The following is a 61236-nucleotide window of genomic DNA, read 5'->3' as shown; positions in this document are numbered from 1 at the left end:
GACCCCTCCTGGTTGCAGGAGCACCAACCACAGGGCAGGACGGAGGCCAGAGGGGTCTCAGGCTACCTAGAGCAAGGCTGGAGAGCTGGCTGGATCCAGCAGTGCCTTCCCAGTGGCTGTGGGTCCAGGGAGGAGGACAGGGGCCTCCATGGGAGTTGGAAGGGCCTCACTCTCCAGCAGCATCCAGCCCCTGATACTTGCCCACCAGCCTCTCCTAGTCTCCAGCAAGTATCACAGCCCTCACTGGATGGTGGCCTCTGCTGGCCAGCAGCCCGAGGGCCCTGTGCTGTGCCTGCCTCCCCCAGAGCACCTCTGCTTCCAGAAGCTGAACCCAGAGGGGCCCTGGCACCCTCGGAGCACTTGGGAGAAGGGGCTGGTCCAGGTTGGGGTCGGGCGGTTCTGGGGGGTGTGTCCTGGGGTCCAGCAGGGGAGTGCTTGGGGCCTAGACTGGGTACTTTTCCCCGCCCCCACCACAAGCCTTGGTTGGGTCAGGCTCTGAGGCTGTTGGGTGGGCTGAGAGGGCTCTGGAGGGGCTATGCTTGGCTGGCCCTCACAGACTGCGGAGGGTTGTGGAGAAGGGGTAGGTGCAGAGGAGGCTGGGCAGGGCAGAGCGGGGGTGCCCTGGGCGCTGGAGAGTCCCACAAATGGCTCGGGTTTGGGGTCACAGGTCCTGGGAGGCGATGCTGGACGAGAGAGGAGGCTGTGGCTGCTGGTGTGACACTGGCGTCCAGTTGCTGCTCCAGGCTGCCACTCACCGAGGCTGCCAGAAACCCCCTGCCCATTACTCATAGCTTGGCCCCTTGGGGTGACACATGGTGACCTTGGTCCCTGAGGGGCCTCCCCATGGGTTTCTCTGGGACAGGCCCTGTGAAGTGAGGGGTATAGGTGTTTGTCCCTTGGTGCTTTGGGCCCCGCCCTGCAGGGTGATGGGTCCTTCATGCTGTGGCCTGTGTTCCCCAGCTCTTGGGAGAGACATTCTGGGCAGCAGATGGAAGAGCTGGTGGGGGGTGGGGGAAGGGGCGGAGGCTCCGGGTGGGTGGGGCTAGGCCAGAGCAGTGACAAAGGGGCCTCATAAGTCACGGCCTTCCTGTGACTGCAGTGGGACGGGAGCACACGGGACCAGGGGACGCTGCCCGGGGACAGGAGCAGGTTGGTGACTCGTCTGGAGGCTGGGTGGGCAGGGGCTGCTCGCATTAGGGGCTGCTCCAGGTGTGTGATTTGAAGATGAGCTTGACCTTCTAGAGAGGTTTCAGGGTCGGGGGAGCTGAGTTCCTGGGGGTGCAGCAGGACGGGATGCATGGGGTCTGGTGGGGGTGGGGCCTGGACCCCTAGTGTCACAGGTGGAGGAGGGCAGACACTGTCGAGGGATCCCAATCACAGCCTTGACCTCTGTGCCCCTGGAAGGGTCCCACGGAGGTTCCAGGGAGGGCAGCCTGGTTTCAGAGTGTGGAGGAGGGTCAGAAAGTGAGGTCACCAGGTAAACTGCCTCGTCCTCCAGCCCCTCCACAGCCCAAGGACATTGTGAGCCCCACCGCCAGGGGTGTGGCTGGGCTGGGGGTCCCAGGAGCCTGAGATCCTGCCCTGCGTTCCTCTCTTTTCTGTTAGCAGAGGCCTGGAGGGAGCCCCCCAGGACCCAATCCCCTTCAGGGCTTCCCCCTGACTCACTGAGAAGCCGGCTCTGGGGTCGAGAGGCTGGTGTCCTGGGGGGCGGATTCTCAGCCAGGACACCTCTTCCTGGGCTGGCAAGTGAGCAGCACACCTAGGGTCCTGCTTCAACTGGGGTCCCACCTTGACTTACTCAGGGCTGCAGGCAGGACCGCCCACCTGCCCCCACTTCCTCCCTGGTCTAATGACAAGTGGGCAGAGCAGCAACCAGGCCCCATGTGGGGCTGTCGAGAATGTCACAAGGATGGGATGCAGAAGCTGGTGGTGGGCAGGTGAAGGGCAGCTGACCTGTGGACCCAGGAAGCCCCCCAGGCCTGTTGGACACCAGCTCCTGTAGACAGGAGGGTGGGCGTCCGGAGGTGTCTGGGTGGGGCTCAGTCCCAGGCCCACAAGGGCAAAGATGAACAAACTCTGGCTTAGAGATCAGGAAGGGATGGACTGATGAACGGACAGTCAGACAGGTGGCTGAGTGGCCTCTTCTCCTCCTATAGGCTGCGCACCATGAGTGTCCGCGTGCGCCCTCACCTCGGAGTCGGCCTCTGTCTGTATCTGAGTGTCACCCTGGGGCTCAGCCAGGGACAAGGTGAGGACACGGGTGAGGGTTCCTGGAACTGTGGCTCCCGCCTGGCCCCCCCAGGCCATACCTGCCCAGGGCACAGGCCCCCCTGCGGGACCAATCTCCCTCTGGCCCTGAGCAGCTGCTGCTTCCAGGGGCTCGGGTGCTCAGGGGACAGAGACGGGAAGACAGGACAGCTCTGCCCCCAGCATCACCCTCAACTGTGTGGCTTGACCTTTGGTACTGCGGTTTTTCCTTTTAGTTGGGCTTTTTTTGTCTTATCCATTTGTTAACACAAATGTGCATTAATGCACTGTGCATTTGATTCACTCTTGCATTAGTGATTTTTTTTCATCATTCTCTGGACACGTTTTTAATTGTGAAATTTTCAAACAACAGAATCTAGAGTGAAAAGTGACCCCCCCGCAACACCCCCGAGGAGAGCCCAAGACGCCGCCTCCAGCAGGTCCCTGATCCTTTCAGCTCATTTATGGCCACGGGCAGCACCTTGGTCAGCTGTCCCCCGTCCAATGAGGGGATGCTCAGCTCCCTATGGGGCGTGTCCCTTTCAGGGTGATGCTCAAACCCGTCAGGGAAGGCTGGGGAGACCAACCTTGGGAGGTGGTGTTTGAGTCACGTAGCGAGCCTCCTCCACACTGCCCCCCAGCCACATCCCTGGCATTTGTCCAGCTCCCACGGGTGCCGAGAGGGTAGGAGACCTCTGAGCTAGTCCTCACGGGGGCGCGGCAGGGACCTGTCACACAGCCACCCAGCCTGGAGTCCTGGCTTCTCTAACTACCTTCTTACTAGCGGCACATCCTCCTGGCTATGATTTTGCTCACAGATGATTGGGGCCTCCATCCCTGGGGCTCTGACAAGATCCCCCAAGGGGACCAAGTCAGTAAGAAACCCCAGACACTCAAGGTAGACAGCACAAGGCACCTGCAGACTCTGGGTGGACTGCGTCGGGGGGTGGTTGGAAGATGGGGGTGGGACCCATAAGTCCAGGCTGCCCTTCTCCGAGAATGGCCCTGTGTGGGGGTGCCCCTGGTTGGGTGCTGTCTCCCCAGTGCCTGCCAAGGCTCTGACCTGCAGACCCAGAAGGCAGCTTGGGATGCCCCCCCAACAACATGTCAGGGGTGCCGGGAGACAGAGGCTCTTCATGAGCTGGGCCCCCCACTCACAAGCGCCTTTTCAAGGCCCCCACTGCTGAGACATTCCTGCCTTTCAGCTCACGCTCCAGGGAGCAGGGGGCCCATCCGGAGGCCCAGCTCAGCTGCTACCCGCTCTGAAGCGGCCATTGTGTCTGCCACGGGCTCCCCCCAGGCCTGCCCTTCCCCTGTGCCCCTGCTCTGAGGGGGGCAGCCAGAAGAAGTCCATCTCTGTCCCCACTTTCCAAAAATAGTCACCCACACCAAGGAGCTGCCGGAAGCTTGGAAGTCAGGCTGTGCTGGAGGGCTCAGGCCTCCATGGCCCCTTCCTCCTCCCAGGACGGCCAGGGCACCCGCCCCAGGGAGCCCCCGCCCCCAGGCACCCCCACCTCCTGGGATGTGTGACCATGGCAGCAGGGAGTCTGCAGCTGTGTCTCCACTGCACTTCGGGGACTCAGGCGGGGAATCGGGAGGGGTGGCCGGCTGCAGCTGGCTCAGAGCCTGTCTCCACTGGGTGGGTGGGCAGTTAGGGCCACTCTGGGATGCTGGCCTGAGCCTAAATCCACAGTGCGGGGCACCCCTTATAGAGCCAGGAGGGCCTCTCTGGACAGAAGTCTCCCCCACCCAGATCTGCCCGGCAGCCTTGGACTGCAAGGGGGACCAGTCCTCTTCCAACCCTGGCTCGGGGGAGGTGGGCTCCTCTTCTCAAAGTTCCCCCCAGTGGCACTGGAGTCCCCTCTGAACCTCGGAGGGGCTGAGCCCCAGAAGGGCCACAGCCTCCTCGGAACCTCAGGATGGGGTCCCACAGCTGGTTGGGGAGGTCACCAAGGAGGATCAGTCCTGACCGCCTGTCCTGCTTCCTCAGTGAGTGGCCGCCTGAGGCTGGCGGTGCTGCCTGAGGACCGGCTGCAGATGAAGTGGAGAGAGTCAGAAGGGAGCAGCCTCGGCTACCTGGTGCAGGTGAAGCCCAGGGCAGGTAGGGGCCTGCGCCTTGCCTCTGTGCAGACCGACGGTGAACACGCTCAGCACGGCGGTCGCAGTGCTGGTTCCCCTGGGCTCTGCCCTACCTCCTCGCTGTCTCCCCACTAGCACAGGGAGGTTGTGGCGGGAGAACAGGGCCCTTAATGTCCCCGCCGTGTGTCCCCACACCTGGCACGTGCAGAAGGCAGTCAACGACTTTGCAAAAAAAGGGCCCTCCCCCAGCTTAGAGTTCTCAGGGCCCTGACAGTGCCAAGCCCGAGTGGCAGACTCGCTCCATTTTAGGAGTTAAGGTTGTTTGACGTTGGGCTTCAGCTGTTTCAAGAGCTGACCTGTCCTCAGAAACCCTTACACCTGGGTGGAGCTCTTCAGGGTCTCAACCCCAAAGAATTAGGAGGGGGGATGTGCCAAGGATGCACTCTTCAGAGGACCTGCCTGTCCATCCCTCCCTGGAAGGCAGCAGGAACCCAACAGACCTGGGCTTAAATCCTGATTCCGAGCAACTGCGTGACTCGATTTCCCATCTACAAAACGGGTGGGGGCTTGTGAAAATTATGCAGCTTGAGTCACGTGAAGCACCTGGGACCTCACCCTCCTGGCCTGTGCCACCTCCCCATGCAGGGCTGGGCCCAGGCTGGGGGCTGTCCACCTTGCAGGATGTTGGACAGTGGGCAGGCTTGTGAGTCCTTCCTCTCTGAGTCCCCTTTCTAGCACCTGAGGTCCAAGAATTGCCAGGTATTCCTGACCTCTGATCAGTCGCTCCTATCGCCTCCGTGGCCGCCTCCCCTGAGAGCATGGCAGCATGCCCTTGGAATTGTTTCTTTGTTTTTAGCATAGACTCACAGTCACACTGGGACGTGCTTACAGGTTCACTGCCATGTGCTATCCAGCCCCTGTGCACAGGTGGCAGGCCCCTCCCCACGTGCAGCCCTGTCTGCACAGACACCTCCATGGTGTCCCCAGCGCTGCTCTGATGGCACCTGGAGAACTTACAGATCCCCCGGTGGACCCTGAGATGAGTCCCTCTGGGGAGGAGCACAGGCCACTCCCATCAGGTCCTAGAGAGAGACACACAGACCTCTCCCCCTACTCCCTCCCCTGGCCCAAAGGGAGGAACTAGGGGAGGGGAAAAAGGGGTGCCAGGCAGATTTCACCACTCCTAACACACATGCACACATATGCACACCTCAGGCATAAGTGCACACACGCATGCAGATACCACCCACCTCAGCTGCCTTGATCCCTCTCCCCAACCCCACCCTAGGGGACCCAGAGCAGGAGGTGATGCTGACCACCAAGACCCCCAAGGCCACTGTGGGGGGCCTGAGCCCCTCCAAGGGGTACACCTTGCAGATCTTCGAGCTCACTGGCTCAGGGAACATCCTGCTGGCTCGCAGGGAGTTTGTGAGTAAGTGCCCTGGGCGTGCATGTGTGCAGAAGAGGCTGGGAGCCCATGGAGCCTGGATGGGCCTTTGTGGGAAGGGTTGCGTGGGCAGCCCCCAGGCCTCTATCCCCCCTGCCGGGCGGTGGGGTCCTGATATCCCATCACATCTCTCTGCAGTCGAGGATCTGAAGAGTAACTCCGTGAGCAGGAGCAGCCAGAGGCCACTGGGGGCAACCCTGGAGCCCACCCCTTCCCTTGTGGGGAGCCCAGACCTTGAGCCCCCAGGGGCCCTGGCCCCAAGCCAAGATCCACCCACACTTGGTGGAGCCAAGTCGGGGGACGGTATGTGCCTGGGAACAGGGGGCAGTCTTCAGTGCCTCACAGTTTCCACGTGGCCAGGAAGTCCTCCTTCTGTCTGCCCTCACACTCCTGCACTTAAGCTTGGCTGCCCGCTCCTGACTTTACTAACCCTCTGGGACAGGTCATCTGCTGGGAATGTCCTTGGGCCCCAGTGCCTGGTCACACTACCTCGACTTCCCTCAGGTACCCCCCAGCCTGAGTGTGGCTGGTGAGGGGTAACACAGCTGTGATCCCCCCAGGAGTACCTGGTGAGGAGCAGCACCCACCCAGGGGCCCCACAGGGGAGGGCCCTGCTCAGCCCACCCCAGACCTGGAGGGGCCGAACCACGCCAGGACCTCAGCTGGAGGGAGAGGGAAGCCAGGTGAGATGGCTGGGGTGCCAGCATCTGCGGGCTTGAGGGCGGGACCACAGCACAGCATTGCCCATGAGGCCCTGCAGGGGCCTCCCCCTGCAGGAGATGTGCCTCCCCCACCAGACCTGGGATGTTTCTGATTTTGTCTCCCCCATCAGACTTGGAATGGAAAAAGACACCTCCTTCCTTAGACCTCACGTGGGGTCCTGGGGTCCAGGCCCTCTACAGTCTCCCAGTGGACTTGGGGTCTTACAGGGTGGTCTCCCCCACAGTGCAGGGCCTTGAGGCCAGAGGGTGCCTCCCGCATTCGGTGAGGGTCTCACCACACCTACCTAGCCAGGAGCCTCCAAGAGGGGGTCTGGCCCTGGCTCTGGGTCTTGGCCTGAAGACACTGTGCAAAGCTCTGGGAGCCCCAGGTCAAGGGGCATGGCTTTGTCTCCAAAGAGCTCCTGGTCCTTAGGACAACCCTCTTCACACACGGTGAGGACTCAGCCTAGAGCTGGTGGAATGAGGGGCCACCTGGCGCTGTCCATGGTGCTGACTCACCCCAGTCGATCCTCTTTGGACAGCCTCTGCCAGCTGTGCCTGGGAGCTGGTGGGTAAGGAAGGTGCAATCTCCCCTTGGACAATTGCGCAGTGACCAGCACTGGCCAGGCCAATAGAGGGTGGAGGTTCCAGAGCAACTAGATGTCCTATGAACCCCCTTTTGGGGGACTCAGGGAGGCTGGGACAGTGGGCTGAGCTTCAAGTGCAGTTTTCTAAGTCTGGTGAGACCCTGGTACCTGTCCCTCAACACTTTGCTGCCCATCTCATTTGAAGCCAGAGTCCTGCAGCCCCTTCCCCTCTACCAACCTCAGGGAAGGAGATCTTGGGGGCTGGAGCCCAGCCACAGGCAGTTCAGGGTCCTGTAGCAGTGATGACATTGCCCAACACCTCACCTCCCTCCCCTCCCACCCCAGGCAGACCCCAGTTCCGCTGCACACCCCCCATGCCTGTGGACATGATCTTCCTGGTGGATGGGTCCTGGAGTATAGGCCACAGTCACTTCCAGCAGGTCAAAGACTTCCTGGCCAGTGTCATCGAGCCCTTTGAAATTGGGCCGGGCAAAGTCCAAGTAGGTGGGTCCCAGCCCTGCCCTGTGCCCCGCTGGGGTGGTCCTCACAATTCCACTCCATACCCCCAGCTTTGAGAAGGGAGTGCAAAGTGAGGGAGGAACCAAGGCTAAGTTCTCACCCGACCAGGCAAAACTGAGGTCCCCACCTGCACTGGGGAGACAGCTAGCTCCCAGGGGGACCTTGTGTGGAAAGTGGAGCTTTGCAAACATGCCTTCCTGGTGACCTGGGCAAGGCTGTGTGTGTTCTGCCCACCTGCTGTGTGCCCACTCCCCCCACCCCCTGCCAGCCTGATTCAATATAGAGGAGACCCCTCCCCTCCCAGTCTGACTCGGTAGAGTGGGGACTTCTCCCCTTCCAGGTCTGACTCAGTACAGTGGAGCCCCCCAGACCGAGTGGGACCTGAATGCCTTTGGCACCAAGGAGGAGGTGTTGAATGCTGTGCACAACCTCCACTACAGAGGAGGAAACACATTCACAGGTCTGCCCGGCCCCAGCCCCAGCCCCAGCCTTGGCCCCACCCTCGAGGTCCATTCAGGTCTTGTCCCGTGATTAGTCTCCCTTGCACCCACAGATAAGGAGAGGCATGCATGAACCACGCCCGAGTCCTGTGTTTTCATGCCTTTGCAGAGGGCCAGTCTGCCTCGTTCATCCATGGTGAATGTGGCAAGTCGGGCAGTACTGCTGATAACAAGTTGCTCCTCTGGTCAGTAGAGGCTCCTGGGAAGGCCCACCAACAGCTTGGGGGAGCCCTGTTTTCAGCAGTCCTCCTCAGGGGAGAGGACTGCTGACCCAGGCAGACCACACACCCATGGCACAATTCCCTCCCTGATCCCCATTCACCCTGTGCACCCTGCAGCAGCAAGGTGTGGGGTGCTGGCCCCTGGGTCTTGGGTGCCTGTGAGGGAAGGAAGGGTGAATCCTTGCCCTCCAGGCACCCACAGTCTGAAGGGGCCAGGACTGCCCTGGTGGGCAGAGCAGATGGCCAGTGGCTGGTGGAGCCATCGCAGGTGGGCAGGAGAGTGTGTGGGGGCATGAGCACTCTTGCTCTCACTGTGCCCAAGGCCTGGCCCTGACCCACGTGCTGGAGCAGAACCTGAAGCCCAGAGCAGGTCTCCGTCCAGAGGCGGCCAAGCTGGTGATTCTGGTGACAGATGGCAAGTCCCAGGATGATGCCCACGCTGCTGGCCACGTGCTCAAGGATCTGGGTGTCGACATCTTTGCTGTGGGTGAGCAGCTCCCCACCCGGGCTCTCAGTGGGCATTCTCACAGAACACAGCAGGGTGGCTCCCGGCTCCCCAAGCTGCAGGTCTTGTGGCCTCTGAGCCTCAGCACCTGCTCCCGCCCCCCAACCCCATCTATGAATGGGAGGAAGAGTCCCTGCTCTGAAGACCTGAGTTCCCACCTGGACAATTGGAGGTAGCCACACAAGTTGGCGTGGGCAGCCTGGCCACTCCCTGGTGAAGTGGCCAGTTGGCAGAGTCATCTGTGGACATGTTTGTGGCCCCTCCCTGTTCCCCACACCATATGCCCTGGGGACCTCTCTCTGCTACCATAGCCAGCCAGTCACTAACTCCATCCCTTGGGAGGGAACTCCAGACCTGGGGGCAGGGTTTCTGAAAGCAGAGACCCTGCTCTGTGCCTGACCCCAGCCCCTGGGTGAACAGGACCCCAAGGAAAGCACACTGACCTCTCTCCTGGCTGCAAGCTCCACAGAGACCTGGGCAGGCATGCCACAGGCACCTTCACACCAACCTGTCTCTCATGGGCACCTGGCCAGGTGACCCCATTCCGGGGCCTGTGGGGTCTGGGGTCCTTGGGAAGGGCTCTCTGCCGACTGGATGACCAGGAGGGGCCCAGTGGTCCTGACTGCACAACAAACATGGGTGCTGAGTGGGCTAACCCTTCTCTCAACACTGCGGCAGGCGTGAAGAATGCCGACGAAACCGAGTTGAGGCTCCTGGCATCCCAGCCGCTGGACATCACCGTCCACAATGTGCAGGACTTCCCCCAGCTCGGCACACTCTCCGGCCTACTCAGCCGGCTCATCTGCCAGAAGGTCCAGGGCAGGAGCCCGCGTGGGAGCCCAGGTGAGCGACGCGGCTGGGGCAGGGGCAGGGTTGCCACACCAGGTGCAGCCCCACCAGGTCCCCTACCACTGGGCTCTCAGGACTCCCAGGACAACTGGGGAGCCCCTGTCCTTCCTGGAAGTGGCCGCCAGGGGGCGCAGGCAGAGCCACTGACACCAGCCTCCCCCTGGGCCTGGGCTCCTCTCCCTCCCACAGCTACACCGGCCCTGGATCCCCCTCCCGCTCCCACAAGGCTGGTCCTGACCCAAGTGACCTCCTCCAGCGTCCTCTTGTCCTGGAGCCCGGCCCCACAGCCGCCCCTCAAGTACCTGATTGTGTGGAGGCCTTCCAAGGGCGGCACCCCCAGGGAGGTGAGCACCGGCCCCCCAGCCCCGCCACCGCAGGCAGGGCTGGAGTAATGCCCACAGGTGATAAAATCAAGGTGAATGAGGAGCAGGTGCGGGAGGTTTATGCAACCACGGCCCCACGCACCCGTGGATGGCAGGGTTGTGCTCACGCCTGTGTGACAGGCTGATGGCCCAGACCTGCTCTGGGGACACAGCTGTGCAGGGAGTGAAGGCTGACCCAGCACCCCTTCCTGTTCCCCTGCACCCCACCGACCTGCTCCTCGCGGCTCCTATTCCAGGTGGTGGTGGAAGGGCCCACCTCGTCAGCACAGCTGCACAACCTGACCTCCAGCACCGAGTACCTGGTCTCTGTGTTCCCCCTCTACAAGGCTGGCGTCGGCGAGGGCCTGCAGGGCCTGGCGACCACAGGTGTGTGCGTGAGCTGAGGGTTGTAGGGGCTCCCCCCACCTGCAGCCTCCCCTTGGAGCCCGGCACCCTCAAGGCGGTCTGAACCCAGGCAGGGTACCACACCCAACAAAGGCCGAGTCACTGGGCCGCTCTGACCCTCAGTGTCCTCTTCTGAGCACAAGTGACATCCTTTGTATCACAACCCTAACACACAGGGACCCATCACTGTTGCTGCCACACTGTGGAGCTCCCACCCTGCCTGGCCTGCAGTTCCCTCAGGACTGCGTGAGACCCGCCACCTGGCGGCTTTATTGAGATACACCCCACAGTCACCTGTTCACAGCGGGTGATACTGTTGTTTTCCATATAGTCCCATCATTGTGCACCCGTCACCCTGAAGGGGGCCCCACACCTTAGTGGTCACCCCAATCCTCCCCTCCCCCACAGTCCCTGCCGACCCCTGATCTGCTCTCTGTCTCTGGGGTTTGCGGATCCTGGACCCTCCATCTAAATGGGACCACACAGGCTGTGGCCTCTTAACCCCAGGCCACGGCCCTCTCACCCTCAGGGCAGGTGGCCTTAACAGAAACCTGCGGGGCGGTCCAGAGTGAAATAAGTTCCAGGACTTACAGTCAGTTGTCTGTCCTCCCCTACCCCTGCTGGTCTTCCCCTCTCTGTGTCTCCATCTGGACACACCTAGCCCGCGCCTACCAAGGGACTGACAGGTGTCTGTCCTCCCCCAACTCCCGCTGATTGATAGGTCTGATTTCTGCCTGCTGCTGCATTTTTAAACTTTCTGCTCCCGTCTCCCCCAGCACCCCTGCCCCCACCCCAGGCGCTGACCCTGGCTGCAGTGACACCCAAAACTGTCCGCCTCACCTGGCAGCCCTCGGCAGAGGCCACCCAGTACCTGGTGCGGTGGTCACCTGCCTCCCCCAAGGGCGAGGAGGAGAGGAGAGAGGTGCGGGGCACAGATGAGAGGGGGGACGGGCACGGGGGGAGGAGCATAGGGAAGGGAGGCTGGGGGAAGGGGGCAGGTAGGGTGGGGCCAGCATGAGTGTCCCTGCAGGTGCGGGTGGGGCGGCCGGAGGTGCTGCTGGATGGCCTGGCCCCGGGCAGGGACTATGACGTGTGGGTGCAGAGCCTTCGAGGGGCAGAGATCAGTGAGGCCCAGGGCATCCGTGCCAGGACCCGTGAGTGGATCCCGCAGGTTGCTGCCTACTCTGGTTCCCCCCAACTTTCCACGGTGGGGGACCCCAACCCTATCCAATAGTCCCCCAACCCCGGCTGTCGCCTGCCCTCCCCTGGTACCCATGAGGCAGTCCTAAGGCCTCGGTGTGCCCTGCAGCCGCCCTGACCACCCCCAGACACCTGAGCTTCTCAGACGTGAGTCATGATTCAGCCCGCGTGTCCTGGGAGGGCACCGCAAGACCTGTGCGCCTGTTCAGGGTCAGCTACATCTCGGGCAAGGGAGGCCACTCGGGACAGGTGAGAGCAGGCCTGCATGTCCGGGGAGGGGGGCGATTTGTTCACGGGGACCAGCGCTTTCAGCCTCCCCGACCAGGCCCCTGAATTCAGGGTCAGTGGATGTGACCGTGTCTCCCGAGGCTCAGCCTCAGCAGTGCAGGGGGAGTGGAAGGCAGCTGACCCCACCCCGGCCCTTGTGGGCCCCAGTCCTAGTCAGGGGGGATGAGGCAGAAGTGAAGCAAAGAATTGTAAGAATCCTTACATGTGACAGGCTGGACGGGGTGTGCTGGGGGAGCAGGCCCTGAGAGGTGAAAACACCAGTGTGTTGGGGGAATGGGCAAGACCCCACCCAGGGGCACAGATTCCGCTCCCGGTCCCCTCTCTCCAGTCTGGGAGTGGTTGTGGGGGAGGCCTGGGTCTCCTTCTGGCAGGAGCTGCCCTCCTCAAGCTGCCTGTGTTCCCCCCCACCGCAGACGGAGGTTCCTGGGAACGCCACCTCAGCCATCCTGGGGCCCCTCTCCTCCTCTACCACCTACATGGTCCGCGTCACCTGTCTCTACCCTGGGGGCAGCTCCTCTACCCTGACCGGCCGCCTGACCACACGTGAGTGGCAGTCGGGATGGGGTCCCCAGGCCACCTCCCTCTGCTTCCCTCAGTGATTCAGACCAACACGAGTCAGGTGAGGGCGAGTACCTGGACAGGTGTGGTGGTGGGACCCGGGACCAGTGCCCAGCCCGCAGCCTGCCCTGGGAAAGGGGACCGCAGGCACCGTGAGTGGGGACTGGGGCCCCTCTGCCACCCCAGCCTCAGTCTCCCTCTTCCAGGGAAAGTCCCCAGCCCGAGCCAGCTGTCGGTGACAGAACTGCCTGGGGACGAAGTCCGGCTCGAGTGGGCGGCCGCGGCGGTGTCCGGCGTGCTTGTCTACCAGATCACGTGGACGCCCCTGGGAGAGGGGAAGGCCCGTGAGGTATGGGGGGAGTGGACCCTCCCCACCCCAGCTTCTCCCATGAGCCTGGCCCCCAGGGAAGGACACCTCCCCCAGGTGGACACCAGTCCCTCTTCTCCACAGATTTCTGTCCCGGGGAACCTGGGCACGGCCATCCTGCCTGGCCTGGGGAGGCACTCAGAGTATGAGATCACCATCCTGGCCTACTACCGGGACGGGGCCCGCAGTGACCCTGTGTCCCTCCGTTACACCCCCGGTAGGTGGCCCTGCTCTGCCCCAGAACCCCCGACTCCGTGGGCCTGACAGGCAGCCCCTCCAGTCCTGACCCTGCGAGTGGGCCACTGGGTCCACAGAGCCTCCCTGAGCCCTCCAGGCAGGCTTCCCTGGGGTGGCCACGGGTCCAGGTCACTTGGTGTGACACCGCACCCGAGGTGGTTCCACAGCTGGCCTGGTGGCCCTGTCTGGGCCATGGCCACTGGGCTGCGTGGTGGGCATGGTGGGGGCCGTGGAGTGGGAGGGTGGCGGGCATGGTGCAGAGTGGAGGGGAAGCGCTGCCATCTGAGATACCCCACGCCTCATGCTCCCCCGCAGTCAGCCGGAGCCCACCCTCCAACCTGGCCTTGGCCTCAGAGTCGCCTGACAGCCTGCGGGTCAGCTGGACGCCCCCGAGCAGTCACGTGCTCCACTACCGGCTCTCCTACGCGCTGGCCTCAGGCTCTGGACCCGAGAAGTCGGTGGGTCTCCCTGGAGCCGGGGAGGCCATCGCCCCTCACGGGCCACCGCATCCTGGGCTTGGGGAGACATGTCCCATCCTGCCTGTCGAGGGGGCCACTCTTCTGCGATGTGACCCACAGACAGGGAACCAAGATGCCCAAACTAGCGGAGATGCTCAAGTGACCATCTTCACCCCACCCCCGCCCAGATCTCCATTCCAGGACCCGGGAGCCACGTGACAATCCCTGACCTGCTGGCGGCTACCAAGTACCGGGTCCTGGTCTCAGCCATCTATGGAGCAGGGGAGAGCGTGGCGGTGTCTGCCACAGGCCGGACGGGTGAATGGGCGCCAAGATCCCAGATCCCAGCAGACCCTGGCCAGGCCCAGGACCCTGGCAGCCTGGACGTGTGGGCCCTGTGACTCCCAGATGTACCCCGCATTGCAGAGCTTAGCGAGAGACCCTCTGGTGCAGGATTAAGGCCACTGCAGTCCAGCTGAGCATGTGCAGGCTGGCATAGAGGGAATCGTGGCTGTGGCTGGCCTGCAGAGGCCCGGGGCGGGGGACGGGCGGTGTTCTTCTGGGTCTGTGTCCAGGAGGTTCAGGGCAGATGTGCAGCTTGTAGGAGTGGGAAGCCGGACACATGCCACAGACGGGCTGGCTGCAGCGTAGCCCAGGGCCCACTCTGGGCTGGCCCCGCCCCTGGGGTCTCAGTGGTCCTTGAGGTCCCACCACCCCCAGGCCAGGACCCAGCTGAGAGGAGCCTCAGTATCTGTTTGCTGTTCCTGCTGCTCCTTTCGAAAATCAGACAATCAGACAATCAGAACAGAAGGCCCTTTAGTCAACCACCCCAGCTTCCCCCCGTGTCCCCTCCATGGTGTTGCCCAGTTTTGACTTGAATACCTCCGGGGACAGGGGCCTCACTACCCAGGGCTCAGCACCTTTCGTCTTTTGGGTGGCAGGGAGCCACTTCCTGCCCTGAGAGTCTCAGTTCCCGTCCACACTCATACGTGAACACTCAGAGTGTCCACACAGTGCCTGGAAGTGGAGCAGGCTGGCTCAGCCTGGCCCCAGGACAGTGTGGACCCGGGCACATCCACATACCCAGGTCTCTCCCGGCCTGCACCTAGGGCATCTCACCTCTCGACGCAGACCCTGTGGGAGCACCCGGCCAGGTGCTGTCTTCCTGGGGGTTGGACACTGTCCCTGTCCTATCCCTGAAGTGTGGGGACCACAGGGCAGGGCATCCAGCCACAAAGGGCCCCTCCCCGCTGACCCTTACCCCTGTCCCCTCTCAGCAGCCTGCCCGGCCCTCCACCTGGATGGCTCCCTCCCAGGTAGGTCCCACTCTGGCGTGGCAGCTGCTCCCCAGCAGCCCCCACCCACTCTTCCTCCTCTGGGTCCTTGTTGGGGGAGGGCGGCCTGGGTTTGGAGTCAGGCAGTCCTGGGGCCCGTGGGTCCTGCGTGGCCTTTGTGAGCCTGTGCTGACCGGGAGGTGGGCGGGCGAGGGGCTGAGCCTGGGTCCACAGCATCACATATTTACTGCTTGGGTCTGAGACCCTCCCCGGAGAGAAGGCTGACACGTGGGCCCCGCGTGGTCAGGGAGATCTGCCAGGTGGGGGCAGCTAGTAGTGAGGGCGGGGGAGCTATCTTGGTAGCTGGGTCTCCTGAAGGATGTCCAGAGCTGCTCAGACCAAGCTGCAGGGCCGGCCGAGTTGGGGTGGGAGTGGGATGGGCGAGGGTCTGGGCACTGAGACTTGTGGGGAGGTGATGGCTGTGGGCATGGTAGGGCCAGGTTGGTGCTCCCTGCATGTCCTTCCTGAGTCCAGGATAGAGGGAAGGGGGGACCAGACCCCTGAGGCCTGACGTCCCTGCACTGTCTCTGTGGCTCCCACACTCCCCTCTCACCAGAAACCTGGTTTTCTACTCTGCCTCCTACTCACCCCCACCTCCCCTCCTGTCTGATGGCGCCCCCCTCCCAAGGCTTTGACCTGATGGCGGCCTTCGGGCTGGTGGAGAAGGAATATGCCTCCATCCGCGGCGTGGCCATGGAGCCCTCGGCCTTTGGCCCCACCAGGACGTTCACACTCTTCAAGGACTCTCAGCTGACCCGGCGGGCCAGGTGGGAGCTGGGGCGGGCCAGAGAGCAGGAGGACACCCTGGGGGAGTCAATTGGGCAGACTCCTGGGGGCATACGGACTCCGGGAATCCGAGTTCCACAAATTAATAAATCTCCTGGAGGTGGGGTGGGAGGGCTTTCCCCAGGTGGCACTTCTGGGCAGGGGCCACCACCTTTGTCTCCCTGAGAACTCCAGCTTCCTGTGTGCTCTAATTTGATCCTGCAAATCTGCACATATCCGGGGTTTGTGAGAAGCCACTGCTTTGTGACTCACCATGACCATGGCTCGGATGGCCCCCGATGTCTGATAATCACCCCACTTCATACACAGAGGTGTCTTTAACCACACGTTGGAACTTCCACATGCACAGCATAATATTTCTTAAGTTAAAATGTTTTAAATTGCAAAGGCAAATCACGTGCTTTATAATATTGATAGGAATTTGAAAAATACAAATTGCAACTCTGGGGTTGCAAAGAGTGGAGGGCTCCCAGGAGCTGGCAGAGAGTAGGAGCTATGAGGAGAGAATGTGGGGGAAGGGCACTGGAGAAGAACCAGCATGTGCCAAGGGGATGGCCTCCTGTCCCTGTGGGGCCGTCCTGGGGGTCCCAGGCTGCTCCTGTTGAGACCCAATAGGCCAGGAGGAGAGGGGAGTTCCACTGCTGACACTCCCCAGCCTGGCCTCGAGGACCCCACTCTCGGTCCCCAGGGTCCGACCTCCTCTCGGGCCTGCGGTGCCCCTCCTGTTCCCTACAGCGACATCCACCTGGCCACCTTGCCCCCGGAGCACACAGTCGTCTTCCTCCTGCGCCTGCTCCCTGAGACGCCCCGAGAGGCCTTTGCATTGTGGCAGGTGGCAAGCGAGGACTTCCAGCCCATCCTCGGGGTTCTGCTGGACGGTCAGTTGGAGGGGCAGCAGTGGGCCAGGTGATGCTCTGGGGGGTCCTCTCCCGCCTTCCGCGCAGGGGTCTCATGTGATTCTTGTCGCATCCCCCAGCCGGCAGGAAGTCGCTGACCTACTTCAACCGTGACCCCAGGGCCACCTTGCAGGAGGTCACCTTTGACCTGCCTGAAGTGAGGAGGATATTCTTTGGGAGTTTCCACAAGGTACTGGCAAGTCCTGGAAGGACCACCGCTCGTGCCTTCCTGCCTGATACCCTCGGTGCTCCCAGGTTCTGGGACAGACCCCCCACTGGGCTCTGCAGGACACAGGCTGCCCTGTCACCATGGCACCCCCCAGAATGCAGGAACTTTGCTCTGCCCTGGATGCCCCACCCCTAATCTGGGTCAAAGAGCATCCAGCCCTTGCTCCTGGTCCCGCAGCCCCTGGGAGGGGCCGTGGGGGTGTCATTGTACAGAACAAAACTGAGGCCCTGTGAGGGGTTTCAGGAGATGTGGGGTGGTCAGGACCCAGACACAGCCCCGGGAATGGTCCCTGCCCCTCCCTGCTCCGGGCCTGGCCCTTGGACATGGAGGGAGCCCATCCTGGCTGGGGCCCCGGGGAACCTCCTGCTGTCTCCCAGGTGCATGTGGCCGTGGGCCGCGCCAGGGTCAGGCTCTACGTGGACTGCCGGAAGGTGGCCGAGAGGCCCATCGGGGAGGCCGGCGGCCTGCCTGCTGCCGGCTTCGTCATGCTGGGCAGGTTGGCCAAAGCCCGGGGCCCCCGGAGCAGCTCCGCCTCGGTGAGCCAGACCATCTGGGGCTGGTGGGCCCCTACCACCCCCTGTGACAGCCACACCTGACCAACCCCACCCCTCTCTCTTCCTCTCCGAAGTTCCAGCTCCAGGTGCTACAGATCGTGTGCAATGACTCGTGGGCAGAGGAGGACAGGTGCTGCGAGCTCCCAGCATCGGTAGGTGGCCAAGTGCCCACTGAGGGCAAGAGTCTGGGGGTAGACAGGCCATCCAGGTCATCCGGAAGAAGTGTGGACAGGCTTCCTGGAGGAGGTGACCCACAGGGCTGGAGCTGGAGCTCAGGGCAGCTGGATGGGTGTCCTGGAGGCCCTGGGGCAAGGAAAGCTAGAGCAGGCCAGGCAGCCCCCAGCTCCAGGGTGGCTGCTGCCACGTACTCAGGGCCACTGCCCTTTTCTGTGGGCTCAGGCACAGGAAGGGGTCCTCACTGACTCCCCTGTGTGCCCACACTGGGCTTGGCCCTGCCGAGGGCTTGCAGGGAACGAGAGATGGCATCCTGTCAGCAGGCCTGTACCAGGCAGCCAGGAAGGTGGCGGCCAGGACCAGGTCCCCACCCTTTACCCCTCGCCTCCCTGGACCCTGGAGTCAGTGCAGACACTGAGCTCTGGGGTTAAACAAGAGGCGAAGAGGGGGTGCATTTAATGGCGGGGGTCTCCTTTCTCCCAGAAGGAGGGAGAGTCCTGTCCTGCCTTCCCATCTGCCTGTGCATGTTCCTCACAGACCCCTGGGCCCCCAGGCCCCCAAGGACCTCCGGTGAGTCCCGCAGTTCCTCCCTGGGGTAACCAGGGACTCTGGCAACATTTCACTGCCAGTGGTGATGGATATGGTCCCCTCCCCAAGCCCCAGCAGATGTCCCTGGGCCTGCCTCACTGATGGTCAGAGTTCACGAGTGTCCTGGCTGCCTTGTCCACCCCCGGCCCTTGAGTTCCCTCCTAGAAGCCCCTTCCTTCCCACTGCAGCCTTCTCCTGAGCCAGCCCCTCTCTGGTGTTGGAGCCCATATGTTCCCCCTGGGAGTGGGAGCCTAGCCCATCAGGCTGCAGCATGGTGCTGGTCATGGCCTGGCCATGAGTCACAGCTCCAGGCCTGGGCCCCACTGTGGGGCAGGCCCAGACCCTCTGGCTGCCTGGAGGGTGCAGGACCCATTTCGGCTGGTGGTCCACAGACCTCTCCAGGGAGGGGCCAGGGCTGGAAGCCATGAGCCCATGTGTGCGGTAACCAGTGACTGTGGGGAGGCGGGCCAGGAGGCACTGGCCCCCGGAGTCCCTCCCTCTTCTACCATGAAGGTGGGGACTGGAGTCCAGGGCACTGCCGGGGGGGGGCCAGTGTGCAGCCCGGCCTTAGCCTTGCTTGTGCCTCTTCAGGGCCTCCCCGGGCGGAACGGAGCCCCAGGAGAGCAAGGCTTCCCAGGGCCCAGGGTGAGTCATGGGGCATCCTGGGGGTGGGTGAAGGAGTGAGCGCCCCGCAGTCCAACCCTAGGCAGGAGGGGGACCACAGCCTGGGCACCGTGTGACGGGCAGTCTTGGGCGCCGGCCGGGCCACGTGTGCTCTGCCCTCCCCTGTGTTTCTCCCTTTAGCCGCTCCACCCCCTTGGAAGTTGCTGGCATTTTATTGTTGGATGCATGTCTTCGGGCCCCGTTCGACTGGCTTTTCTCCTTCATTCGAGGAGCTCTAGGTTTTCTGGGAACCCTGTGCCCTGAGCTGTGACTAGTGTACCGAGTCGTGGTCTCCTGACCTGGCTTATGATATGTGTGGCAGGCAGATTTAGGATCCACTTTGTCTTATCGGCTGTGTCAGCTGTGTGGGTCTGTCTCCACGGCTCCTGACTCGCTTTGTATTTAAAGGCCTTCCCTTAGTCTGTGAGGACCACCTCCTCATGGGCCTTGAAGTGCTTCTAGCACCTTCCAGCCTGGAACTGTGGTTCCTCCTTCCTCCCCAGACCACTGCCCCTCAGTCCTCTATTTATTGAGTAGCCATTCCCCCACCCCCGCCACTTCAAATGCTGTCTAATCACATCACCAGCTTTGCACGGAGTCCAGAATCCAAATAGCTCTTCAGACACAGGAGCAGCCACCGTCCTGGCAGGGATGGGTCCAGCTCTACATCCTCTCCCCTAAACCCCCTGTCCTCTCTGTGTATTGTTTTTGGGCCCCATTTCTTACTCAATTACCTTATTTGCAATTGTTTTTTAATTTCATATGGTTTCCTTGGACTTTCCTGGTTTTTATTTACAGCACCTGCGAAAAATCATATCACTGTCTCCTTTTCAATTTTCTCTTTCTTTTTAAAATTTTTTTCTTGCTTATTTCTCTGGTGTGGGTGACACTCCAGAGTTTGTTAAGGAAGCCCGGTGATAGCAGACATGTCCATGTTAGCTTCACAGAAATGCTTCTGGGGTTTGCCCGTTGAGTGTGGGGCCGGCCTGGGAGCTGAGACAGATGGATTTTGTCATGTGATAGTCAAATCCTAACCTTATTTTATTAGGAGACTTTAAAAATCAAGAATGGGTGTTAAATAAGATTTAGTGCCTCATCAGCTGCTCTGAACACAAGCAAATCGTTTTCCTTTTTGGAGCTATTAGTTTGGTGAATGATTTAATCTCTCTCGAATGCTGAACTCTTCCTGCTCCCGCTAGAAGCCGGCATGGTCACTGAGCCCTCACCACTCATTTAACAGGCTGCAGGCTTCTGTGTGCTCATGTTTTATTTAGGATTTTCACATTGATATTCGCAAATGGGAATGCCTGTGGTTTTCTTTATAGAATTTGGTGCATTGATATGCTTTAACTCTCAATTATTTGAAAGCATTCTTTAAAAAAAAAAAAAAACTGCAAATCAAGCCATTTAAATGGTGTTGGTGGCCTCTGTCCCTTAGAGGTTTGGTAGGATGTTTTGGTGTCTGGGGTTCAGAGCTCTGTGACTGGACTGTCAGAGCTGGCCCAGCTCCTAGCTATAGAGTGGGGTTGCAGCAGGACCCTCTCAGGGTGGGCCGTGAGGGTGAAGATGCCTGTGTGTGGGCGGGTCTGCCCCCTGCCCCCACCGACCCAGGGCAGGATCAAAGGAGGGGCTGTAGGAAGAGCCATGTGCCTCCTCAGCCCCCATCTCCCATGTCTCCAGGGAGAGCCCGGGCCACCTGGACAGATGGGACCCGAGGGTCCTGGGGGTCAGCAGGGGTCACCGGGCACCCAGGGCCGCACCATCCAGGGACCCGTGGTAGGTGCTGCATCCCCCCGCCCTGTCCCCCCACCCCCTCCCCTCGCCTTCCCGCCCAGTCCATCTTCCCCCTCCAGGGTCCGCCAGGGGTCAAAGGAGAGAAGGGGGACCATGGACACCCCGGCTTGCAGGTCAGACCATACTGGGGATGCAAGGGCTGTGTGCTTGGGACAGAGCTTCCTCCTCTGGGTTGGATCTCAGCCCCAGCCTGGCCGATCACCTCTGTTCTATTTCAGGGCCACCCCGGCCTCCAGGGCACCCCCGGGAAGATTGGCATCCAGGGACCGAAGGTGGGAGAGAAGCCTGGCTGAAGGGTCTTGAGATGGAGGCAGTGGGGGCTTCCTTCTCTGCCCCACCCTGCCCTCTGCATGGCCTGGCTAGTGGGGAGGGGAGTATCAGCCCATACTGACCGGGGGCAGGTGCAGTCACTGCCCAGGGCGGGGCCAGGCCTTGAGATGGGCCAGCTTCAGCCAGGCACAGGCATGTACCCCCCATAGCTGTGGGTCTTGGTGATCATCATGGGAGGGGCTTTCAGGGGTACCAGCCCTGCCCCCGCCCACCCTTCCTTTGCCCTCAGGGAATGAGAGGCCTGGAGGGGACTGCTGGACTGCCTGGCCCCCCAGGCCCTAGGGTAAGCACTGCCTCCTCTGTGAGCCCTCCAGCCCTGCACATCCCACTGGCATCCCTCAAGTTTCCTTGAGGCTGAGCTGAACATGGTGACCCAGGGAGGGCCTCTCTCTCCCGGGCTGGGGCAGGGACTTAGACTGCGGTGGGGTGTGTGTCCTGTGCTCAGGAGCACAGAGGTAGCCCCCTCTTATCACCCCACCAGAGAGGTTGGTAGGAAATGCATTTGTGCAGCCCCCAGCCTCGCCTGCACCCTGACGGCACACAGCAGGAAGATGCCTGAGCCCCTAGTTGGGCCTGGGAAGGGCGGACGGGTGGGTCTGGCTCCCTTCCCACTAGAGAGTGGGGGCAACCCCCTCACTCGGAAGTAGCTTCCTCCCAGCCCAGTGTTCCCAGAGGTCCTAGCTGAACTCAGAGCCAGGGAGCTGCTCTGGGTTGGGGACTAGGGCCAGCAGCCCAGACCTGGCCAGGGTCTCCTGGGCTTGGCCTCCCTGGTACCTCACTGGGTACCAGGGAGGCCAAGCTGCCCCTCCTGCAAGAGGCCACCCCTGGGAGGCCTGGCCTGCAGTCACACCTGGACAACTGGGACATATTCCTCTAGAACCAGTGCCAGTGGTCAGGGTGGGCCGGGACTGCCCTGGGTAGGTGAGGAAAGCAGGGCCTGCTGGGTGGGTGTGGGGCTCAGCTGGTGTGAGGCTGGGGACAAGCTGAGGAGTCTGATCTTGGTTCAGGGTGGGGGGACTTGGAGGGAGAGGCCACCCCCGGGGGACAGCCACCAAACCCAACCTCCCACTTTCATAGGGCTTCCAAGGTACTGCGGGGGCTAGGGGCAGCAACGGCGAGCGAGGACCCCCAGGGGCCGTGGGGCCCACAGTAAGTCCCCTCCCCACCCAGCCCAACAGCCAGGGGGGCTAGTCGTGTGCACTGATGCCCAGGGGTGCCCAGCAGCTGGTACATTTGTAAAGCTAGGCTGACACAAAGCTTAGAGCAGAGGGAGCCCTGGACTGCCCCCTGCCAAGCCCAAGACAGAGGAGGGGGACAGGTTGGGGTGGGGCTCCCCAACTTGGGCTCCAGGGGTCAGGGTGGCAGCAGATCTGGCCTGCAGGCTGGGTGGGGCCTGAGGACAGGGAAACCTAAGTCGGCCGGCTGTCTCCCTCTTGCAGCAGCAGAGGTGGGTCCTCTGCTCTCTGGGGACTCCTGGGTCTCTGGGCAGCTGTGGGGTCCAGGCACTTCTCCTTTTCCTCCCACTCAGGGACTGCCAGGGCCCAAGGGGGAGCGAGGAGAGAAGGTGAGTGTGCAGAGTCTGGGGTCCGGGCCGACCCTGGGGGAGCACGGGGAGGCACTGACCCCCACACTGCCTGAGCCGTCAGCCACATGGCCTGTCCTCCCTTGCAGGGAGAGCCACAGTCCCTGGCCACCATCTACCAGCTCGTGGGCCAGGCTTGCGAGTCCGCCATCCAGAGTGAGTGGCCCTGCCTCCTGTGGTGCCCAGTTCCTCTGTCTTCACACTGGAGGGAAGGGAGCCCCGTGCCGGGTCATTGGTGCCCCAGCCTCGAGCAGTTCTCCTGGGCCGCTGCCTCCGGGCAAGGCAGGGAGCAAGGGAGGGTCTCCCAACCCCCACTGACATCTTCCCCCGCCCCCCAGCGCACGTGTTGAAGCTCCATGCCTGCACCCACGAGAGCACCCGGCCCCCCATGCCCATCTTGGAAGCCCCCAGGGCCCTTGGCACAAGGAACAAGGCCCGGCTCCCTGGAGAAGGGGGGCATGGTGGCCCCCACCCTGGGGACAGAGGTACTGGGGGAGGGGTCTTCTCCAGTCCTGGGGCTGTGTGCTCTGAGTGGAGTGGCCATGGGTGAGGGGACAGGTCCTCTCAGCCCACACAGACCTGGGGCTGCCTGGCTGCCTAGGGTCTCCCAAATTCCCCTTCCCCAACCTCCCAGGAACCCTGAGCTTAGGGCCACTTTCCCCTCCCCCACCCCTCCCCGCCCTTCCCTCTCTCCTTGCTGGGACACAGTGGGAGGCTTGGTCCAGTGACCTTGTCATGATCCGTCCGTGTAACAGGGCTGCGGCTGCTCACAGCTCAGATGCTGAGATGGATGGACGGGCTGATGAGGGGAGAGGAGCTCACAGTCTTGCTGGTGGGGGTGGGGCTGAGGCTGGCTGGGGGACAGTTCTGCACCCAGGTGGGTGAGAGAGGACGGGGGAGGGGCAAGGGACCCACCCATAGCGCCTTGCCCAGGCCCACACATTTGTGGAAAGAGAGGGGTCCCTGCCCCCCAGCACCCACCACAGTTCCCCAGACACGGCCTTTGCCGTAAGCGCCTCGCTAGTTTGTACCCGCTGTCCAGACAAGGCTGGCAGGTGCTGTCATGACGCCCTCCCCAGCCCCCTCCCTCACCCCCACCACGCTAAACCTCAGCCTTTGAGATGAAACAAGGATCAGAGCCTGTCTGAGGTCAGGGACCGCCAGCCCTAAACTTTCAGCCTCAACTTGAGGGCTGGACCTGCTGCCCCAGGCCCCAGGGGGTTCAGGACCCACCTTTCCTGGGTCAGAGCAGGGCCCCCGAGAAAGGAAGGCAGTGCCCCCTGCACCCCTCACTCAGGCACATCCTCCTTCCCCTTGGGGAAGCCTGGAGCCCTCAGTAAGACAGAGCAGGCAGAGGTGTGGGCAGCCTGGCGTGTGGGGGCCCGTGGGCCCTGGGGGAGCCCAGCAGGACTGCAGGAGGTCCTCATAGGGCTCAGCACCCCGGGGACACCTGGCCAGGCTGGCGAATAGGGGCTGGGGGCCCAAGGGTCAGTGCCCGGAGGAGCACGTTCAGATAGAGGGCTCACTGTCCTACTGGCACCCGGGGCCTGGTGCACATAGCATCATGTCTGATGGTGTCAGCTGTCCACCAGACCTGTCAGCCTCTGCTTCTGCAGGACGGTCCCCCTGCTGCCTCAAGTGAGCCCGCATGTGCCCCTGGATCCTGGACACCCGACATCCGACCCCTGGAGCAGCTGGAGAAGAGGGTCCAGAGGTGCAGGGGGAGGAGGCGGAGGCCGGCCTGGAAACCTTCCCTCTGTGCATTTCCTGCTCAGATAAACATGCATGCTTGTCAAGGGAGGCGGCTGCTCATTGCCGGGGACTCCCCCATCTGCCCATCCCCCACTGAGTGGAGTCCCACCTTCCCTCCCTGACCCGCTTCTCAGAGACAAGCTGCCATTCGTCCTTGGTCGTGAGGATCCCTCCTCCATGGTCTCCCTCACTGCCTTCTTCCTGTGAGGCCACTGAAGCCTCCAGGCCCTGGTACCCACAGCCCCACCCCTCCAGGGATCAGACCCGACTCAGGGCTCTCAGCCTTGGGCACACTGTGAATCAGCAGGGTGGGGTAGGTTTGGAGAACGTGTCCAGCCCACCCCCAGATGCTGAGGTGACCATCCTGGGCCCAGCCAGGGGCTCCCTACCTCCCTCGTAGTGGCCTCTCTAGTAACATCTTCATGGAACCCCGACCTACTGGCCCCTTACCTTGCCACTGCCCAGTGCGTCTCCCCTCGACCAACCTGGGCACCACAGCCTGTTCAGTGACCACGTCCCTTGGCTCCCCCTCTGCCAGGGAAACCCGCCAGCCATGGGCCCTGGGGAGGCACCTGCTATGGCCCATTCAGTAGCTCTCTGAACACTAGGAAGAGTTTGGGGTGGGGCCAGTGAGGGCTCCAAGGTGACACGGGGGCAGAAGCAGGACAGGCTGGAAGGGGGAGACCGTGTAACGTTCTGGGCAGGGACCCACCTGGGCAGGCTGGGTCTGGGCCTGGCCAGGCCCAGCCCAGAAATGGCAGGAGGAGAGAGCGAACTGAGGATGGGCTGGGCCAGGGGTCAACCCCTGACCTGTACAGGTCAACCCCCTGTAGCAGGGGTGCTGCAGGGAGGGGTCTGAGTTTTGTCCTTGGAGTGTCTGGAAGCCCCTGGGGTTCAAGCACAGGCTGTCGTGACCTGCTGTCTATGTGAACGGCCTGTAGATGAGAGTGTGGGTGGCCACCAGCATCACCTTTTGCTGGGTTCAGGGGGCTGGAGAGAGACCAGCCAGGCCCTGGCCCTTCACTGTTTGACCTGACCAAGGGCTGACATGAAGCCTCACAGGACAGTGAAAGTCCCTCCCAAATCTCCCCTCTGCACACACACTCTTGCACCTCCCTGTGTGCGCATACACTCACTCTCACACATCCACACTCGCAGCACTATTTCCAGGTTTGGGAGCCAAGGTAACCCGGGGAAAAATGACATGTGAGCCAAGCACGACTCGGGAGAAGGGGAATATGAGTCCCCGTTTAGTCCTTTAATTTAAAATCACAGTATCTTCAAAGAGTTGGAAGGATGGGTAGTAATAACACAGAGCCAAAATTAACAGGCTTGAGGAAATACAGCATGGAAACATAAAAGGAGAAATAAAGTCAGTGAGGCAGGCTTGGTAATTACAGCCTGACCACAGACAGGCTGAGAGATCACTAGAGAGGCTACCCAGGAGGCTCGGGAAAGGATAAAATAGCAAAAGCAAGTGTTGCCTCCACATGAGGGGCTCCCAGAGGAAGCAGTGAGTCTATGAGGGGTCGGAATGTTGAAATAGGTGCTTTTTAAAGATTTGAGAATTAAAAAAAAAAAAAAAAAACGATTTGAGAATTAGAAAAAGACTTAAAATCCCAGACTGAAGGGTTCAAAGGGCCAAATGGGACCAGATTTTAAAACACGCCTTTAGATTCACTGATGCAAAAACACAGAGATGGTGGGGAAAGTCTTTAAACCCTTTTCTACAAGAGGACAAGAGCCACTTGACATCAGAACACGGGAGAAAATGGCCTCAGAGTGTTGAAGGGAAAGGCTTGACCCTTAAACCTGGCAGAACTATTACTGAAACGAATAAGATGAAAATACATCCTGAGACCCAAGCCTAAGAAGGCAGGTCACACATCACACAGGATCCCTTTGAACCCGGCTGGGGGCAGCTTCAGCAGAAAGGGAAAATCATCAGCACTTAGATTCACTACACCAGAAATCCCTGGTGAGTGGGCTTCCCAGGTGGCGTTAGTGGTAAAGAATCTGCATACCAATGCAGGAGATGTAAGAGACACGGGTTCAATCCCTGGGTCAGGAAGATTCCCCCTGGAGGAGGGGACGGCAACCCACTCCAGTATTCTTGCCTGGAGAATCCCATGGACAGAGGAGCCTGGCGAGCTACAGTCCATAAGGTTGCAAAGAGTCAACACGACTAAAGCAGCTTAGCATGCATGTGACTTAACATGCACACACACCTGGGTGAGTAAAACCTAGTGATGTTTGCCATTCATGGAACCATCAAGCCCTCCCCAGACCCTCGTGTCCACAGTGACCTAGAACTAGATTCCAGGTTGCTCCAGAATCCCCACGGGGCAGCGAGGTGCTTGCTTTGTCTGGAGGTGGGAGGCCTGATGGAGACAGTTTTCATACCAACTTATCAAGCTCTTAAATACATACGTGCGTGCATCCGTGCTAAGTCGCTTCAGTCATGTCCAACTCTTTGTGACCCCATGGACTGTAGCCCACCAGTCTCCTCTGTCCATGGGATTCTCCAGGCGAGAATACTGGAGTAGGTTGCTGTGCCCTCCTCCAAAGGGTCTTCCCAGCCCAGGGATCAGATCCACTTTTCTTACATTGCATTGGTAGGTGGGTTCTTTACCACTAGCACCACCTGGGAAGAGCTCGAAGACTACAAACAAACACTGTTCTATTAGGGGCAGCCACCAGGAGGGAAAAGACTGAACGTATGACCTTCAAGATTAGCCAACTAGACGGCCTAACCAGATACGGGTGGAGCAGAAATTACAATAAGGGGGGGGGGGAGGGGTTAGCTCTTCAAAAGATTGCATTAAAAGGCAAGATACAGCTTCCTGCTTCTAGCCCTGATGGAGTAGCTCACCCCAGACCAAAACCCATTAAAGAGCAGGGAAAATATACAAGGAAACTTTTTAGGCATTTTACTGTGGGATGGTCAGTGCTTCAAGAAACGGTGCTGAAACAACCCTCCCAGGCGGGTCTGGGAGGCACCCAGGTGTCAAGTTATCACAAGACACAGAAAATGAGACACAGTCAACACTAACAGGAAACGGACGCCCAGAGAGACCTGCCCGCAGGCCGGTGGAGGTGATGGAGACACAGACACATTTTAGTTTATTGGGACAGAAGAACGTGACTCAGCACAACAAACTGCTTACGGATGGGGACACGGTCACGGTGGGCGCCGACCGCACCACACCCAGTGGAAGAGCAGAAAGGCCGTGAACTGGGGGCTCTGCTCAGACCAGGGTCACGGTGGGGGAAGCCCCTCTCCGGGGAGGAAACCAGGCATAGGCTGGAGGGGCTGGAGGGGCTGGAGCGGCTGGAGGGGTCTGAGGTCAAATCTAGTTAAAACTCACTGATCTGAGGGCTTCGGACCAGGCATTTTTGTCGTAGGTAAATTTTATGTCAATCAAAAAAAACAAAAAACAAAAAACCCTGGAGGCAAGTAGCCCAAAATAGTGGTTGTGGTTAATTTGGTGGGAATGTGGGTGATCTACTCTGCATGTGGATTTTCTGACTTGTTTTTGAGTCTCAAAGAAAGGAAAACACAGAAACCAGAAGGTGGGGGCTGTTGTCCTTCCTGGGGCTCCTGGTCTCTCCCAACCCAGGAAAGAGCATCTGCACACGGGCCCCAAGGCCCCCACTGCTTCCCCACATCTGGCGCCGGATCCGCTTACGTAAGGAGGATTGGGGTGATGACGTCTGAAATCTGCGTCCGGGCTGCGACCTTGGGGCCCGTCCTGTGTCCTGGTGAGCTGCCAGTCTGGGCTCTCCCCTAGCATCCTGAGAAGATTGGTGCCCCAGTAGCCTCCAGGGGGCAGGTGCCAGTCAGATGGTGTCCTGAATGTCCAGGGGGCTGGTCTGCAGTTCACCGGCGGCCCGGTGGAGGCTGTGAATTCCAGTCTCCTCCACCTGGGCAGTGCCCTCCAGCAGAACCTCTGCAGAAATGTCTTTGAACTTCACTAAATTATTCATTCAATTCTCCCAAGTTCCTCGTGACCCAGGCACAGCCTCGGGGGAGACCCAGGGCTCCAACCTGCCAGCTACACCCCTGACACACAGGTTCTGGAGAGGCATAGCTTGACCATCACTGGAGAAGGGATTCCTTGGGCCTGGGGAGGCTCCCTCCACCCAGATGTGGCTCCTGGGGGAGGGGCCACATTGTCCAGACCCCACCTGGCATCTGGAGCCTAAGGGCTTGCAAGAATCCGCAGAGCAGGGGCAGCCCACCCCACATTACCACAAGGCCAGTGTTTCCCCGGGGTCTCAGGGGACACTGCGGTGGTCCCTGGTGCTCAGCCTTCATGAGGAGGGGACACTAGGCCCCTGGGGCCATTGCCCTCCAACCTCCCCTGGCCACCTCGGGCAGGGCAACCTCCACATGGTGTGAGGCAGAGGCTTTTGGGCTGTGGAGGGTCCCCTCCACCCCCGCTTCTCAGCCCCTCCCCTGCAAGGCACCACACTCCAGAGGGCCCCAGAGCTAGCCAGACAAGCGGTCCTCAGGGCCTCCGAAGTCACCACAGCTGCCATGTCAGGGAGGTCTTACCTGTCACTATGCCCCAGAGGCGTCCCCTGACTGTGAGCAGAGGGGAAATCAAGGGAAGTGTTGGGTGAGGAGCCCAGATCTGGGTCCCTCACAAAGTCTCAAGTCCATGGGAGACCTGGGGGCATCACCAGGCCAGCAAAGTGTCTGCCCAAGACCCAAGCACCCCTGCCGGGGAGACATCTGGGCTGCCTAGGGCTGAGGGTCCCTCACCCGAAGGGTACCTGCACCTGATTCTCCTCCATGGGGACCATGTCTAACCACTCCAACCCCAAGGCTCCTAGGGTGCAAAATCTGGGCTTTGACTAATGTGCCCAGAAGAGACCAAACCCAGCCCCTGCTCAGAACCCCCACTCCCCGGCTTGGGACCCCTCCCAACCACTCAGATACCCCCTGCTTGGACCCTGCCCTGGAAGGTGAGGGTCAGGTGTTTGCTGACTCACCTCTGGGGTCAGAGAGAGCAAGCCTGAGGACCCAGGGGTGCCCCAGGCCAGGATCTGTGCCTGGGTCTCAGGGATCCCACAGGGGTCAAGGGCTCTGGGGGCTAAGAGGGGCTGAGGGTGGCTAAGTGGCATGGCCTGGGGATATGCTGGGACGTTTGCTGAGAGCCATCAGCTGCACGTCCTTGTGGGAAGCCATCGTGTCGCCATGCTCTGGTTAAACTTTAATAAGACAGGCAGTGACACCGCCCTGCAGACAAACGGGCATTCACCAGTCCCCCAGGGTCCCCAGGGGTCAGCAGCTCCTTCCAAGGCCGTCTCATAGCAGACAGAGGATGGGGGGCAATCTGGTAAGTGGCATGACCCCATCGAGTTCAGGGAGTCCCGAGTCCGGGCCCCTAGATCATGCCGGCCAGCCAGGGCGGCAGGAAGAGGCCAGCAGTTCCCAGCAGGCAGACGATGATGAACACCCAGAGAAAGATGCGGTCAATGACCATGGCCACGTACTTCCAGTCCTCTTTCACCTGCAGACAGACACACACGGTCACTCCCAGCTGCCTCCCTCAGGCCTCGCCACAGCAAGAAACTTCTAGAACCTCTGTTCCTATTCTTGCCACCAGGGTCACCAAGGTTGCAGGCATAGCTGTGCTGGGTAAGGGGTGTGGAGGGGATGCAGCGAAAGGGCTTTGTCTGAAGTCTGGGCTCAGAAACTCTGGGCTGCAGGTGCCAACGCTGTCTATGGGGGTGGCAGCAAAGCCACTGAGGGAAATGGGGTCCAGCATGGTGGCCCTACCAATTCCATCAGCTGGGCAGGTGCCTGAGCTCCCAGGAGGTAGTGGTGGGGACGCCTCTGAAGGAAGGCTAGGGTCCAGGCTATGACACGGTGAAGTGTGCTCTGGGTTTTTGATAGTTGGTGGCACCATGGGGACCAACCAGCCCCCGCATTTACAGATGGAGGCAGTGAGGCTGGAGTCAGAGGCACCCACAGCCCCTCACAGTGCAAGGCAAGGGCCAGAGCATCCTGGATAGTGGTTGGGGGGGAGCTGACCTCCAGCAAGAAGCCCAGGGCAGTGCTCACAGCTGGCTGTCCTTCACTCCTGCCTCTGCCCAGGGCAGGGCTCACGGCTGGCTGCTCAGGTGGCCTGAGCCCCTCATGGTCAGTGGGACGCTCAGGTCTGTCCCCAAAGCCCCTGAGGGTGAGGATCAGACGTGAATACAGGCACAGCCCTGTGCTGCCAGCAGGCTCTGAGCGTGCAGCTGCTGGGTGGAGGGCTCCCCGGGGACAAGGGAGGGGACCCCAGGCTCGAGGTGGGGAACGTACTGAGCCCACCACCTGCGGCCACTCCCTGGACCCGACAAGGAAGGTGGCTGACCATCTGGGCTGCAGGGGGGTACACAGAGGCCCAGAGGCAGGACAGGTCATGTTACATGTCCACGCTGGGGGAGTGGGTCCCAACCCCACCTGGGGTGCCCCCAGACAAAGCCTTAGGGAGGCCACAGGCGGGTCCTGGGTGGGTGGTTGTCAGCACTTGAGTGACCAGAAAGGAGGGGCACCTGGGCTCGGGCCCGCTGGACCCTAGCAGGGCCCACAGGCCTGGCCAAGGGCAGGCTCAGCCTCCCATTTTGGGGGCCTTGAGAGAAAGAGAACTTTTCACTGTGGTTTTCTGCTCTGATGTTTAAAGTAATCAGCTGCATCGTGACAGTTTTAAGCCAAAGCTGAAAGGGCCGAGTTTATTCTCGGGTAACCAGAGCAAATGGGGTCACTTGTAAGCCAGGGAGCGACAGGACCCTCTGTTCTATGAAGCAGCCAGTGGTGCTGCCGCATCCGAGCAGGAGCAGTCTTTCCAGCCGCCCCCTCGGAGGTTGAAACGCTGCTCACAAAGCCGCCCAGCCCCCATCCCAGGTCGGTTCCTCTGAAGTTGCTTTGCTTCCCAGAACCTGGGCACAATGCCGGAACCAGAACCAGGTTGTGACAGCTGGGCCTGTGATGCGGATGGAGGGGTCTGGGGACAAGGGGCTGGCCCTGCACTAAGAACCACTGGGCGCCTCCAAGATCCTGGTGACACTTCAAAGGCATCGATCTCTTCTCAGCAGCCCCTCAGACCCACACATCAGAGCTCCTCAAGAACTGGGGAACACAACAGGCCCAGAGCCAGCGTCTCCTGGTGGAACCTTCCAGAAACCCTCGGATGACTTCACAACCCCTTGGGATTCAGAGGGCAGCTAGGAGACTGACTCGCTTTTAGGTGGGGTGGCCCAGCCACAGGACAGACAGTCCCCAGGGATCATGTGTGTCTGGGAAACGATCACGGGCTGTTCCCGAGGAGGCAGAGGGATGAAGAGGTCGGGGAGGGAACTGCAGTGTCTTGCCTGCCCACAGGCCTTCGTTCCTGCAGGAGGAAGCTGATGTGGGGCAAGGTCACAGCCCAGGTTGAGCGGCCAGTAATGACCAAGCAGACTGAGCGGTGCCCTCCCCCACCCGCCTATGTGCTCCCCTGCCCCACCCCACCCAGGATCTGAACTGGGGCTTGGCCCTCAGCCTGGACTCACCCTTGCAGTCCCCGACTCCACAGGGCCCTGATTATGACCCGTGTCTGAGCACCTGCCCTGCTCATCCAGACCTCAGGCGCCCTCTCTCTGGCCAAGCATGAGGGTGCTGGCCAGAGGGTCCTGTGTGCCAGGCCTGATTTCTCCTCTCCCCGTGCTAGGCCACAGAGGCCACTCAATCTCATCCCATCTCCTCTCAGCACCTCTCACCGCAGACCCTCCCCGGGGGGCCCACAGCAGGGTGGGGGGCACTTGAGGTCGAGGGAGGTGCTCACCAGGTGCAGATGGCGCTGGGGGCTGCCTAACACCACCTGCAGGCAGGCTCCTTGTGCCCTGAAGCCCAAAGGAGACACAAGAGGTCCACTCTGCTCCAACAGGGCCACAACTGGGGGTACCTCCTGCCCCCAAGCTGATGGAGGCTTGGGGCACAGGGAACAGCCGGGTTGGGGTCCTGGTTTCTCTGTCTTTCACCAGTCACCTCCTCCTTCAAAGTGGATGGGGTGGTGGGGCCCCATGACATGGACAGGGCAGCGGGTCCCCCCCCTCCAGGTGGCTGTGGTGGAGACTTACCGAGAAGTCTGTGTCTTCCGCCTTCAGGTGGTCTGCGATGTACTGGACGCCCTCCACCGCCCGTGCCAGGGCTGGCGACAGGGGCAGGGGTGGTGCTCTGGTGCTGGAGGTCTTGAGCGTGGCATTTGGGGCCCCCGGCTCCTTCCTGCACTGGCATTTGCAGGAGGCAGCCTGGTCTGGGGGCGGGAGCTTGGCTGAGGGGGCCTTGGTCGGAGAGGAGGGGGAGCTATCCGCCAGGTGGGTGGCTGGTGAGGCGGCCTCCTCTCGCGGCCCGCAGTACTGAATGCTCCGGGACCGGCACCGCACACCGTCCTCCACCGCTTTGCTGGGGCTGGACACGTGCTGGACACTTAGGGACCGGCTTTTGGTGAGCCCTGGGGCCTGGGTGCCAGTGAGTGGACGGCAGGGCCCAGGAGATAGGCAGGGGCTGGCCTTCTCGGTCTCTGAAGGCTGCAGAGTCGGCACCTGGTCAGAGGGTGTTGTATGGGCTGGCTGGGGCTTGATGGGCTGGTCCACCCCACAGGTCAGGGATGGAGACCGGGCGGGCTCCCCCTGGGGCTCCGGCCAGAAGTGCGGAGTGCTGGCCGTCTTGTGCATGGACTCAATGAGCCGCCGGCAGTGGTCCTTGACCACAGACGGCCGCTTCATGAAGAGCAGGCGCGGCACGATGTCCAGGAAGACGCGGCGGACCCAGGCGGGCATGGTGTGTGTGCGCGGGGAGCGGTGGTGCACGTTGAGCACGAAGACGGTGATGATGATGGAGAGCGTGACGAAGATCATGGTGAAGAGCAGGTATTCGCCGATGAGCGGGATGACCAGCGAGGTGGATGGGATGATCTCGGTGATGAGCAGCAGGAAGACGGTGAGCGACAGCAACACGGAGATGCAGAGGGTGATCTTCTCGCCGCACTCGGAGGGCAGGTAGAAGACAAGCACGGTGAGGCAGGAGATGAGCAGGCAGGGGATGATGAGGTTGATGGTGTAGAAGAGCGGCAGGCGCCGGATGATGAAGGCGTAGGTGATGTCCGAGTAGACCTCCGCGCAGCACTCGTACTTGCGTGTGTTGTAGGTGCCCACGGCGTCCACGATGACCCACTCACCGCTGTCCCAGAAGTCCAGCTGGTCCACGCGGCTGTGCATGCTCACCAGGTCAATCTTGGCCTTGTCGTAGGTCCAGGACCCGAACTTCATGGTGCAGTTCTGCTGGTCGAAGGGGAAGAAGGTGACGTCGATGCTGCAGGAGCTCTTGTAGATGGCTGGGGGCGTCCACTGCACCCGGCCGTCGTGGAAGAGGTGGGCCTTGGTCAGGTGGGTGACGGCAAAGTCCCCGTCCGCGCTGGGCAGGAGAGAGAGGTGGTGGGTGAGGCACCCGACACCTGAGGTCCAGAGCTCTCATGCCTCTGCCCACTACACCCACCCTCACTTCACAGTGAGGCCTCGCCCGGGACCAGACAGCTCTGGGTTCATTGCTCATGGTGCCCATGTCCAGCTCATTGCTCCCCTGCCCACCTTGCTGTTTCCCCTGCCCTTGGGGGTCACATGCCGTGGAGACTGTCTCAGCAGCCCACACCACACTTGACATCCAAGCCTGACCATGGTGATGACCACGAATATTTGGGGGCTAGAAGGGCCATCCATGCCACATCTGGAGCCCATGATGCACTAGTGGCCCCAGGGCAGCACACAGAGTGCCTCGTTCCCTGTGGTCACCCCGGAGCTGGACGGAAATCTGACCTGTCTCACCACCTTCTCCTGCTCCAGGCCAGCATTTTCTCCCCCACAGATCCCCCCAAACCTAGAGGCGAGAACCCCCTTCTTGCACAGGTGAAGACTCTGGGGCCCAACAAGGCAAAGACTGGGCCTCCCAGAGGGGGATGTGGACTCCAGCCATCACATCCCAGGCCCTCAGCCCTCCTGCCAGTTCCTTGGCCTCGGGGCTCCCTGTCCACAGACCTGGCAGGCAACAGAGCTAGGGGCTGCTGTCCTGGCCCAGGCCTGGGTCTCCCAGGGACAGCCATCTAAGATGCCCATGGTGAGGAGAGGGGCATATTGATGCCATGGGGGACCTGGGGACACCTGCCCACAGTCTGCTGAGAACACTGCCTGCCCCCAGGGTCAGCCACTCTCTCCTCTGCTGCTGGAAGTGCCCAGTCCCTAGTCTGAGTCCCAAGCTGTTATTGCCTGGGTCAGGAGGGCCCTCTCTCAGCCTGTTTCCCTGCAAGGCCTGAGCTGCCCACACTGACCACACGGGGCACCCACAGACAGGTGAGGGAGCAACTGTCCTGGGCTTCAACTCTGAAATGCTGACAGGAGACCTCCCCTCCTCCCACCGGGGACAGCCCCACAGACACTAGTCTCTGAGCCCATGTCTTCACGCTCCTGTGCTAAGGGCACTTCCACCCCGGGCTGGTCCCTTACTCTGCATGTGGGACTCTGGGACCCAGCCGCCCAGGGCAACCCCAGGAAGAAGGAGCTTTCCCAAGGGAAGCTGTCACCAGCCCCACCTCCCTGCCACCCCACTCCGCCCCCATCACCACTCTAGGAAGTCCTACCCCTCCCCCACAGTGGGCTTTGCATGCCAGGGGACAAAGCACCCCCCAGAAGCTGGCCCAGCAAGCCCAGGGGGAGTGGTCATTGGGACAGCTTGTGGGGAAGAGGTCAACCCTGCCCGTCAGATTCCTGCTCTAGGCCAAAGACGCCATCCACATGAGGCCCTCTGCCTGGCAGGCCAGTGGAGGGAAGCCCCTGTGGGCAGCACGGCCTCACGTGCACTCCCTCCAGCCTCGAAGGGGTACCCCCAAAGCTCTCAGAAAAGCCACCCTCAACCCTTCCCCTTGCCTAGCAGCCCGCGCTGACCACTGGGCCACAAGCAAGTGCACATGGGCCTGATTCCTGGAAATAGACCTCCCCAGTGGCCATCTGGCCAACATCACCACCAGCCCTGGGCTCTATCCCTGCCCACGCCCAACCCCCTCCAAAGAGGGCCTTGGTGCCAGCCTCCATCCGCAAGGGAAGCTAGGGGTCCAACCTGCTACCTCTGGGTCTCGGTAGGGAGTCTAGAGAGGGAAGGGGCTGGGCTGCCATCCTGGGGGCTGTATGCCTCCCAGACCTGCTTATTGGTCTCGGTTGAGCAGTCACAGAGCACGATGCTCCCCTGGGTCCCAGAGTCCTGACCCTGGTCCCTGTGTTCTGGGTCAGAGAGGTTCAGGCAGATTCAGTGTTGGGTCCCCTAGGGGCTGGGGGAGCTGAGTGGGGACTCCGGGGGGCCTTAGGGGGCCTGGAGGATTCCAGGGCTCAGGGTCTGACCGGGCAGCTTGCAGAGGGAAAACAGAGAGTCTGCCCCGCCTCCCACTCTCCAAGCGACCCCCCTTAATGCATCCCTAAAACCCTCTCCTCCACGTGTGGCCGCTCTCCCTGCTGCCATTACTGGAATCAATTAAGCTGCAAGTGGAGCCCAGTCATTCTTAATCAAATAGCATTTGTAGGTCAGGCCCAAGCCCGGGGCCCAGGAAGGCTTTTGTGCAGAAGCACCGGGGTCTGGGTGGGAGGGCAGGGGGCTGTGGGCAGGGGGACCAAGTGGTGCCATTGGCTGTGTTCATCAGTGCTGTGGGGCCGCAGCCACCCAGAGCCTGGGTCTTCCAGCATGGATTCAGCTCTGGGTGAGCTGGCCTGGCAATGACACAGCAGAGACCAGGGACACGGTAGGCTGTCAGGCTGCCCCGAGGTCAAGGACCCAGCCAAGGTCCCGGGAAAGGACAAGTTCAAGGAGGCCAGCCCTCTGGAGCCCATGTCTGCCATGGCAGTGCCCATAGCCCCCTGGCCCCCAGCACAGAAACACTCTCCAGAGATGAGATTTCAGCTCAGCTCCCACAGCTGGGACACAGCCCTGACAGAGGCTTTGTTTGCGGAGTGTGATGAGCTGGGGTTTGGGGACTTTCGGTGATGTCTGTGCCGGGAGCACAGATGGAGGGGCAGGGGAGGGCGGGGACAGGCATGCTGTTCTGGGGGCTCCCTCTCCACTCCCCTACCCTGCCCTCTGCTCCAGGACTGGGTGACCAATGTGCAGGGGCCCAGCCTCCCCAGACAGGGACTGATTTTGGAACCAACTCCAGCCCGAGGGGGAACTGGGAGGGGCCCTGATCCCTTCCTTGCCCTCCAAGAGACTGAGGCCCCAGGGCTGGCACGGGCAGGGAAGGAGCCCTCAGGCACCTGCAGGCCCCCAGAACCCCCATCTCCTTGCCTCTTTGCCCGTCAATGGGCCTCAGCACCCTCTATCTCCGCCTGGGCCCGAGGGCTGAGCTGTCTGCCTCTTGCTCACGCTGGCTTTGGCAGAGATTCCTGGCGGGGACGTGGCTGGATGTGGCCCCACCCACTAAGGCCCCAGCTCACTTGTTGTACAGGACGATGTCTGGCCGCCAGATGAGCTCAGAGGGGATTCGGATGGAAGTCACGTTCTCATAGTCGGCGGGGTCCCAGTGCAGCTTATAGTCGTGCCACTCCTGCGGGAAGAAAGGAAAGAGGGGGGTCAGAAGAGATGGGTAGGGAGAGGATGGGGAGGGGGCAATGAGGGCTCTCTCCCACTCACCTGCTTCACCCACACATTCGTCGTCATCATCTGGTTCTTCTCATCCTAGGGCACGAACGAGAAGAAGGCAGGTTGTGATCCCCTTTGGTTCAGGACACATCTCTCTGGCCAAGCTTCCTTACCCACAAGGACGGGCCAGGGCCGAACATGGGGACTGGGTGACCTCAGGAGGGAGGGAGTGTCTCGCCCCTGGAGGCAACCAAGCCCAGGATGGCAGGCCCAGAGGGGACTGAGGGCCACAGGGTAAGTCCCCTTGACCCTTCTAAGAAGGAAAGTGTGGACAGTGTCCAGCTGACTTTACAGGTGGCTGGGCCTGGCCCTCTCCAGCTACGTAAGTAAGGGTGTATGCAGCACCCAGGGCTCCTAGCTGCTGGAGGAGCTGCCCTCTTCCCAGCAGCCCATGCTGGTCCTGCCCACCTGCATCACTCCCTCCCAGCTGGCCAGCCTGCCCCCTCCACTACCCCTGAGCCACCCACTCACTGGCCAAACTGCCTCTCCAGGCCCAGAGCCTCAGGACCTGGAGGTAGACAGGTGAGGGTCAAGAACAGGTGAGGCGGGAGCAGGAGACCCAGCAGGCTCCTCTACAGGTCACTGAGAAGCCCCCTGCCAGGCGAGAAGGGCTGGAACACACACACCACTCACACACACTACACACACACACACTGACACTCACATACAACATTCACATGCACGCATACACACTGACACACACACAATACACACACACTCACACATACACACAACACTCACACACACACAGCACACACACACTCATACACTCACATACCACACTCACATGCACGCATACACACTGACACACACATACACACTGACACACACACTCACACAATACACACACGTGCGCTCACACACTCATATACAACACTCATATGCATGCGTACACACTGACACACACTGACACACCCACACACACATACTCACACACACAATACACACACACTCATACACACACACTCACACATACTCACATACACAGACACACTCCCTGCTCCCTCCTCCCCTCTTCCCAGCCCTCCTCCCCTCTTCCCAGCCCTCCTGTTCACTGGACACAGGCAGTCAGACACCAGCACAGGCTGGAGAAGAACGCCAGCCTCTGTGCATGGATGTAGGGGTCCTCTTACCCCACCCTGAACCTGCAGGGACCATGCAGCACCCAGCCCAGGCAGAGGGCAGCTGGGTTGGGGCTGGAGGGGGCTGGCTCCTTGCAAAAGGTTTGGGGTGGGACACTTGCTGCTGATGGAGGGTACTTCTCAGACAGCAGGGTGCCCGCAGGGCCTGAGGGACAGGGACTGTTCCCCTGGGGAGAGTAGAGGGACTGGACACAGGCTCTGGGGGGCGGTGCTTGAACCAGCCTCTCCCCACTTTATGATGGCCCAACTTTTTCCCTTGTCGGCTCTAGACCAGGGACACACAGGTCGTCAGGATGACTGCTCAGCCCAAAGAAACGCGAGGATGGTCAAGAAGTGAAGCACCCAGTGCCCAGACCAGGGCTGGGGGCAGATGGTTATTCAAAGGCAAGGCCGGGGAGTCTCCCCTCCTGTCCAGGGGACAAGCCCTGGGTCAGCTGGGTCACGGGAAGGGACCACATCTCCTGCCACCCCAGGCACTGCCTTGGTCCTGATCTCCCTCAGGGCCACCTGGGACATGCCGCCAGAGGACACTGAGGATAAGCATGACCTGAGCAGGGCCCGGACACCACTCCAACGACCTTGACCTTGGCAATGCAGTCCTGCAGTGATGCCGCCCCCACCACCACATCCTTCCATTCCCCCAGGGGAAGCTGGCCCGGCTCTGCCCCATTCCCTGCCCCCAGATCAAGCTTCCAGGTGCCGGGCCTGGCCTCCTTCCCCTTGTGCCCACCCCTCACACACCCCCCTTGCAGCTGTCTACCCGTTCACCCCACCCGTATGAAGTGCCCTTCGTACATTCGGGCACCTGAAACGTTAGTCCAGGGCCCAGAGGTGCCCAGGGATTCCCAGCCTCCTCTGCAGGCGTGAACACACACGAACACACACACACCAGGGCACAAACCTGCAGTAAACACTGCAGCCCTTCAAAGAGTGGGCAGGGAGGCGGCCCCTTCCACAAAAGGCCAGCACCCAGGACAGGCAAGGACGTCTCATCAGCACACGTGTGCAGGAGTGTCCTTGGCCAACTCGGCTGCAGACAGTAGGGCTGGAGCAGCTCCTGTCCAGCCCGGTGCTGCCATGGGGCCACTGGTGGGTCCCACACTGGGGTTTCAGGACTGGTGTGCTCCGGCTGTCTCTCCTGGGCAAACTAGGGAGATGGAGGGGAGGAGGATGCTGCGATGTGGGAGTTGGGGGGATGCTGCAACATGGTGGCCGGGGGACGAGAAAACCCCAGGAGCTCAGGCAGGAGGCCAGGCCACAGTGCAGCTGACCCAGAACATGAAGCCACAGCCATACTGGGAATAGTGTTTACGAACGCAGTGGGTCGGAACCCTCGCCATCCTGAGCTGCCTTCTGGCTGCACCCCAGCCAGGAGTACTTTACAAGAAGCATTTGAGGCTTGGTTCCAGGAGGCCTGAGAGCACAGGCCAGGATGGGAGACTGACCGGGTCTCTCTGCTAATGGGGCGCAAGCATGGCTCTTTCTGTCAGTGTGAACGTGGCCACAGCCCCCACCCTTCACCTCCCAAAGCCCCTCGGATGTTGCTGGCTCACTCATCCCATTCCACAGGTGAGAAGGCCAAGGCCCCAGGGGCCACTCAATACACCTGGCACGAGCTGGAAACCAGGATCTCCAGGCTCCGAAACTGGTGGCTCCCCCCCTCACAGAGCCCACTTGGGGTTGGGGTCCTGTCAGGGACATGGGGTGGATATTTGGAGAGATCTACAGCCCCTGGCAGCTCCTCCTGGAACCTGAGCTGACTGGAAACCCCAGTCCAAACCCAGCCAGCCTCAGACCCTCTTGCAGCCAGCAAACCAACTCCTGGAGGACTCCTCCAGGCCAGGCTGGAGCCCACACTCCAAGGCCCTTGGCTGCTGCCCCAGGATGTGCAGCCAACACGTAGTTAGACCCATAGGACAGGCCCCCACCCTGAATGGTCACCCCCACGCCTCCAGAGCTGCAGCCACTCGGAGGCTGGACCTTGACCTCCTCCCAATAGCCTCCTTGGTCCCCATCCAGGGAAGTAAACTCACCTGACAGCCTGTCTGACTCGCCAGGTTGCCCCATTCCAGACAGGTTGGGGGAGCCTCCTGAGCAAGGTGAAGGTCAAGAGGGGCTGCCAGGGCACCACACGGCCCCACCCTGACCAACTCAGTACCAGGACTTACCCCAGACCCTGCACTAGCCCCACAGATGAGTCTCCTGCTCTCTGTCTCTGACAGTCACAGCCCTGATCCCCTGCTGCAAATCTGGGCCTTTAAGCTTTTCTACATGGAGAGGGAGGAATGGGCAGGGCCTTGGAGGGCACTGCATGGAACAGTCCTTGCCCCCCGCATTGCTTAGGTGTATGTGCAGGACTCAGGCAGAGCTGGGACTCAAGTGCAGCCCTCCCAGCTCATCCAGCCCGCTGCCCCCAGCCCCAGGGACATCTCCAGGCCTATCCCTCCCTGACACAGGTCGGCCCTGGGTTGCTGACCCCCACCCCATCCCCAGAACCTACCACATCAATGAGCTGCGCGATGGATAGGCCGAAGTGGACAAGAACCGCATCCGAGATGTTAGCCACAGGCCGGGACCACTTATTATAGCCAGAGAAGAGCTTCTTCAGCAGCCGCTCCTCCGCATGAGCCCGGGTCTCTGCATGGCTGCTCACTGGGGGGACACGCGGGTGCGTGGCTCAGGGGAGGGGACAGTGGCCATCCAGGCTGCACCCTTGGGCTTCCTGCCAGGCCTCATTCAGCACTTGGGCTCCCTTCCAGCCCCTCAAAGCACATTCCTCCCTCCTATCTCAGGACCTTTGCACCTGCTGCCATACTTCCGTTCGCAGTTTCTCCTCTACCCCAGGGAAGGGAAGCCTTCTGAGCACTGGGTCCATCACTGTGAGAAGGTATCACTGATGTGATGAGTGCTGACTGGACAACTCCCCATCAGACTGTGACTGCGGGAGAGAAGGGCTCTATCTAGAGCTACTAGCACAGTCCTGAGCACCTTGTCTCAAAGCACAAGGCGGGGGTAACCGCAGGACAAGACGGGGCAGGCCCAGGCAGGGAGAGAAGGACGGGGAGTGAGGGCTCCACCCCTGAGGGTTTCCTGTGGCTGCAGCAACCGCAAGTGATCATCCTGGAAGACCATCCTGGATGCATGAGTGACCTGGCACCCCCAGACTGGCACGCTGCATTCCTGGATGGTCTCTCCTCAATGACCAGGTCTGGAGTGAACCTGGGGAGGGGCTTCCTCATTCAGCCCAGCCCAGTGGCCAATCTGTGGTCTGAGAGCTTCCCTGCCACTCTTGGGCACCTGTGCTTCGACCACTGCATCGTGGAGGGCATCTGAGGGCAGGACAGGAGACCCTTGCTTACCTGCTCCTCTCAGCTCAGTCCTGCTCACCTGGGAGTTACAGCTGGACCCATGAGGGCATTCACAAGTACGTCTGGGATCAGTCCTAGACCCGCAGGACCTTCACTCCCAGCCCAGAGCCCCAGCCTGGTCCCTCTGACAGTACAGTATCTCTCCTTCCTCACTGGGGAGGCCAGAGGATTAAATTCCCTCCATGCACCCCTGAAATAGCAAGGTGGCTTCCCAGGGAATGGGGAGGAGCAGGGGGCTGGAACCTCGACAGTCCTAGTGAGCCTGGGGGAGCAGAAGGGGTTTGGGTGGGGCCCTGCCAAGGGCAGAGACCAGCCCTCTGATTCCCCAGCCCCCAGGGGTGGGGGGTGGGCAGGCATGGTGCAGCCTGCAAGGAAATTGGGCAGAATGGATAAACGGGGGTGGGCCGCACCTCTCTCCATTCAAGTTGAAGCTTCTGGGTCTAGCTCTTGAAACAGCATCTCCCCCACACCCACCCCAATCCTTTTCTTCGAATTGCCGAACAGGTTAACTCTTTCTTCGCCTGGCTCCGCCCGCGCCCGCAGGACAGTCTTTTGCGTCTGGGGGATGCGGGGTTGGGGGAGCCTCCGCAGCTGCCCCGTTGCGAGCACCCGCGGCTTGGGACCGCAGCCAGGAGCTTCCCTTCCTCTGGCTCCGGAGGTCCGAGGCTGCCCTGAACCGGGCGAAAGGGGGTCCTTCCAGCGCCCCGAAACTTACCAGGCAGGAGGCCGGCCCCTAGAAGCAGCAGCAGCAGCGGCGGCAGCGGCGACGTCCCCGGGCCCCCGAGCTCCATGGCGCACAGAGCGGGCTCTAGACGCGGGCGGCTCCCGGCTCTGCCGCGCCCCTGCTCTGAGCTCCCGGCGCACCCAACTTCATGCCCCCCGCGCCGCGCGGGCCGCTCCGTCCGCAAAGCCTCGCTCGGTCGCTCCTCCCTGAGGGAGCGGCGGCGGCTACCGGACCGGGATCGCGGGCTGTGGGCTCCGCGGCGCTGCCCCGCCCGGACCTGCCTGCCTCCAGCCGGCGAGGAGGAGGGGGAGGAGGGACAGGAGGAGGGAGCAGGAGGGAGAGCGAGGACCGGGAGGAGAGGGGGAGGGGGATGCACCGCGAGTCGAGAGAGGGCGCGGGGGCTGAGGTCGACCCGCGCGGGGGCAAAGTTTCCTTTGACCTCCCAGGGCCGGGCACGTGCCCGAGCCACGAGTGGGGGCCCGGCAATCGCTGCGTGCGTCTCGGGGATCCCGGCGCGGGCTGGTTTGCGGACCACGAGACATCAACCCTCACCCTGTCCCCAGCCCCGCGCCTCCACCGCCTGCCTGCAGGGAGGGACGCGCCCCACGTTCTCCGGGCGCCAGGAGGGGCGCCCGGGCGGATGTGGTTAACTTCACCACCCCGGCTCCAGCTGTGCAGTTTGTAAATCACAGGTCCCTGATCGTCTTCCCCAATCAGGCGCTCAGGACAGAATCCTTCCCATCGGCCTGTCCCCCGCGGACCGGGAAGCGTTCAGAAGGGCTTCTACCCGGCAGCCGGCCTTTCTGGGACGAGGAGAACTCTAACGCCCCCTCCCCAGGCGAAGCCGCTTCTTGCCGCCTCCAGGTCGGGCCTGGGCCGGGGTCTGCTGCCCCCGCCTCTGAACGGCCTGCGGCCGGGTGGACTGCGCCGGCGAGAGGGCAGCCCCCATTCCACTCGCGGTGGGCAGCGGCTGAAGGGCGGCTGTGGAGGGTCTCGGTGAGACCCCCGCAGAGCAGTCCGCGGCGCCCCTGGACTAGTCTTGAACTACATCGGCCGCAACCGAGATGACCTGGTGCCACGCTCGATGACCCCGCACGGGCTCCGCCCTTAGGTGGGTCGAGGTGGCCGCCGGCCGAGCAGCAGGTTCTCGAAGGAGGGCCGTGAGGGGCCGCTTTGTGCGGCGGAGCCACAGTCTGCGGCGCGCACACCGCGCTGCTCGGCAAAAACGCGAACCCCGCAGCCATCCGTGTGCAGTTCCTGGGAATCTGCGGCCAGCGCTGGATTGGGGGAATCCAGCTCCCAAACCGAGACTTCGGTTCCGGTCGAGGATGAGGGCAGAGAAGGAGGGGCTGGAGCTGCCCCCGCGCTCCTCCCGCGTTGGCGCCCGGGCCTTGGGGGCACTGAATGATGGTCCCGGAGGCCCCTGGTCCCCGCCCCTCACAGACGATGCTCTGCAAGTAACAGGCTTGGTCCCAAGGTAGCAGCTTCAATCAGGGGAGGCCCCTGCCGCTCCGCATCCCCCAACTCCTGCCCCCTTCCAGCTGGTTTCCCAGTATTCCCTCTTCTCCCTCCTCCCCATCTCCCCTCCCCCCATCTCCCCTCCCCTTCCCCATCTCCCCTCCCCATCCCATTTCCCCTCCCCTCCCCCATCTTCCCTCTCCATCTCTCTTCCCCCTCCCCATTTCCCTCTCCTACCTTCCATTCCGCCCCCAAGCCCCCTTGCCCCGACTCTGGCCAAATGATCTGAGGCCTCCAAGGTTCCCCACCCGGAGCGATCTGTCCACTCTGGCTGGTGCCTACAGACCTTTCGAAATGCCTGGTCCCGGGCAACTGCCAACCTCAACAGTGACGGTTGCTCCCTTACCCTGTCCACGGGCTCCCTAGATGCTGGCCCAAGCCACTAAGACAGGTGGACGTGGCTCCCACAGCATCCCTATGAGGTGGGTTCTTTTGTTATCTCTGTGTCCCCATGAGGAAATGGATGGACAGAGGGGTTGTGCCACATCCCAAGGTGATGCAGTCAGCACCAGGGTTCCTACTGGGAGGTCTGGGTCTGCACCCTGGCCTCCCCTGGCCTCAGGCGTAGTGTGTCCCAAAGCTGGCCTGTGCCCCTGCAAACTGGTACTCCCCAGTCTGCCCTTCAAGGGGGCTGCCTTCTGGGAGTCCTCCTGGACCATGACCCGCCCACTGCATGGCCTTCCCTCGGACTCCCCGCAGACCCAGAGCCTGCTCCAGTTTGTGGCCTCTTTCCCTTCCCCCATCAGCTCTGTGCCAGGATCCAGAAAGTTCTCTAAGGTGGAGATCTGCCCTAAGATCTAGGAGCCGGGGAGCAGGCCCTGGGATGGCTCACTGGGTACAGGGGGCGAGGAGGGCAAACCTCCCCCCTTGCCTGTCCTGGGCCACTCCCCCGACTCACAGTAAACACTTGATCACATGAGGTTCAGAGCCAGGGAACCCCCCTCACAGGGAGAGGACGAGCCCTGGTGTCTCTGGTAGCTCTCTGTCCATTCCTGCTTGGCGCTGTCCCAGGGCAGGTTTCTGCCCCATGACCTTTTCTTGGTGGCAGAGGCCAGCTGTGCTCCAGGTCCCTCCAAAGTCTCCTCCAACCACCTCAACATCCCTGGGAAGCGGAGGTCAGCCTTCCCTCATCTGGCAACCTAGAAAGGTGAGGTAGGGATGGGATTTGTCTGTCTGATGACATCTGGGTGCTCCTGGGAATGTTAGTTGGAGTCAGGAGAGAGGGTGAACTGGGCCAATCTGTGAAGGCTTCCTGGAGGAAGGGGCACCCAGGAATGCAGCCCCTGGGACCTTGTGTATCTGCTCATAGCTGTGCACGAGGAATCGCCTGGGGAGTTGGCTTAAGTTTCAGACCCTGGCACCCCAGCCTCAGAGAGGACTCATCCTTGGCCAAGGCCCCAATCTCCATCTGCTGACAACCGTCTCTAGACCACCCTGATGCAGGAAGCCTCGGAATCAGAGATGATTGGGCCCAAGGACCAGGCAGAGAGTCAGGCCAGGCCCCCACCCAGCCTGGCATCCTGGCCTGGTCCAGGTGCTACCCTTGCCAGGGGTTGGGGCATGTCTGAATAGGGAGCAAGGCCTGGGCCCTCTCAGGAGCCTGCAGCCTCTCTCAGCCGGGTCAGCTCCGCATCCTTTCCCTGCACCTTGGCCAGCTCACACAGTGGACAAGGAGGCTCTCCATGGCCATTCCCATGGGTGAGTACAGCCAGGGAACTCAGCTGTGGCCAGCAGGCCCATCCCATCCTGTGCTGGAGGCCAGGCTGGGGTGGTGCCCATTGTCAGGGCCCCGACAGGCCCAGTGGAGCGCCCACTGTGTGCCCACACTCACACATCTGTCCAACCTCGTTTGGCTTTCCCCGCGGATTTGCTAATGCAGAGAGATTAATCGGGCCTAACTCATTAATTTGCAAGGCCCTCCCTCCCCACCTGCGCCCGGCTGGAAAGCACTTATTGCAAGAACCTAGTCATCATCCTATCGCTGAATTAGACTCTTACTCCAGGCCTCTAGCCCCTCCCTTCTGCTGCTCCTGAAAGTGCTGTTTCAAGGGAAAGGAAAACCCCCATTCACAAGCCGTAAGACCAGCTTTGGGGAACTGCCCCGAGTCCTGCGGGGTCCTCTGAGGTGGTCTCAGGCAGGGCCTGAGGGCAGGAACAATATGGAACAGGCGCCCTGAAGACCTCTCCCCACACGCTCCCCCGGCCAGTGCCAGGCTGCTGGATACAGTCTCCCTCTCTCCCTCCAGTGACCTCTCCGCCCTCCACCCTGTCCCAAGGACATTGCCATGGTAACCAGTTGTTGGCATAAACAGAGGTTGGAATTAAAGGTGGGGTCTTAGGCTGGGTCAGGAGCTGAGGAGATAGCAGGGAGGACCTGGGAGTGGACCAGAGGGGGTCCATCGGCACCAGGCCCCGTGTGAGCCCAAGGGCAGTGCTGGGAGCCCAGCAGACCAGGAGAAGGGGTCCTGCCTATACATCCACCCACGGGGGATTTCCTCTCCAGCCTTTCAGCCAGGCTCACCCATAGGGGAGGGGATGGTCCATCCTGACACCAACCCCACCCCCCTTCACCTCCCAGGCCCACCCTGCTCCCTCCCTCTCTCTAGCCTTTTTCTGTCAGCACCACCCCCACACACAACCCAGCCATGGAGGTCCTTTAAGACCCAAACACCCCTGAGAGGGGCCACTAGACAGTGCAGAGCTCCCCTTGGATGGATTTCTCACCCCACCTCCATTCTGCTCTGTGACAGTGCTTCCCTCTCTTCCTAGAATCTTCATTCCCCGACATCACATCTATGGGCCCCTCCCCTGCTCCCCGCTGACCCCCTCACCAATAATGGAGGCTCTAGGCTTTGCAAACACACACACACACACACACACACCTGGCACTTAGCAGAGCTGGTAAACGTGTTGAATGCATGGATGGATGGATGAGTGGGGAGTGGATGTTTGGTAAGAGGACATGAGGGAGGCTGGGTCCACAGGGAGCCCCTGTGTGTCACTTGTCAACCCCACCCTGGCTGAACCCCACATATTCAGGCTGAGAGGATCCAGGCATTCAGGGTTGGTCCTGGCATCCAGGCAGTTGCTTCCAGGAGGGAGGGATTGTAACTATGTTGGCTGAGGCAAAAGGAAGGATGCTGGGAGTTGGAGAGGGTTCAGAGATCTCCTGTCTCCTCATCCTTTCCCCATCTCTCATCAGAAATTAATCCGGAGTGAGACTAATAGCCTTGCCTCCCTGGTCCTGGCAAGCCACCCTGCCCTCCTTCAGGTCAGAGGTCATGCCCACTCCTTGCAGTGGAACCCTGCCCCACCAGAGCCCCAGGCTGGCCCTTGCACCATCTCTCTGGGGCTGTTAGGAAGATCCTGGCCTGGCCTGGGGATCAAATCCCCCAGCAGGAGTCCTGGTCAAGTACACATGAGAGTGAGGCCCTGAGGGAGGGGTGCAGTGTCCAGCCCACAGGTCACTCTAACTGCCACAGGGAAACGTGCAGCCTCCTGGCCCTGGCGTCCTCCCTGCTGTCAGCACCACGGACAGCTCCACTCCTGCTCCAGCCTCCCATGTGCGTGCTCAGTCGTGACAGACTTTCTGCGACCCCATGAACTATAGTCCACCAGGCTCCTCTGTCTGTGAGATTTTTCCAGGCAAGAATACTGGAGTAGGTATTTGTTTCCTTCTCCAAGGGATCCTCCCAACCCAGGGATCGAACCTGTGTCCACTGAACCACCTGGGAAGCCCAGCCTCAGTGGAGACCAAATGCCTTCCCTGAGGTTTTTGGGAGATAGCCTATCTCTGAGTCTCTGTCTTTGCCCATTTCTTTCAAAAACATTTGGAAAACCATCAAATGCAGGAAGAATGTGAGAGAATCGGGGCCATTTCTCCAAAGGGGACGTGCCCTCGTCTCTCCCCACCTGAACATGCTTCTGGTCTCATGGAGGCCTTGGTCTGCAGTGGCTTGAAGCAGGGTTTCAGTTCCTGGCCAGAGACTGAAGTCAGGCTGCAGCAGAGAGAGCACTGAATCCTGGCCACTAGACCACCAGGGACAGTGGCCAGGGACAAGGCCCTGGCCTGTCATCTGTATAGAAAGAAATTCCCAGAGAGAGGGAAAGTAGTGAAAAAGTGAAGTGTTTATTAGGAGGAAAATGAGTATGTGTGGATAGACATGCAGGTGGACTCAGAGAGAGTCGTGCCCTCAGGGTGATTTGAATCACTTTTGTGGAGCACTTCTTTTGGTTTCCTCCGGCCAATCATCTTTCTGTTTCTGAGTCTACATAGACCTCATTTCGATTCCTGGGTCGGGAAGATCTGCTGGAGAAGAGATAGGCTACCTACTCCAGTATTCTTGGGTTTTCCTGGTGGCTCAGCTGGTAAAGAATTCTCCTGCAATGTGGGAGACCTGGGTTCGGTCCCGGGTTGGGAAGATCCCCTGGAGAAGGGAACGGCTACCCACTCCAGTATTCTGGCCTTGAGAATACATTCCATGGGGTCGCAAAAAGTCAGACACGTCTGAATGACTTTCACTTCACTTCACTTTCAGGGCCCTCCCACAGGTGCGTGCATCTCTCAGTCAAGATGGATTCTGGCACAGAGGCCTATGGGTGGGTTGACATCACCGACTATGGAATGGCACCCCATAGTCTTTTTCATCTCTGAGGAGCCTTTATGCTCATGTGTAGTTGGGAGGGTCTCCTTGAATTCAAGGAGTATGGGGGCTTTTATCTCTGATCAGGGCAGGGCTCACACTGCTATTCTGGAGTGTCTGCACAGGGGATGAACTCAGCCTGAGGCCCGTCTAGTTCCTGCCTCACTTCCAACCAGGCCCCTTAGAGACATGCCCCTGATGACCAGCCAGAGGCCACAGGGACCCTGGGAAGAGGGGTGGGAGAGAGGGTAGAGGGAGGCTGAGAGTCCTTGAAATCTAAGAAACATGGAATGTTTCCTGTCGGGGGAGAAGTGGATGGTAGCACAGAGGAAGTGAAAACTGGCCCTCCTGAGACACTGGCAAGTCCTCCTCTGAGCTCTGGATTTAAGCCAGAACCCACGGTGAGCTAGGATCAGGGCCTGCTTGTCTCCTCATGGCCTTGAGTTCTCAGCAGCCTGCAGCCCTGGCTGGAGGAATGTGCTGTCCAGAGCCAGTCATGCCAACAGGTATCCTCCCTTCCAGTTCTCTGCAGGGCCCCCCTTCTCCCCTGAACCAACCTGGCAGGGGCTCAGCCCCACTGCCCCACCCTCAGGAATTCCCCCACCACCTGCCTCCCGCCGGCCATAACCAGGGTCCCCGTGAGCTAGACTTAGCCCTCCAAAACCTTGCAGCATCTTTTCAGACCATTTCAATCTTCTGCCTTTGGCTAGCCTCCAGTTTCACAGTTCCACATGCCTCTGCCCCCAACCCACCCTCACGACCGCCTGCCTCTCCACTAAGTAGTTAATTATCTACAAACATACTCCAGAGGAGGATGGAGCACTCTGCAGGGTGAGGAAGTGGCTGGGAAGAAATGAGATTCTGACGTGCAGCGGCGGTGCGGTCTGGGTAACGGCCGGGCTAACGATGGCTGGCATGTCGGCTCTGAAGCGACTGGCGCCTTTCGATCACGTTGGAGGCCACCTCTTCAGAGGCCGCTCCGCGAGGGCGGCTGGAGCCCGTGGCGTCCGTCGGGCTGGCGGAGGTGCGCACATTGAGCCCCGGTACAGACAGTTCCCGCAGCTGACCAGATCCCAGGTGATCCAGGCCGAGTTCTTCAGTGCGACCATGTGGTTCTGGATTCTCTGGCCCTTCTGGCATGACTCAGATGCTGTGCTGGGTCACTTTCCTTATCCCGACCCTTCCCAGTGGACGGATGAGGAATTGGGTATCCCTCCGGATGATGAAGACTGAAAACAGAGGCTCAGCTCTTGCCAAATGGGTGCACCCCATGTTTCTTGTTATGTTTAACATTTGTCTGTAAACATGTTTTGACTTTGCACCTATGGTGATTCTGAAGAAACAGTGCATTTTATAACAGTTTATTTGAAAAAAAAAAAAAAAAAAATGAGATTCTTAGGCCTGCCTCTGCTCCCAAGTCTGTTGGCCCAGTGAGCATGACGGGCAGTTCAACTTCCCCTTCCCTACACACCCCACAGCTGGCACATATCTGAGTCTCCATTTCCCCAGCTGTTAAGTGGGGGTGCTAACTGTCCCCACCCATGAGGCCATCATAAGGATGAAGGGGGCAGGCCAGCTAGGCATTTGGTACCTGTCCCAGTGTCTGGCAAGCACTGAATTGCCACTGCTGAAAATGACCATTAAACAGGAATCGCCCTGTAGTCACCTTTCTCCAGGGAAGGCCCTTGTGTCGACAACTAAGAGCTGGGATCTGGGTGCAACTCAAGTACCTTCAGAGGCCAGGCAGGGGCCCATGGGCCAGGCCAGGTGTGGCAGACACCTGTGGGCCATGCCACCTTCCTGGGGGCTGCAGAGCATCCCAGGCGCACCATGCCTGAGGACCTCTCCCCAGGTTCTGTTCCCTGCAGCCTGACCCAGCCCAGGAACAGCAGGTGTCAGGATACCCACTGGCCCTGAGCCAGTGGACACAGCAGATGTTAGGAGAGGCAGTGAGTTTGGCTCTTTGTGAAGAATTACATCCTGACAGGCCACAGGCACAGAAAAGCCCTTTGTCCCGGCCAGCTGGCTGCCTGCTAATGGGTCTCAGCCTGAAGGATGGATGCGGCTTCTGCCTGGGGGCAGAGGGTCATAGATGCCCTGGGAAGAGAGGGTGGGGGAGGCCAGAGGGTCACAGCCCCCTTGGGAGGAGGAGACAGGGTGAGCGTGGGGGAGGGCCACCCTGAGTCACTCTGGCAAGGACAGAGGGCAGGTCCAGCAGGGACTTTGGGACTCTCCAAGGGGGACCCTGGGTCGTCCTGGAAAGTTCTCCTCTTTCTCCTTCACTCCCAGGTCACCTTGCTCTCTCAGGCCCCAAACCTGGCCCTGCAGTTCCAGAGCTTGGCCTGGGGTATAAGACCCCCTGGGGGTATAAGGCTCCACTGGGGTCTCCTCCAGCACATGAGGCCTGGACCCCAAGCTGCTGCTTCTATTTGGGTTCCCACAGGCTGAGTGCAGCCCAACATGCGTGTCCCTGGGCCCCCTCAGGACCTCCCCTCTGTGAGGGTGTGTGCTCTGAGCCCAGCCTCCACTACGGGGGTCTTCCCCCTCCAGATCTGAACTCCTTGATGCAGATGGCTGCAAGCATGTCCTGGGGGAGGCATGGGTGAGTCCTGTCCAGGCCAGACTTGGCTGTGGCCCAGGGACCTCCAGGGTGTGGAGGAACCCTCCTGGGGGTGGAACTCAGGACTGAGTTCTCAGAAACTGGCCCCACAGCCCCAAGGGAGGGGAGAGCAGCTGAGTTTCCGCCTCCTGCTGACTCCCTGGCTTGATCAGCCAGGCCAGGCAAGGGGAGCTGTTCCCCATGGACTTGGGACAGAGCAAAGGCTCCTTCCCCTATTGCCACCTCCACCCTCAGGCATGTGCCCTGGGGCCCCCATGTTCCAGGAGGCACATGTGAGCAGGGCCCAGACCCAGGCCTGCCCTGACCCCCTGACCATAGGCCTCAGGCTGGCCCTCAGCCTCCCCAGGCTGTCCTAACCAAGGGAAGCTCTTTGCTATGGTGAATGCCCAACTAGGGTGTCAGCCTGTCTGCCCAGAGTGTCCACCCTGACTGAGGCGCCCCCTGCTCCCCAGCCGAGACCACCTGCCCATTATCACCATCCTGGGCTCCTTGGGGTCCCTTGGGCTGGGGTGGACCCTCCCTGCTAGGCCCTCTGGACCAGCTTCCTGGGGGCCTGAGTTCCCACGAACACAGGCTGGTGAAGGCAGCGTGGGTGCTTCCCCCTGGCCTCCCCCACCTGTGGTGAAAACAGTACCAGCAGCAGAGATGGGTGGAGGGTCCTGGGAAGGCCACATAGCAGTGCAGGGCCTCTCTGGGGCCCAAGAAGCTGGAGAGGAAGCCCGTGCATCTCCACCCAAGGCCGAGGGGCAGCTGCGCATCCAGAGGCCAATCACCCCGGAGGCCACCTGCCACCTTCCCAGATGCCCTTCGGATGCCCAGATGCCCTGGGCCCGGCCTGTTATGCCCACTTCCTCCTCTGTCTCTGTGCCCAGTTGGCCTCCCCAGGAGGGGACTCTGAGGGAAAGGAAGATCCCCAGGATGCACAGCCTGCCTGAATCTGGGGACACCTGTGGTGGGAACTCAAGTCCCAGGCCCAGAAGCTGATTGCAGAGCGTGGAGGCTTCCTTGGCCAGTGACTGGATTTTCAAATCAGCACATTCCCGGAAAGCGGGTGGCTGGCAGGGGGGCCTCGTCCTCAGGCGTCCTCTGCATCCTCCAACCAGCTTGGGCCCCTGAGATTCCAAGGCTGCTCACGTACCACAGCCCACAGCCAGGAACTGTCAGCAAGCCAGGGGTGGGGGGGTGGCACTGCTCCCCACCCCCACCATGAGGTTGCTGACCCTACCCTCAATGGGACCCCAAACCAAGTCCTGGGGCCCCACTGGACCCCAGGCCATGGTCCACCCCACAGAGCCCAGATCTGCAGCTCTGTCCAGGTTCATGATGGGGTGAGGGGTAGTTCCAGCTGGACCCTCAGGCTCTCAACTTCAATCTTGTCCTGGGAGGGGCCACTGAACTGTCAGCCTCAGGGAGCCCTTGTAGATACCGTGTTGGTAGCTGTCCTTGGTCCTGAAGCAGGGAGGAGGTGGGCTTATACTCCTTTGTGTTTCTGAGCCCATCATTTTAAGGAGGGGGATGGGGGGGACTCATTTGCAGGGTGGGGTGCTTTTCTATTTCAGGCGTGTTCCATCGTTTGTCACGCCAGATGGATGGACACCGCATCTGGGGTGGCATTATTATTCTGTCACTCACATGATGTCAAAGCTGAGGTCATTTGGCCAAGGAGAGAACCCGACCACGGGACCCCAGCATCCATGTCCCGGTTTTCCAGCCCTGATGGACATCCTGTAGGCCAAGCCCCATGTTACCCACACCTGCCATCATCTGCAGCTTCGCACAGAGCTATAAGCCCAAGAGGGCCCCATAAACCCAGCTCTGCTTCCTGTTGACAAAGACACATCTGCAAATAGCTCCTCAAGGCTCCCAAATGAGTGGCAGGAGCTGGCACAGCCATGCCAGCAGGGACCCAGCTACCTGGGCAAGGCTGCGGGCTAATAAATATTCACAGCAGCTTCCCAATTATGGAAAATTAAGCCAACCAAGCTTCCCTTGCAGGCTCCAATCTCCCCAACTTCCTGATCCCCCTCTCCAGGCTTTTATCTCTTCCTTCCAGCTCAGCAGGACAGGGCAGGCAGGTGGGGTCTGCCTTGAACCCCCTCCCAAAGTCCTGGCTGGGCCAGTGTCTGTGCAGGTTGTCATGGTGCCAGCACCCACCCCATTCCAGCTCACTTTCTCTGAAACGCTTGACACGTCCCTGGCCTGTTCTCAGGGAGGCCCTGGACCTTGTCCCAGTCCTGGGTGGAGATAATTACCCTGACATCCATTTGCAGAGTTTAAATACGTCCTCTTGGCACTGGAAGCACAGATTTGGTTGTGGCAGGTTGGGAGTGGAGGCATTGTCCCTTCCTTGGCTCACTCTCTCTGGAAGGGCTGTTTCCTCCAATGACGAGCTGGGGTGTCCTCACCAAGCATGCTTGGGGCCTTGTTCTCTGGACCTACTGTTGGGGGGGTTTGCCACCGCCACACAGCAGGGAGGAGCCGTCCCACTACCCCTCTCTGCTGCCAGGCCCACAGGCTCCCTGAGAGGCAGGAAGCTGGACACGGTGGGGGACAGAACAGAAGGGTGGGGGCTGGAGAGCCTGGCCCCGGTGCCCCATCTTTGTGGAGGAGCTGCAGAGCATTTGCAGGTACCGGAAGCAACAGCTCCCATCTCTGTAAAAACAGTGTCTTGGGCCCCTCAGACCCGGCCACTCAGCTTGGGGACAGAAGCCCCCAAACAGGCCGCCGATGGACACCAGGAACTGAGGTGGAGGTCGAATGGGATTCACACTGCCCTCCAAATCCCATTCAAGCCAGCAAATACCTCCCAGAAACTGGGCAGCCCCACAGGAAACTGGAACCAGCAGGGCCATCACTCCTGCCCTTGGACAGAGCTTAAATCCAGGAGGGACTCCAGGACAGAGGACGGGGTGCCTGGGACAACATTGTCCTCTCTCGCGGGCACAGGGGGACCCCAGGGGTCTCCCAGGGTCCTCTCTTGCTGCTGTGTGTTCAGTACTAGAGATTTGAGCTGGGGCCCACCCTGCTCGCCTTGCCCCCGCACCACCTGTCTCCTTCCTCTATTCGAGTCCCTCTCAGAAGACGGGGTCCTGTGGTTCTGCCTTGGTCCCTGCCAACCCTCCCCCAGGACAGGGTCCGGCACATGGTTGGGAGAGGATTGGGGAGCAAGGGGCGGTTGCAGTAGGACCCCAGTGTGGCTGTCATGGCTCAGGCCAGGTCGGGGTGGCCTGTGCTGCTCAGTCATGGAGTCCCACCTCTGTGTGGGCTCTCCAGCCCAGGAGGTCAGACAGAAGTTGTCCAACAGGAATTGGGTCTGCCTCCACCTCCTCTGGACCCACCCAGCAGCCCCCCACTTCCTCTATGGTCATCTCCATGAAGTGGTCCAGTGGGGCAGGACTCAGGGTGAGGGGAACCCAGGAGCTCTGACCCCACCAGCCAGGCGGCCTCTCCTCCAGCCACCCCAACAGCACCCAGTATCTCTGCACAACCTGCTTGGCCTGAGTGGGAAGTGTCTGCCTGGAGGCCACAAGGAGAGGAGGCCACAGGGAGAGGAGGCCACGGCCACATTGATCACAGCCCTTGTCCCGTATCCCAAGAATTCTGCCTCCCCAGACACAGCCCCAGGTTCCCAGACCCCAGGGAACAGCTCCCCCTGTCGCCCGCAGCCTCCTCTGCAACAGACATGTCTCAGCTGCTCCCCTGTGGCAAGCTCTCTGTCACCCGAGTCCCACCACCATCCCCTGAGCCTGCCCTCCAAGTCCCACCACTGTCCCCCATGTCCCATCTGTCCCCCGAGTGCCACCACTGTCCCCCATGTCTCGTCTGCCCCCAGAGTCCCACCACCATCCCCTGAGTCTGACCCCTGAGTTCCACCACCATCCCCTGAGACCTTCTGCTATCTCTTCTGCTCTCCTCATTGACCTCCTCTGGCTTACTGAAGCCACGCTGCTGACCGCATCTGGAAGGGCCTGTCCCTGCTCCTGCTGGCACCTGAGGCCCACTGCTCCCTAAGATCCTCTGGCCGCTCCCCTCCTTGTGAGCCTGACCTGGCAAGTAGACAGTTGAAAAGAGCTCAACTTCAGAATCATGCCTGAGAGCAAGCCAGGGCAACCAGGGACAGGCTGAGGCAGACATCAGCTGAGGGTTGGATAGGCTGGGTAGGGCAGGGGACAGTGCAGGGGGCTCAGCCAGAGGACCTGGGGTCTGAAGGCCAAGGTCATCCCTAGGCCCTGGGCTCATGGAGAGCAAAGACCCGCCCACACTCCCCACCTTCAGGCCCATCCCATGAGCTTCCAGTGGAGACATCACCGCAGGCCCATAGCTGGCCATCAGAGGATGGCCCTGGCAGAGGAGAGGCTCTCCATGTTCTAGAAAAACTTGGAACCCCAAGTATTAGGCAAATCCTGAGCCTCACTTGTTAAAGACTTTTGAAAATCTAGGTCCAGAGTGAGGGGTCCTTCGATTGTCCGTTCTCCTGTTCCCTGGAATGAGGGGTCTCCAAGGTCACAGGCTGCGCTCCTGAGGGGAGTGAAGAGCCCCAGAGCCCCTGGAAGGGGACATTCAGGCTGGAGTGGGGTCTCTGAGTCAGGCTGCTCCCCATCTCTGCCTCAGCGCCCACAGATCATACTTCTGCCTAAAGAAATGCCTTGGCAGGGGAGGGAGGAGGGAGGAGGGTTCAGGATGGGGAACACGGGTATACCTGTGGCGGATTCATTTCGATATTTGGCAAAACTAATACAATATTGTAAAGTTTAAAAATAAAATCAAATTAAAAAAAAAATGCCTTGGCAAACTGAGGTGGGCAAGGCGGGCGCAATGGGATGCTGGTGATTAGGGTTCCATGTCTCACCTTCTCGGCTAATTAGCTGTGATGCCCCTCTGCCCACAGCGGCCTCTTCCCTGTCTCCTGGGGAGATGCTGGAGGCTGAGCGGCAGCGAGCGTGTGCAGGTTCTTTATCTCCAGTTCCAGATTGTGGGTGCCGCCTAGCCAGTGAGCCTGATGCCTGATGCTGGGATCCGTGGGAGACTGTTGACTCAGAGAGAAGAGGTTCTAACAGAATTTCTCCTCTGGGGATTGTGATTTCCTGAGAGGCAGGCGAGGCTGGGGGAGGACGTGCCCCAGGACAGGTTCAGAGCTGGTGCCTGGTCTCTCATCAGAACTGAATTGTCAGCCACATGTGGCAAGGGCATAGAGTCACAGCAGTCCCTTCCCAAGGACACACCCAGAGGCTGATCAGGGTGCACCCATCACTGGGCCCAGACACACCGGCATCCACTCCAGACTGCCCGCAGCCAGGCCTCGTCCAGCTTCAATTCTCCCCGCCTCCACCCAAGGGGTCTCCCTTCCTGACCAGAGCCACAGGATGCTGGACACTTCCCAGGGACCGCACAGACCAGGACACTTTGGGACACATCCCAGAGCAGGACCCCTCCCCATTGATCATCCAAAATCTGGGGACAAGCTGGTGGGGGCCTTGTTGAGGGCAAATAAGCGACTTGAGGCGTTCCCAGTGGACCCTGGCTGTGACCTAGGCTGCACAGACCCTTCCCCCGTGGGGGTGGGTGAGGAGCTCCGTCCCTGGACAACCCAGTTCTGCCTGGTTGGCCCCCAGGTGCCCACCCTCTCCAGCCCAGCTATCTGCCTGGGATCCCACGTGCATGGCATGACTCTGTCTGTATGCCCAAATCAGGGAGAAGACAGAATGGCCTGAGCCCTACGACCAGCTTTGCTGAGAGATGTTCAAATAAGCAGATTCCTGGTGCTAGACATGGATCAGGATGAGTAATCCCATGTGTGGGGGTTTCTCCTTCATCTCAGAGGCTTCTCACTTGCCCAGAAGGACACGCTTCCCCTCCCACCTCCTCTGAGCCCTGCCGGGCTTGGAAGCTCATTCATCTTTCGACACCCAGACCCTCCAGGCCCATCCCCCAGCCCATAGCTCAGTGTTTCCATAGCAACATGCAGGTGCCTCCATTGGTCACAGCTCATTGGACTGTGAGCTCTTTAAAGGCGGTGGGCCCTGACCTGGCTTACAAGAGCAAGGAGTTGGGGGCACTGTGACCCTGAACCCCCGCCCACAGGGTCCAGAGAGTGAGCACGGGTGCCAGCACCGCCTCCTGGGAGCCTCCTGGCCTCTTCCGTCCTGCTGGTGACCTTGTTCATCCCAGAATGGTCTTGATGGGCAGCCGAGGCCAGAGAAAGGGACCCTTCCCCTTCACTACAGTGGGGTGTGGCACGCTGACCAGTGACAACCATGCCCTCTTCTAGGAAGCCCCACAGGAGACAGAAGTCACCAGTGGGAAAGGCCCCACCTGGGTGCATCCCTGGAGGAGGAAGGCCAGGTGCTGGCCCTGTGCATGTGGTGCTGGGCAGGCCCTGGCCTCCTTGTCACCCAGAGCCCCCCTAGACTCAAGGATAGGACATAGCCCATTATCTGCTGCTTCAAGCCAGGGGAGGCTGAGAGTAAGAGGGGACTGGGGCTGGCCAGGAGAACTTCCAGAGCAGCTGGCTTTCCCCCTCTGGTGGGCGTTCCCTGCAGAGCAAGATGCCTTTCTTCTGCCCCACTCTGAAGATGCCCAGGGCCCAGCAGAGGGGCCAAGACGTGGGGAGGAGCACACCTCGGCAGGAGGCCGCCAGGTCCTGAGTGGGGCGGGCACAGCAGCAGTCCAGCTGTGGCCACTGTCCTGCTGAGCGGACCAACTTGGCAACTGATAAAACTCCCTGGGGGGCCTTTCCTTGTTATTTGAATAACAAGGATCATCAAGGATCGAAGATCATTTCAAACACACACAGGTGCTACATTTCAACTTTCCTTTCAACTCAGCAGGGCTGTTGGAAGGAAAGATGAATAAACCAGAGATTGGGCCCTCTTGGCCTTGTCAAGATGGGGAGGCCGAGGCAGGGGCTGCCCCTGGGACTAGGGCTCCCGCCTGGCCGGAGCTCAGGCCCTGTTCACAGCGGGTGATAGACCTTGGTCCTGGATGACAGCCCTGGGTGACACAGGCAGTGGGCGCTGGGAAAGACCAGGAATCCCCCATGCCTCCAGGGAAGGCAACTCCCACCATGAGGGGCTCCAGGACCCAAGAGATCCTGCACTCCGAGCCCCGGCTCCCAGATTGTGCACGGGCAAGTGGGCCTATGCTCCCTACCCCATGTCACCGCGGGAGCTGTCACCCGGGTGGCCCCTCCCACTGGGACAGGTGGTCTGCCCTTGTCCTGGCACCTACCCTTCCAGTGAGGGTCTTGTGGCCCTGGATGCCACACGCCCTGCCCTGGCCCCGGGAGCAGGTGGGTGACGGGCAGGCCTCAGAGCTGTGACACGCCTGTGGTTTCCGCGTCACTGGTCCTGTCAGTGTCTGCAGGACTGTCTGACAAACAGAGGCCTCTCAGCCAAATTTTTAAAAAAGACACATAAAATATTTACCTTCTTGCTGCTGAAGAAAATGATGCATTTTTGTGTCCTCGGCAACCATACCCACTTCGGCCCTGGGACACAGACCCAACAAACTGTTTTCTGAGGCGCCTGCCTGACTGGGGGCCCCACGCTTGGTGCTCACCCAACAAGTGTGGGTTTTCACTGCAGGGTCGGCCCTGCTCTTGGTACTATGTTTCCTCCGTGGTGAAATAATTGAAGATTTGTTTGGTGTTTTTAAATTACAAATCTAGCCCGTGGTGCCTGTAACTGCTTCCATAAGGAGCATCACAGAGAGCTGGAATTAGGAAGGCTCCTCATACCCACTCCACACCCCGCCCATCCCCCTGCCCAGCCCTCTGCACGTGTTAAAGACATTGAAAGTGAAAGTGAAAAAGTCACTCAGTTGTGTCCTACTCTTTGCGACCCCATGGACTATACAGCCCATGGAATTCTCTAAGCCAGAATACTGGAGTGGGTAGCCTTTCCCTTCTCCAGAGGAATCTTCCCAACCCAGGGATCAAACCCAGGTCTCCCACATTGCAGGCAGATTCTTCACCAGCTGACCCACAAGGGAAGGCTTAAAGACGTTGAACTTGAGGTTAAAGTCTTCCAACAAAGAAAACTCCAGGCCCAAGTGTTTCTCTGGTAAATTCTAGGAGGTGAGCAGTGTTATGCAATCACTTTCTGAAGGAGAGGACATACTCCCACCAGTTCCCCAATGACTCCAAAGCCAGGGCCCTGCAGAGTGAGGGCACCGTCTGTCATCACGGGGATCCAGCCACAGACCCAGAGGGTAATACGTCACCTCCATTCAAGCTCAACACAGGATGCAAGGCTGGATCAACACTCAGAAAATATTCAGTGTAATTCGACGTGTTAACAGATGAAAGAAGAAACCCCTGAGATCATCTCAATAAACTTGGAAAAAGCATATGGCAAAATTCAGCATCCACCCCTGATGAGAAGTTCCCGATCACTAAGAAGAGACCTACTGCCCACGCCGAGTCCGAGCCAAGTCCACGGCATCTCCACGCCATCAGCAGTGCACAAACACAGCACTCCAAGAAGGGAGGCAGCAGGCAGCTCCCTGCTCTCCGCCTGTACCCACAGAGGCCACGCTCTCTTTGCCACAGACCTGTGTCCTGTGTGCACTGTGATCCTGTGGTTACGTACCTGTGGCCACACAACAAACTACCCCAAAATCCAGTGGCCTCAAACAGTGACACCCATTTATCACCTCACACAGCCTCAAAGGCCAGGAATCTGGATAGGACACAGAGAGGTCAAAGGTCTCAGCCAGAGGCTGGTGTTGGCACAAGCTGTGGGCCGAGCACCCCCACGTGGCCCTGGGCAGCCTTGGCTGGATCCGGAAATGAGAGTTCCTGTGGGAGGAGCACCCTCCCCACTCCAGTATTTTCTGTGTGGCGAGAGCACAGGGGTTCCCAGCCTCCAAGGGGCCTGGGAGGAACGTCTGGGGTGAGGGTCCAGGCCAATCCCTGGATGGGCAGGCAGCCCCTCCTCCCCTCCAACAGGGACCCCATCCCCATGGAGGCCACAGTCAGGGCGACTGTCAGCAGTGTACATGGGTTCCCTCCGGTCTGGGGGTGGGTTACCCCCTCACAAGAGGAGGAGCACAGGCAACTGCCCCACAGGTCCCACTCCCTGGGCTGATTCTACAGGACCAAGAGGGGTCCCCAGGGGCCTGAGACCCCTCCCACCCCCAGCTGGCTCCTCCAGCTCCCTCACTCTGCCATCTGCAAGTTCTGAGCCCTGACGGGTGGCCCAGGTGGCCAAGGGGGAGGCCTGCAGCCCCCGAGGTGGGCACAGGCTGGCGGGAAACCAACTGCTCAGACCACATGGACCACCTCCTTCTGAAACCAGCCTGTGGCTCCTTTGGGGCAGCTCTCAGAATTCATGGAAGCTGTGCTCAGTGTCAAAGCCTGGCAGCCCACTCTGCTGTCTCCCCAGAGGGCCTTCTGTCTCCCCATCTTCTTGCACAACTCCCTCCGACCCGGCACCTCTGGCCAGGCCCTTTAGCTCCTCCAAGCCCTGTGGTCCTCTCCTAAATCAGGAGGGGCTCTAAATGCAGGCCAAGCCGCAAGTGGAGGACAGACTCCTGACAGGAGGACTTGTTCCAGGAAAGGAAGGCTGGGCGCTGGGCCTTCTCGGGAGGCACTGGGCTCTCAACAGGGGCTCTGTCCAGGCCCCTCCCATCTGTAAAGCTTTCATCTAGCCCTGCTCTGCCCACTCACCTAGCCTCTCTCCTGAAGAAGCCCCTCCCTCCCACCCCAACCCCCATCAGAAGCCTGGGGAGAGGCGAAGCTGGGGTCACAAGGCCTGTCCCCCTGGCCCTTGTCTACAAGACGGGCGAGCCTTCCTGGCCCGGGGTGGGCAGGCACCCATTCTCCGGATGCAGGCACAGCACAGCAGCATCAGGAGCGTGGAGGGATGGTGCGCCCTGTGAGGCTTGGAAGCTGCAGGGAGCATGCTCCTGGGCTTGCTGGAGCCAGGGGGTGCCAGCATGTGTGGACGCTGGGATGATAAGAAGGGAGCCACCCTGACCTGAGGCAGGTGACGTGGGACTTGGGCTCTAAAACAGTGAAGGGGCAGATGTGCTGGGGCTTCGCCAGGGAAGATGACCCCAGGACCAGGACCCCGGACACCCTTGTTGGGGAGCTGCCTGGGTCCGGGAGGGCAGCTGTGTCCTGAGGTCAAGGTGGAAGCAGAGGTTGGGTGGAGGACCAGATCTGTGTCTAGGTGGCTGGGCCCCGAGCCTCCCCGGGGCGGGCAGGTGGGGTGGACCGCAGGCAGCGATGCGGCAGACGGGAGGATTCAGTCTCTGCTCTCTGCGCCAGCCAGCCACCAGAGGAAGTTAACAGAAACTAATT

The 61236-nt window shown here is 60.7% G+C and overlaps 2 protein-coding genes and 1 pseudogene across 2 annotated transcripts; 2 read left to right on the top strand and 1 right to left on the bottom strand.

Moving 5' to 3' along the window:
- Positions 1 to 1101: 1101 nt before the first annotated feature.
- On the top strand, positions 1102 to 24272 carry COL20A1 (collagen type XX alpha 1 chain). The gene is made up of 37 exons (XM_070381422.1): positions 1102 to 1149; positions 2157 to 2248; positions 4238 to 4348; positions 5615 to 5758; positions 5912 to 6076; positions 6334 to 6456; positions 7407 to 7565; positions 7921 to 8040; positions 8624 to 8788; positions 9485 to 9649; positions 9845 to 9999; positions 10275 to 10404; positions 11199 to 11344; positions 11453 to 11576; positions 11732 to 11871; positions 12324 to 12453; positions 12675 to 12817; positions 12920 to 13052; positions 13388 to 13530; positions 13719 to 13848; positions 14808 to 14846; positions 15493 to 15631; positions 16386 to 16528; positions 16627 to 16736; positions 17153 to 17311; positions 17404 to 17481; positions 17987 to 18073; positions 18683 to 18736; positions 20435 to 20530; positions 20608 to 20661; positions 20767 to 20820; positions 21108 to 21161; positions 21956 to 22027; positions 22407 to 22442; positions 22550 to 22616; positions 22799 to 22945; positions 24077 to 24272. The coding sequence occupies exons 2-37, from the start codon at positions 2167 to 2169 to the stop codon at positions 24100 to 24102; spliced, it is 4023 nt and encodes a 1340-aa protein (XP_070237523.1). The 5' UTR covers positions 1102 to 1149; positions 2157 to 2166; the 3' UTR covers positions 24103 to 24272.
- Positions 24273 to 29605: 5333 nt separating this feature from the next.
- On the bottom strand, positions 29606 to 42219 carry CHRNA4 (cholinergic receptor nicotinic alpha 4 subunit). Its single transcript, XM_005911087.2, has 6 exons — positions 42144 to 42219; positions 40561 to 40712; positions 36910 to 36954; positions 36714 to 36823; positions 32325 to 33660; positions 29606 to 29731 (listed from the first exon to the last, which is right to left on the bottom strand). Exons 1-6 carry the CDS (start codon positions 42217 to 42219, stop codon positions 29606 to 29608), a joined length of 1845 nt encoding a protein of 614 aa, XP_005911149.2.
- Positions 42220 to 49189: 6970 nt separating this feature from the next.
- LOC138990529 (NADH dehydrogenase [ubiquinone] 1 beta subcomplex subunit 2, mitochondrial pseudogene) lies at positions 49190 to 49665 on the top strand (annotated as a pseudogene).
- Positions 49666 to 61236: the final 11571 nt, after the last annotated feature.

This window comes from Bos mutus, chromosome 13, assembly GCF_027580195.1.
Source record: "Bos mutus isolate GX-2022 chromosome 13, NWIPB_WYAK_1.1, whole genome shotgun sequence".
NCBI lineage: Eukaryota > Metazoa > Chordata > Mammalia > Artiodactyla > Bovidae > Bos > Bos mutus.
Note: the sequence above shows the minus strand (reverse complement) of the source record. Positions and strands in the feature narration are given on the sequence as shown.

Bases quoted from the DNA above. Each gene is read 5' to 3' on its own strand.
- CHRNA4 (XM_005911087.2), bottom strand. From the start codon at position 42,219: ATGGAGCTCGGGGGCCCGGGGACGTCGCCGCTGCCGCCGCTGCTGCTG. The intron at 36,955-40,560 runs GTAGGTTCTGGG...TTCGTGCCCTAG, and splicing joins TCGCGCAGCTCATTGATGTG to GATGAGAAGAACCAGATGAT. The intron at 36,824-36,909 runs GTGAGTGGGAGA...TTCTTCCCGCAG, and splicing joins CGAATGTGTGGGTGAAGCAG to GAGTGGCACGACTATAAGCT.
- COL20A1 (XM_070381422.1), top strand. From the start codon at position 2,167: ATGAGTGTCCGCGTGCGCCCTCACCTCGGAGTCGGCCTCTGTCTGTAT. The intron at 13,053-13,387 runs GTAGGTGGCCCT...GCTCCCCCGCAG, and splicing joins GTCCCTCCGTTACACCCCCG to TCAGCCGGAGCCCACCCTCC. The intron at 17,482-17,986 runs GTAGGTGGCCAA...CCTTTCTCCCAG, and splicing joins GCTGCGAGCTCCCAGCATCG to AAGGAGGGAGAGTCCTGTCC.